This window comes from Zea mays, chromosome 1, assembly GCF_902167145.1.
Source record: "Zea mays cultivar B73 chromosome 1, Zm-B73-REFERENCE-NAM-5.0, whole genome shotgun sequence".
Classification (NCBI taxonomy): domain Eukaryota; kingdom Viridiplantae; phylum Streptophyta; class Magnoliopsida; order Poales; family Poaceae; genus Zea; species Zea mays.
The window spans coordinates 255,052,522-255,124,610 of NC_050096.1; the positions used below are offsets into that span (position 1 = coordinate 255,052,522).

The 72,089-nt window shown below is 50.8% G+C and overlaps 1 protein-coding gene and 1 long non-coding RNA gene across 2 annotated transcripts; one reads left to right on the plus strand and one right to left on the minus strand.

Annotated features, from left to right (window-relative positions):
* Nucleotides 1-36,690: 36,690 nt before the first annotated feature.
* Nucleotides 36,691-38,643, minus strand: LOC103643673 (uncharacterized). The gene is made up of 3 exons (XM_008666857.2): nt 38,109-38,643; nt 37,584-37,854; nt 36,691-37,505 (listed from the first exon to the last, which is right to left on the minus strand). The coding sequence occupies exons 1-3, from the start codon at nt 38,312-38,314 to the stop codon at nt 36,783-36,785; spliced, it is 1,200 nt and encodes a 399-aa protein (XP_008665079.1). The 5' UTR covers nt 38,315-38,643; the 3' UTR covers nt 36,691-36,782.
* An 8,563-nt stretch (nt 38,644-47,206) lies between these two features.
* On the plus strand, nt 47,207-47,509 carry LOC118476156 (uncharacterized). Its single transcript, XR_004855530.1, has 2 exons — nt 47,207-47,253; nt 47,326-47,509. It is a non-coding gene; the product is annotated as an uncharacterized lncRNA (long non-coding RNA).
* The last annotated feature ends 24,580 nt before the right edge of the window (nt 47,510-72,089 follow it).

Sequence of the window (72,089 nt, forward strand, 5' to 3'; positions counted from 1 at the left end):
CCCTTCTACACTGGCGAACTCTAAGCCTGAGGAGGACCTCGCCGTACCGGCAAACGAAGCTCAGGCCGCGACCTCTATGCGGCCGACTGAAGAAACCAAGCGAATCAACCTAGGGTTCGCTGATGAGCGCAAGACAGCCATCATCAGCTCCAGCTTGGACGACAAATAGGAAAGCGCGCTCGTCCAGTTCCTGCAAGATAACCGAGATGTATTCGCATGGCAACCTGCGGATAGCCGGGAGTCCCAAGAGAACTGGCCGAGCACAAGTTGAAGGTTTATCCCCAGGCGAGGCCGATCCGGCAAAAGCTACGTCGTTTCACGCCCGATAAGAGAGAGGCCATCCGTGCCGAGTTAGCTCGCTTGGTTGCGGCTGGATTTATCAGAGAAGTATTACACCCCGAGTGGTTAGCCAACCCTGTTCTTGTACTCAAAAAGAATAAAGCGGATTGGCGCATGTGCGTCGACTATACTGATCTCAACAAACACTGTCCGAAGGATCCATTCGGGCTCCCGAGGATAGATCAGGTGGTGGACTCCACCGCTGGATGTTCTGTGCTGTCTTTCTTAGATTGCTATTCCGGGTATCAGCAGATTAGTTTGGCAAAGGAAGACGAGGAAAAAATGGCGTTCATCACTCCGTTTGGTGCTTTCTGTTATACCTCCATGCCGTTTGGCCTCAAAAATCCTGGAGCGACTTATCAGAGAGCCATTCAAACATGCTTAGCCGATCACTGGGGCAAGCGTGTGGAAGCTTACGTAGATGATGTGGTGATCAAAACAGAGAATTCGGAAAAGTTCGTCGAAGATTTATAGCTGGTTTTCAACAGCCTAAGAAGATATAGATGGAAGCTCAATCCTGAAAAATGTGTTTTCGGGGTACCAGCAGGAAAGTTGCTCGGGTTTATCGTCAGCCACCGGGGAATTGAGGCTAATCCAGATAAGATTGAAGCTATCATGAAGATGGAAGCTCCTCGGTCACAAAAGAAGGTTCAGCGACTTACTGGATGTATGGCAGCTCTGAGCAGATTTATATCCAGGCTGGGAGAAAAAGGTTTGCCATTTTACAAGCTACTCAAGAAGGTGGATAAGTTTCAATGGACTTCAGAAGCACAAGAAGCTCTAGACGCACTGAAGAAATTCTTGACAACACCACCAGTACTGAAACCACCCCGGCGAGCTACGCCGACTCAACCGTCTGAAGATTTGCTGCTGTATATCTCTTGCACGACTCACGTGGTAAGCACCGCGTTGGTAGTCGAGCGAGTAGAAGAAGGACATGCCTATCCAGTACAACATCCTGTTTACTTCATCAGTGAAGTTCTAGGCCCCTCGAAGAAAAAGTATCCTCAGGTTCAGAAGCTATTATATGCAGTACTTCTAACTGCCCGCAAGCTGCGTCACTACTTTGATGACCACAAAGTCATAGTAGTCACCGGTTTTCCAATAGGGGACATTCTTCACAACAAGGAAGCCATTGGCCGAATAGCCAAGTGGGCTTGCGAGCTGGGATCCCACGACATCGAGTTCCGACCTCGTACTGCCATCAAAACTCAAGCGCTGGTTGATTTCGTATCAGAGTGGACAGAACAGCAAGTACCAGATAATCCAGAAACTGCGGAAGTATGGCGAATGTATTTTGATGGCTCGCTGAAGCTGCAGGGAGCAGGAGCAGGGATTCTCTTCACCGCACCTGGAGGCGAACACCTCAAGTACGCCCTCCAGTTGCTATTCCCGGCCTCTAACAATGCAGCCGAGTATGAAGCTTTGATACACGGATTGAACATCGCCATATCACTAGGCATCAAGAGATTGATGGTATACGGAGATTCTCTGGTAGTCATCAGCCAGATAAACAAGGAATGGGATTGTTCAAGTGATTCAATGGGAAAATACTGCGCTGCCGTCCGAAAGCTGGAAGATAAATTCGAGGGTCTGGAATTTCATCATATAGAAAGAGATCGGAACACGGCAGCCAATGTACTGTCCAAGCTCGGATCCTGTCGAACTCAGGTCCCACCGGGGTCTTCGTGCAAGAAATTCTTCAGCCGAGTATCTCAATGGATCAAACAGAAGAGTGCAACATCATAGATCAACCCGAGTCAGACTCTGATGACTGGAGACGGCCGATTATTAAGTATATAAAGAATGAAGAAGAACCAGATGACAAGAACTCGGTAGAGCGCATTGCCAGGCAGTCAGCTCACTATACACTCATTGGGGAGGTATTGTACAGAAGGGGCGCGTCAGGCATCCTCATGAAGTGCGTTCTCCCGTCCACCGGGAAGCAACTTCTGGAGGAGGTCCATGCAGGGCAATGTGGAATACATGCAGCATCCAGAACACTAGTCGGAAAGGTTTTCAGGTCAGGATTCTATTGACCGACGGCGAAGAACGATGCAGCCGAGTTAGTCCAGAGGTGTGAAGCTTGCCAATACTTGTCAAAGCAACAACACATGCCAGCACAGCAACTACAGACCATACCAGTAACTTGGCCTTTCGCATGCTGGGGACTGGATATGATTGGACCTTTCAAGAAAGCTCAAGGGGGATATACTCATGTATTGGTGGCGATTGACAAATTCACTAAATGGATAGAGTTCAAGCCCATTGTTTCTTTAACCTCTGCTAAGGCCGTGGAATTCATACAAGACATAATATTCAGATTCGGGATACCACACAGTATCATCACTGACTTAGGATCCAACTTCACCAGTTCAGAATTCTTTGACTTTTGCGAGCAAAAGAGCATTCAGATCAAGTACGCATCTGTAGCACATCCAAGAGCCAACGGGCAGGTCGAGCGAGCCAACGGAATGATATTGGAGGCACTCAGGAAAAGGGTCTTCGATAAGAATGAAAAATTCGCAGGAAAGTGGATAAGAGAATTGCCTTATGTTGTTTGGAGCCTAAGAACCCAACCTAGCCGAGCCCTGCATGGAAACACTCCTTTCTTCATGGTCTATGGGTCGGAGGCAGTGCTACCTGCTGATCTCAAGTTTGGGGCGCCAAGGTTGATCTTCGAAAGCATAGCAGAAGCTGAGGCCACCAGGTTGGAGGACGTTGATGTACTTGAGGAACAACGGCTGAATGCGGTAATCCAATCAGCACGGTACCAGCAGACTCTAAGGCGCTATCACAACAAGGCTGTGCGGCAACGGTTCTTTTTAGTAGGAGACCTCGTCCTCCGCCGAATTCTAACGGGAGAGGGACGGCACAAGTTATCACCCTTATGGGAAGGACCCTTCATCGTAGCAGAAGTCACTCGGCCCGGATCGTATCGCCTCACTCAGATGGATGGCACAGAAGTTGGGAACTCCTGGAACATAGAGCACCTCAGAAAATTTTATCCCTAGCTGTATTTCAAAACTGCTGGGGCGACAATGTATTCTGTAAAGTGGAAATATGTCATCAATAAAGAGAGATTTCAAAGATACTCGGCTCGTTTACGATTGACTTGCACGCTTACTTAACTCGGGGTGACCACTATGCCCTACAAACGGAGCAATCGACTTAAGTCAGCAACGACTTAAGGCGGTGCAACATGCTCACGCTTACTTAACTCGGGGTGGCCACTATGCCCTACAAACGGAGCAATCGACTTAAGCCAGCAACGACTTAAGGCGGTGCAACATGCTCACGCTTTCTTAACTCGGGGTGACCACTATGCCCTACAAACGGAGCAATCGACTTAAGCCAGCAACGACTTAAGGCGGTGCAACATGCTCACGCTTACTTAACTCGGGGTGACCACTATGCCCTACAAACGGAGCAATCGACTTAAGTCAGCAACGACTTAAGGCGGTGCAACATGCTCACGCTTACTTAACTCGGGGTGACCACTATGCCATACAAACGGAGCAATCGACTTAAGTCGGCAACGACTTAAGGCGGTGCAACATGCTCACGCTTACTTAACCCGGGGTGACCACTATGCCCTACAAACGGAGCAATCGACTTAAGTCAGCAACGACTTAAGGCGGTGCAACATGCTCATGCTTACTTAACTCGGGGTGACCACTATGCCCTACTAACGGAGCTATCGGCTAAAGTTAGTGGTGGCTTAAGCCGGCGCAACATACTCGCGCCTATGTAATTCAGGGGATGACTTCCATATCCCGCAAACAAATTTCATAATCATCATGCGTTTACCACAATTTTACGAACCAATAAATTCTGATACAATAAGAGAGTAATTATATCATTCGAATGATAAACTGATGTCTTCTAACAAACACTCGATCATGCTAACCGCGCGCTCAGAGCACGCAAAATGTTTCTCTATTTCGCAATGTCTTTTTTAGGAGCGACCGACGAAGTAGGACGATTCGAGGAATCGGGGGCAGCATTCACGTCAGCCTTTATGTCTTCAGGAACAACCACGCCGGGTCTCCTCATTAAGATTCGTCCAGCACGAATAGCCTTGTCCATGGCTTTATCACGCTGGGCTTTGAGAGTAGCCGCAGTTTCTTCGGCAACTTTAGCAGCCAGCCGAGCGGCCTCCAACTCCTGGGCAATGGATTTCTTGGAAGCTCGGAGTTCTTTGATGGTGGCATCCTTCGCTGATATCAATTGCTTAAGGCGGGTCACTTCGTCCGCAGATTCTTGCAGCCTACAACGCTGATTGTCCAGTTCCTCCATTGTAAAGCGGTGACTCCTCTCCAAGATGGTCAGCGAGTTGCTAGAATCACGATACAATCTGTCTAGATTGTCACGAGAAGCAGCAAGGATACGTTTTTCTTCCTGCAAACAAAAATCAACTCCTTCAGAAACCAAGCAAGTAATAAGGGCATAGCAAGGCAAGGCACGGTTTTGTAAGTTACCTTTTCAGAGTCAAGCCGAGCATGAAGAGAAGAACTCAGGGCATTGGCGTCATCCAAGGCAGCGGAAACCTGATTTAATTCAGTTTGGCTCTGAGAGTACTTCTCCTCGAAGTCAGCGCACCGTTGAACCATTTCAGCCTGATCTCGGGAATGTTTTTCCTCAAGAATTGCAATCTGCCGAGTCATTCCTAGCAAGAGGTAATCAAACAAAACGAGGTCAGAAGGTAAAACAGTCCACAACGAAGACGAAGAGAAGAAAAAGGGCACTAACCAGCGTTAGTTGCCTCCAGCTCAGATACACGACGATGAAGTGACACTGGATTCCAACACGCAAGAGACGAAGCCACTTCTGGGACGGGAGCACCCTGCAATCTCAGCTGGCTGGCCATCCCATCCACCAAAGCCTGATGAGAAGAACAAATGAACATAATGACAAAAGTTCATGCAACGTAAAGATCAAGCTAAAGTACAGCACAGTACCTGGAGGTTGGAAAAGAACGAAGGGATCCCCAAATCAGGAGAAATCAGCTGATAACCAGGTGCAAGACCACCACCCGAAGCAGCTTGCAACGGACCAGTAGGAATCAGCTCAGTGCCTTCAACAGAGCCAAACGCCAGATCAGCGGGGACGCTGCCCTCTAAAGCGACTCCCTGGTCCAGAGTTTGGGCTACCACCATGCAGCCAGAGTGTGGAGGTGAACCCGCGTGAACGTCCATGGAAGTGCAGGAAGGAGACCCTGCTCGGGCACCCTCGGGGGCTGGGTCATAGTTGGCACTGCCCACTTGAGCCGGATCATCCCCGGCAACACCCTCGGGGGCTGGGCAGTGGCTTACACTCTTCACCCAAGCTAAGTCATCCCCGGCGACATCCTCGGGGGCTGGGCATGTGTCAGCACCATTCTTGGGGTCCAGGCTCTCTGCAGTAACCACCTCTAAGGTTGACGGACCTTCAGCCACTTCCATGGGATCAGGACAATCCAAGTCAGCATCCCGACCCTCGAGATCGCGCTCTAAGGTCGACGAGGCACGGGATGACCTCAACCCAGCATCGGGCACGGCAGCGCAAGTCTCTGTTGCATCATCATCCACTGGCTCTGATAACAAGTCCTCTGGGACCATATCCTCAAGAGTTTGATCAAAGTTGGCCAGGGACAGTTCTTGCAGACCAATGAGGGCAGACAAAGCAGGAGAAGGAACTCCACTACTTCCACCGCTGGCGATGAACTGACGACTGTTTTTCCGAGTTAAAGGAGCTTCATTTTCTTCCTCCTCATCTTCCACAGTAACAACGCAAGCAGCACCCCCATTGGGATCAGCAACAGATGGAGCACCCCCATTGGGATCAGCAACTGATGGAGCACCCACATTGGGATCAGCAGCAGTTTGGGTACACCCATTGGGGTCAGCGTCAGTAAGGCCAGTTGCAGGCACTTCTTCAGCAGCAGGAACTAAGGTACCGACGTCCTCATCAAAACTGGATACTCGCCGGAGGCGTCTTCTCTTCTCCTTTTGCTCATCAGCAGAAGGCTCAGGCTGACTGGTTCGGCTAGGGCGCCTCGGGCGAGTACTGACTGGTTTCTGGACATCCAAAGTTGTACCAACCTCTGGAAGGGGCACCACTGCCAACGTACCAGTAGGAGCAGCGTCGGAGGAATCCTCAGCTAGCAGATCAAGCATGGCATTTATATCCGCATCACTAGGGTTCAGGGGCACCTCAAAATGAACCTGCCGTTCGTCATCAGGAATCTCCCCAAGCGAAGCAACCAAAGTACTGACTTCTTCAGCAGAGGGTCGCACTCTAAGGCCCAAATTGCCATCAGTCACAGGCAGATTTGACACAAAAAGGGTGAAAGCTTTGGGAGGAGGTAGGTTCCAGGCCGAGTATGCAACTGGAGCACCAACATTTGAAACCTTACCCCTAAGGATCATTTCAAGTCGGCTTACCAAGTCTACAGAAGGAATTCTCCTATTGGTAACCCGAGTTGAGTCGGCTAGCCCTCGATATAGATATGCCGGATAGGCCCTGTCTTTCAGTGGCTGAATGTTCTTGAAAACAAAGTCAGTGACCACAGCTTCAGCAGTTAGACCTCTCTCTTTCAGCAGTCCAACTTCAGCTAGCAACACACCTGCCTCAGCCACTTCCTGATCTGTGGGAGACTCGGTCCAGCTCGGAGTGTGAACGTCTGGCTGTGTTCCCGACCGAGAGGGGAGAGAATTTCCATAATTATCAACTATGAACCACTCTAGACGCCACCCCTTAATGCTATCCTTGAGGGGAATCTCAAGATACTCAGTTTTCCGTCCACGGCGCATCTCCAAACTGGCACCTCCGACCAACTGATGTTGTCCCCCGGCCATCCCAGGGCGACAATGATACAGATACTTCCATAAACCGAAATGCGGCAGCACGCCGAGAAAGGCTTCACATAAGTGGACGAAAATGGAGATTTGCAGAATGGAATTAGGGTTCAAATGGGTCAAGTTAATGTGGTAGAAATCAAGGAGGCCGCGGAAAAAGGGAGAGATGGGAAGGCCGAGGCCGCGGAGAAGAAAAGGAGCATAAACTACAGACTCGTGGGTATCCTCTGTCGGGACAGTAGTCCCGTGGCAAATCCGCCAAGAACAGAGTTCCCGCGGAGGAAGAACCCCGATAGATACAAGATGGAGAAGTTCAGCTTCAGAAATGACGGACATATGGTTACCTGCGAAAGGCAACTGGCTGTTGGGGTCGATTGGAGGGATCACCGCAGCAGACGAGCTCGCAGTTTTCCTCTTGGGCGCCATCTCGATTTTCACCAGCGAACAGAGTAGGAGGCGAATGGCAGAGAGGATTCGGAAGCAGGAATGCAAGAACTAGGGCACGGAAAGCAAAGGCGGCTAAAAGCGCAGCTCTTATGGGATATTCTCGAGCCAGATACCGTTTCAAAAGTGCCCAGTCATCACCCGGCGGTTATTTCCGAAACCCCAGCATGCCACGTGGTCATCCGACGGTTATTTCTAAAAAGCCGATGCGCCACCTCATCACTCGGTTATCATCCTTAAAATAACTCATGCGGCCGGCTATCACTCGGCGTTGACTCTAAAACGCTGATTTCATATTCAGTCGCTCGGCATTACCTCTAAAATGCCGACGTCATCATCCAGTCACTCGGCGTTGACTCTAAAACGCTGATTTCATATTCAGTCGCTCGGCATTACCTCTAAAATGCCGACGTCACCATCCAGTCACTCGGCATTGACTCTAAAACGCTGATTTCATATTCAGTTGCTCGGCATTGCCTCTAAAAGCCGATGCCGACCTCCAGTCACTCGGCGTTGCCTCTAAAACGCTGATCTTGTGTTCGATCGCTCGACATTGCCTCTAAAAGCCGATGCCAACCTCCAGTCACTCGGCGTTGCCTCTAAAACGCTGATCTCGTGTTCGATCGTTCGGCATTACCACTAAAATGCCGACGTCGACCTTCAACCACTCGGCGTTGCCTCTAAAATGCTGATCTCGTGTTCGATTGCTCTGTATTACTTCTAAAATGCTGACGTCGACCTTCAATCGCTCGGCGTTGCTTCTAAAACGCCGATACCGACTACAAGATTACTCGGCAGCTACTTCTGGAAGCGTCAGTGTGATGCACAAGTTATTCATCTACTGTCTCAAAAGAATCAGTTCTATAATCAAGGAAAGCGAGTCATCGAGAAGGAGCCAACGTCATTTTTTCATTAAAGGAAGACAATAAGCTTACAAATCAACTCTTGGCGAGTTGATGCTTCCCTACACTATACTACTCTACATTACTACTACATTATTCTAACTACACTATACTAATATCTAAAGACCAGTGGCGCTTAGCCACTGGCCTTGCTGCTGCTGCCACCGCCGCTGCCCCTGGTGCTGCCCTTGCTGCTGCCGCCTCTGGTGCTGCCCGTGCTGCTGCCGCCTCTGGTGCTGCCCTTGCTCCCGTCGCCGCCGCCGCTGCCCCCGCCGCTGCCGCTGCCGTCACCATCGCCGTCGCCACCGTCGTCGTCGTCGCCGTCGTCATCGTCGTCATCCTCGCCCTCGCCGCCGTCCGAGTCCTCCTCCTCCGAGGAGAACTCCGACTCATCCGAGCCCTCGAGCCCGGAGCGCTCGACGGCCCGGATGTACGTCCAGACTTCCGCGGCAATCCCCTGGGAGTCGTCTGAATCATCAGACGACGCCGGGGGAGAGACGGGAGCCGGAGACCCCTCGGATTCAGAGGAGAACTCCTCCTCCGAGTATTCCGAGTCGCCGAAGTCCTCCGACGGAGGAGTCGGCTCGCGCTTGCGTTTGTTACTCTTGCCCATGGCGGAAGCAGACAGAAGGGAAGAGAAGGATGCAGTAAAGAACAGCGAAGAGATGTGAAAAAACCAGAGGAGCAACGGCGTTATTTATAGAAGGGAAAGGCAACCGCTCACCTCCAACCGTGGTCACTGAACAGTCGCAAAGCATTCAATAAGCACTTCCACCCGTCTGGAGACACGTCAGGCGGCTGACGCCGTTTCATGCAACACTACACCCATTGGGACTCCAGTCAACAGCGCAAAGGATATGATTACACTAGCCGTCCCATCACATTACTACTCAGAAGCAGCCGGCTAAAACACTCAGTGTACCAAGCCGTCCCTCGCCCACACCCATTGGGGGGGACGCCAGGAATTATCAGTATATTTTTCAAAACGGTCACATCCGTGCAGGGCACGCAGTGAATACCTCAAGACAAAAATGAGATATCAGTAAGGATCAGAGGAAAGCCAAATATAGCCAGCAAAGTACAAGATATGGCCGACAGAAGCAACGTGAAGACTAGACAGAGAACGTCCATCAAACGTCCAATCAGTCGCAGAAGCAAATAAATTGCACTACCTAGCAAGATATGGATGGGTTGCAAACTCGGCTGCTAAAGACAAAATATATGCTGACCTCTGCAACAAAATATTGATGACATAATGCTGACCTCCAAAGCATAATGCAAATAGCTTCATGCCCATTTTTACAAACGAAAGGAAGACCTTCGAATGGATTATCCTCAAAAAATCCATTTGAAGGTCGGGGGCTACACCCATTGGGTGCACCTCCGGTGCACCCCCTGGATTATCATTCCAAACCAAGATAGTGCCAACTTCTAAGGCGTGGGACAAGATTAAAAGACCAATCCTCGACCGAGATGCAGGAGCACAAATGGAGATAATTTCTGGGGAAGACCTTCGAGTAGATTATTTTCTAAAATCTACTCAAAGGTCGGGGGCTACACCCATTGGGTGCACCTCCGGTGCACCCAATGAAGTTCAGAATCCTACAAATCGAAATGCCGACCTCTAAGGCACAAGCACGAAACTAAGCTTCGGTCAAATGAGTGATCGGAGCAAGAGAAGACAGCAGGAAGTCATTTTTTGGACCTAGGATCTTTGGGTTGATTACCTCTAAATTAACCCAAAGATCGGGGGCTTGTGGGGGATAGATATCCCCCGGGTCCACTAAAGGAGTAAAAGACCTCACGAAAGGCCTAAGGGCCCAATAAATCGTAAGGTCATTCCTTCGTGGGCCTGGGGAGAAACAACCAACAAAGCGGAGAAGACGTAAGACCGGATTGGTGCAAACCCGGACGGCCCACAACGTCGAACGAGTAAATCGCAACAGAGACCCGACTTTCCCGCGCTGAAGCCCCCATGCAACGGAGCCATGCGAGGATAAGTCGGCGAGGGTTACGTAGGGATAAACTCAAGAGGTTCACCACTTTTTAGCTACTTGTTGTTATCATATCAACGTGTACTGCCCCACGGTCGAGTATATAAGGCCTAGGGGGCACCCCTTCAGAACGATCGACCCTATCTTACTTGGCCACCCACAGCAACTCTCTGTGTCTTCAATCCAGAGAGCCCTCTTGTAACCACGCTCACATACTCACCAGGACGTAGGGTGTTACGCATCTCTAAGCGGCCCGAACCTGTAAATCTTGTCCACTGTCCCTCGTGTGATCGGCACGAACCATTTTGCTACAGTCGTCGACACCGTCCTACTCCTAAAAACACCTTGAGGGGCAACCCCGGGTGTGCGGTCGGACCCAAAACACCGACAGTGACGAGTGAGGTATCCGTATCCTGGAGGCGTAGGAGTCCCTCGGCTCGGTCGGCCTTGCCGTTTAAGGCCTCTCTTGCTCAATTTTAGAACCTTCGGGCGCTCTGCGATGAGCCGGAGCCGGAGGCAGCGGTGTCGGCGTGGACAGAGGCGGAGTCGGCTCAAAAAGAGGCTTCGTTGGCCTAGGAGCAGGTGGCTTCCGAGGCCGAGGAGGTGCAGCAGCGGCGGCTGGGGCTTGGCCAGGTCATCCGCGAGCGGGACCAACCCCGGAGTCACGCTGCCGAGGCCGTGAGCCGGGCTGAGGTCCCCGGGGGACAGCTGGCTGAGGCTACGGAGCGGCCAACCGAGGTGTCTGCTTGGGCCGGGGCCCTGGCGGAGACCCGGGCTATGAGGGCCCAGGCGCGGTGCTGGCGTCCTCCTTCGAGGTGGAGATTCTTCCGCCCGTGTCGCCGTCCGAGGCCGGGCCAGATTCCACCGAAGGTGGAAACGACGCCGAGGGTGCTGCTGCTCCCTCTGCCGATGTCTGAACCTGCAGGAACAGTTTGTCTGTAGTATGCGTATGTTTTTTGCGGCCGCTGAGGCCTAAACATCTTATTGTCATATTATAAAGCTGCGCTTTCTTTCCTCTTGTTTCGAGTATCAGGACTTGTTCGTCGGTAGTAGAATCGCTTATCCGAGCGAGTGTTACTTTTCGCGGAAGGTGATGAGTGAGGTATCCGTATCCCGGAGGCATAGGAGTCCCTCAGCTCGGTCGGCCTTGCCGCTTACGTGCACTCTTACTCGTTTGCAGGATTCTGTTATCGATATAGTCGTGAAGGCACGAATGTCGTTCTGGCAGAAAAGTTTTCGAGCGTTAGGACTCGTTCGATAGCAGAATCGCTTATCCGAGTGTGAGTTACTTATCGCGGAAGGTGATGAGTGAGGTATCCGTATCCCGGAGGCGTAGGAGTCCCTCGGCTCAGTCCGCCTTGCCGCTTACGTGTACTCTCCTCGTTTTTAGGATCCCGCTATCGAAGCAGTCGAAAAGCGCAAAAGACGTTCTGGCAAAAGACTTTTCCGAGGAAAATTTTGACGCAGAGGGGGTTTCCCCCTTATAGCCCCTGAGGGAGGGTCGGGCTTTGCCGAGGCAAGGCTGACCCTTCCTTGACGGTTAGACTTTATTTATGTATGTAAAGAGAACGAGGTATATGAACGACTTGAAACATCTTAAGGGTAGAAGCGACGTAGCTGTTGGATGTTCCAAGCGTTGTTGTAGACCTCGCCTTGATTGTTGGCCAGCTTGTATGTCCCGGGCTTCAAAATCTTGGCGATGATGAATGGCCCTTCCTAGGGAGGAGTAAGCTTGTGGCGTCCTCGGGCGTCCTGCCGCAGCCGAAGTACCAAGTCTCCCACCTGGAAGCCTCGGGGCCGAACCCCTCGGGCGTGGTAGCGTCGCAGAGACTGCTGATACCGCGCCGAGTGTAGTAAGGCCACGTCCCGAGCCTCTTCGAGCTAGTCCAGTGAGTCTTCTCGGCTGGTCTAGTTGCTTCAGTCGTCGTACGCCTTTGTCCTCGGGGAACCGTATTCTAAGTCTGTGGGTAAGATAGCCTCGACCCCATAGACTAGAAAGAACGGCGAGAAACCCGTGGCTCGGCTTGGCGTCGTCCTCAGACTCCAGACCACCGAGGGTAGCTCTTTCATCCACTGCTTGCCAAACTTGTTGAGGTCGTTGTAGATCCTTGGTTTAAGTCCCTGCAAAATCATACCGTTGGCACGCTCCACCCGCCCATTCGTCATGGGGTGAGCTACGGCGGCCCAGTCCACACGGATGTGGTGGTCCTCGCAGAAGTCTAGGAACTTCTTCCCAGTGAATTGCGTGCCATTGTCGGTGATGATGGAGTTCGGGACCCCAAAGCGATGGATGATGTTTGTGAAGAACGCCACCGCCTGCTCGGACCTGATGCTGGTTAGGGGTCGGACCTAGACCCACTTGGATAATTTGTCGATGGCGACCAGCAGGTGCGAGAAGCCCCTGGGTGCCTTTTGCAAGGGACCGACGAGGTCCAGACCCCACACGGCAAACGACCAGGTGATGGGTATTGTCTGCAGGGCCTGAGCGGACAGGTGCATCTGTCTCGCGTAGAATTGACACCCTTGGCAGGAGCGTACAATCCTAGTGGCGTCGGCCAGTAGAAACCTTGTCGGAAAGCGTTCCCGACGAGGGCCCGAGGTGCTGCATGGTGACCGCAAGCCCCCAAGTGTATCTCTTGCAGCAGCTCTTGTCCTTTGGCGACGGATATGCATCATTGGAGAATGACTGAGGGGCTGCGGTGGTAGAGCTCCTTTTCATCACCCAATAACACGAATGACTTGGCGCGCCGAGCTAGTCGCCGAGCTTCGACCTTGTCGAGGGGTAGCTCTCCTCGGAGGAGATATTCTAGGTACGGGGTCTGCCAGTTCGGATTTGGCGTGACCCCATTCCGCTCCCCCTCGACGCACATGGCTTCACCCTCGGCGGCCGAGGGTACCTCGGGCTGGGTCGAGGTCTCGTCGGGCTCGGGCGCGTCGTCGAGTTTGAGGGACGGTTGATGTATGTCCCTGCAGAAGACGTTCGGGGGGACAGTCGTCCACCCCGAGGCTATTTTAGCCAGCTCATCCGTAGTCTCGTTGTACCATCGAGCAACATGGTTGAGTTCCAACCCGTGGAACTTCTCCTCCAAGCGCCGAACTTCGTCGCAATAGGCCTCCATTTTTCGATCGCGGCAGTGGGAGTTCTTCATGACTTGGTCGATGACGAGCTGTGAGTCGCCCCGAGCGTCGAGGCGCCGAACCCCTAGCTCGACGGCGATGCGCAACCCATTAACCAAGGCTTCATACTCGGCCACGTTGTTTGACGCCGGGAAATGGAGGCGTATTACGTAGCGCAAGTGTTTCCCGAGGGGTGAGATGAAGAGCAAGCCAGCACCTGCTCCTGTTTTCATCAGTGACCCATCTGTCTAAAGCTCGGCTTGGATTGGAGCTGTCGGCAGTTGGGTGTCGACCCATTCGGCCAGGAAGTCCGCCAAGGCTTGAGATTTTATGGCCTTCCGAGGAGCGAATGAAATTGTTTCGCCCATGAGTTCCACTGCCCACTTTGTTATCCTACCCGATTTTATGGCCTTCCAGGGGGAAGGATGACACCACAGTCACCCGATGAGACTCGAAGTAGTGTCGCAACTTTCGCCGCGTCAGAATTACTGCATATAGTAGCTTCTGAATTTGTGGGTAGCAGATTTTGGTCTCGGATAGCACCTCGCTGATGAAGTAGACCGGCCTCTGGACGAGGAGTGCGTTCCCTTCTTCTCGTCTCTCGACTATGATCGCGGCGCTGACCACCTGAGTGGTTGCGGCTACATAGATCTAGAGGGCTTCTCCCGCAACGGGGGGCACCAAGATGGGCACATTGGTAAGGAGTGCCTTAAGGTTTCTGAGGGCTTCCTCGGCCTCGGGGGTCCAAGTGAAGCGCTCGGCCTTCCTTAAGAGGCGGTACAAGGGCAATCCTTTCTCGCCGAGGCACGAGATGAAGCGGCTCAGAGCCGCAAGGCATCCCATGACCCTTTGTACTCCTTTCAAATATTTGACAGGCCCCATGTTGGTGATGGCCGTGATTTTCTCCGGGTTGGCCTCGATGCCCCGCTCGGAGACGATGAACCCTAGGAGCATGCCTCGGGGGACTCCGAAGACACACTTCTCAGGATTGAGTTTCACGCCTTTCGCTCTCAGACACTTGAATGTCGTTTCAAGGTCAGAGAGGAGGTCGGAGGCCTTCCTTGTCTTGACAACGATGTCATCGATGTAAGCCTCGACCGTCCGGCCGATGTGCTCTCCGAACACGTGGTTCATGCACCTTTGGTATGTCGCACCTACATTCCTCAAGCCAAATGGCATAGTAGTATAACAATACATGCCAAAAGGTGTGATGAAAGAAGTCGCGAGCTGGTTGGACTCTTTCATCTTGATTTGATGATAACCTGAATAGGCGTCGAGGAATGACAGGGTTTCGCACCCAACAGTGGAGTCCACAATTTGATCGATGCGAGGCAGAGGGTAGGGAACCTTCGGACATGCTTTATTCAACCCGGTGTAGTCGACGCACATCCTCCATTTCCCACCTTTCTTTTTCACAAGCACAGGGTTAGCTAACCATTCAGGATGGAATACCTCTTTGATGAACCCTGCGGCCATTACCTTGTGTATCTCCTCGCCTATGGCTCTGCGCTTTTCTTCGTTGAAACGGCGCAGATGCTGCTTCATGGGTCGGGCACCGGCTTGGATGTCCAGTGAGTGCTTGACGACATCCCTCGGTATGCCGGGCATGTCCGAGGGACTCCACGCAAAAACTTTGGCGTTTGCGCGAAGGAAGTCGACGAGCACTGCTTCCTATTTGGGGTCGAGCTCGGAGCCGATCCGGACCTTCTTGTCAGCGTTATTGCTGGGGTCGAGAGGGACGGACTTAACCGCCTCGGCCGGTTCGAAGTTGCTGGCATGGCGCTTCGCATCGGGCACCTCCTTGGAGAGGCACTCTAGGTCGGCGATGAGGGCCTCGGACTCGGCGATGGCCTCGGCGTACTCCACACATTCCACGTCGCATTCGTACGCGTGGTGGTACGTGGATCCGACGGTGATGACCCCGTTGGGGCCTGGCATCTTGAGCTTGAGGTACGTGTAGTTGAGGATGACCATGAACTTGGCGTAGCATGGCCTTCCCAACACCGTGTGGTAGGTCCCTCGGAACCCGACCACCTCGAACATGAGGGTTTCTTTTCGGAAGTTGGAGGGAGTCCCGAAGCAGACAGACAAATCGAGTTGCCCAAGGGACAGGACGCGCTTTCCGGGGACGATCCCGTGAAAGGGCGTCGCACCGGCCCGGATCGTGGACAGATCGATCTCCAAGAGCCCGAGGGTCTCGGCGTAGATGATGTTGAGGCTGCTGCCCCCGTCCATGAGGACCTTGGTGAGCCTAGCGTTGCCGATGACAGGATCGACAACGAGCGGGTACCTTCCTGGGCTCGGCACGCAGTCGGGGTGGTCGCCTTGGTCGAAGGTGATGGGCTTGTCGGACCAGTCTAGGAAGACTGGCACTGCCACCTTCACCGAGCAGACCTCTCGGCGCTCCTGCTTGCGGTGTCGAGCCGAGGCATTCGCCACTTGCCCACCGTAGATCATGAAGCAACCGTGGACCTCGGGGAACTCCTCTTCCTTGTCGCCCTCTTTCTTGTTATCGTCTTGGCCTTTGCCATCTCCCGCCGGGGGCCCGGCCTTATGGAAGTAGCGCCGAAGCATGACACATTCCTCAAGGGTGTGCTTGACGGGGCCCTGGTGATAGGGGCACGACTCCTTGAGCATCTTGTTGAACAGGTTAGCCCCTCCGAGAGGCTTCTGAGGGTTCCTGTGCTCGGCAGCAGCGACAAGATCTGCGTCAGCGGCGTCGCGCTTTGCTTGCGCCTTCTTCTTGGCCTTCTTCTTCGTGCCCCGCTGGGCGGATGCCTCGGGGACGTCTTCCTGCTGCCTTCCCTGAGGCTGCTTGTCCTTCCGAAAGATGGCCTCGACCGCCTCCGGACCAGAGGCAAACTTGGTGGCGATGTCCATCAATTCGCTAGCCTTGGTGGGGATCTTGCGCCCCAGTTTTCTCACTAGGTCGCGGCAAGTGGTGCCAGCGAGGAACGCCCCGATAACATTCGAGTCAGTGATGTTGGGCAGCTCGGTGCGCTGCTTCGAAAACCGTCGGATGTACTCTCGCAGGGATTCCCCCGGCTGCTGGCGGCAGCTTCGGAGATCCCATGAGTTCCCAGGGCGCACGTACGTGCCCTGGAAATTTTCAGCGAAGGCCTTGACCAGGTCGTCCCAGTTGGAAATCTGCGTGGGAGGCAGATGCTCCAGCCAGGCCCGGGCGGCGTCGGAGAGGAACAAGGGAATGTTGCGGATGATGAGATTGTCGTCGTCCGTTCCTCCCAGCTGGCATGCCAGCCGGTAGTCCACAAGCCACAACTCCTGCCTTGTTTCCCCCGAGTACTTGGTGATGGTAGTCAGGGCCCAGAACCGGGTCGGGAACGGCGCCCGTCGTATGGCCCGGCTGAAGGCTTGCGGACCTGGCGGTTCGGGCGAGGGACTCCGATCCTCCTCACTGTCGTAGCGTCCTCTACGCCTGGGATGGTAGCCTCGGCGCACCCTCTCGTCGAGGCGGGCTTGACGGTCGCAGCGGCGGTGCTCGTCGCCGGGGCGATCTGGGGCCGCAGGCGCCCCGTCCCGCGTGCGCCTAGTGAGGACCGAGGCCTCCCGCATGAGTCGGGAAGTCGTTGCGTGATGCTCCGAGGGGCACCCTTGCCTTCGGGAGGCAGAGCTCTCGACCCGTCGGACCGCGGCATCCTCTAGGAGATTCTTGAGTTCTCCCTGGATATGCCGCCCCTCGGTGGTGGATGGCTCCGGCATTGCTCGGAGTAGTATTGCCGCTGCAGCTAGATTCTGGCTGACCCCACTGGAGGCCGGGGGCAGCCTTGCCCTGGCATCGTCAACGATTTGGCGTTGGACGTCCCGGGCCTGATGACGCGCTTCTCCAGCGAGTGCTCGGCCTGCCCACTCCTGCTCGATGTTTTGCCAGAGCTGCACAAGTTGCCCTGCTTCCTCGTCGAGCTTGGCCTGCATCTCGCGGATTTGCTCGAGCTGTGTGTCCTGACCCCCCGCAGGGACTGGGACCACAGCTAGCTCCCGCAGGATGTCAACGCGAGGCGCAGGCCCAGGGGGATCGTCATCCTCCGGCATACCGAGGTGGTTGCCTTCGTCGTGACCCCCTAGATCGACGTGGAAACATTCGCGACTTGGGCCACAACCCTCGTCGCCAAGGCTGTGGCCGTCATCGGAGCAATCAGTGAGGCAGTAGTCACATGCGGTCATGAAGTCTCGCATGGCACTAGGATTACTCAGCCTGGAGAAATCCCAATCGGAGTCGGGACCGTCCTCTTCCTCGGAACCCGGGGGCCCGTAGGTTGAGACGGTCGTCAGTCGGTCCCAGGTTGACCACATATGGTACCCCGGAAGGTTAGGATATGCCTTTACGAAAGCGCTCACCGAAGCGGGGTCGCTTGGTGGATTGAAACTGAATCTGAAAGGCACAGGGTGGAAAACGGACGGTACCTCTTGATCGATGGACGATGGCGAAGTCGCGTCGGGGACGAAATGCACCATCATCTCAGGTACAAGGTTGACGTCCAGCAAGTCCTTCGCGAGAGTGCTGGCATCATCAGTCCGCTTGGGGTTGGCATGTTGCGGGGAAGCTACGCCCGTCGTTGTCTCAGGCGCGAGGACAACGCTCGACATGTCCCCCGCTGGGGTGCCGGTGTCGTCGACTTGCTCTAGAGCGACAACCGACGAGGTGCTGCCTCCTGCCTGGCCACAGTTGCCCCGCCTCCTCCTCCTGCAACGAGGAGGGTGGCGAGGCAAACCCGGATGCTGCTCTTCCGCCACGGGGGAAGACGTCGTTGAGTTCGCCGCTGCCGGGCGAGCTGACGACCGTCGTTGTCGCTGTCGCGCTGAGGGGGGAGGAGTACCATGTCGTAGCTGCCGTCGAGGGACATGAACTCGAGACTCCCAAAGCGGAGCAGCGTCCAGGGCTGAAGAGGTTGCTGGAGACTACCCATCTGGAACTCAACGGGAAGGTGTTCGTTAACACGCAGCAGACCCCTACCTGGCACACCAATTATCGGCGTCTCAGACCCCGGGGGACCCTCGACCGGGCCGACCAGTGAATTTATCGCCGTGTGCCCCTGTCCAGATGGGTTGGCGCAAGATGGAACACAAGGGGGAAATGTATTATCTCGCGCCGAGGGGTGCTCGTAGTAGGGGTTACAAGCGTCGCGAGAGAGGGAGAGAGCTTGTTCGTTTGCCCGTTTCCCCCGCGTGACCCCCCGCATGAAGGCCCTGGACCTCCCTTTTATAGATGCAAGGAGAGGGTCCAGGTGTACAATGGGGGGTGTAGCTATGCGCTAACGTGTCTGGCAGAGAGGTGCCTGAGCCCTGTGTACATGCCAACGTGGCTGTTGGAGAGGTGCTAGAGCCCTGTGTACGCGGTAACGTGGCCGTCGGAGAAGTGCCTGAGTCCTGTAGAAGCACAGCTGTCGGTGCTGCTGGGATCCTGCTGACGTCTCCTTGCTTCCGTAGGGGGCTGAGAACCACCGTCGTCATGGACGCACGCGGGGAGCCATCATTACTTGTTTCCAGGGCGAGCCAGATGGGACGCCGGTCTTGTTCCCTCTTAGCCTGAGCTAGCTAGGGGTAGGGTAATGATGTATCCCCCGTGGCGCGGTTGGTTCGAGCCCAAGGTCGGGCGAGGCAGAGGTTTCTCCGGAGGCCGAGGCCAGGGTTGGGCGAGGACGCGATTCCTCCCGAGGCCGAGGTTGAGGCCGAGCCCTGGGGTCGGGCGAGACGGAGACCTCCTTCCGAGGTCGAGGCCTAAGGTCGGGCGAGGCGGAGCTTCCTATTGTGCTCGAGGCCGAACTTGGCCGTTGTCAGCCTCACCCTGGTGGGTGGCACAGCAGTCGGAGCGGGGCGAGCGGCGCTGTTTTCCTGTCATGTCGGTCAGTGAAAGGGCGAAGCGACTGCGGTCACTTCGACCTTGCCGACTGAGGCACACGCGTCAGGATAAGGTGTCAGGCGATCCCTGCATTGAATACGCCTGCAATACGGTCGGTTGGTGAGGCGATTTGGCCAAGGTTGCTTCTCGATGAAGCCTGCCCGAGCTGGGCTTCGGGCGAGCCGAGGGTGCGCCCACTGCCTGAGGAGGCCCTCGGGCGAGGCGTGAATTCGTCCGGGTCTACTGTTCCCGCCCGAGGCCAGGCTCGGGCGAGGCGAGATTGCGTCCCTTGGTAGACGAGGCCTTGACCGGAACCGTGTCCATCAGTCTTTGCGGTTTGTGCTGATGGTGGTTACCAGCCGTGTTTAGGAGAGTTGGGGGTACCCCTAATTACGGTACCCGATAGGACGTTAAGGTTTTTTTCTTATACACTACTAGGCCCTATGATTCTTGATCTTTGCAAGAGTCTAGTGCAGTAGAACTATCTAGCATATTCCTCTTAGCACTTCTAGCTAAGTACTCATCACATGTCTTGGATGAGACCCTTTGTTGACTTACTTGATGATGGCTATGTATGTACTCCACCTCTTGTTTTATGTAATCTCATCCCGGGGCCCATACATATGTTCAAGTGCAAATAGAACTAAAAATATTTGTCGGGGACCATAATTAGGGGTACCCTCAAGATTAAGTCAGGGATCGGTCCATTCGAGCGACTCGATCACGCCTCGCCCGAGCCTAGCCTCGGGCAAGGGCAGCCGACCCCGGAGGATTTCCGTCTCGCCCGAGGCCCCCCTCCGACGGCGAACATATTTCCGGCTCGCCCGAGGCCCTGCCTTCGCTAAGAAGCAACCCTGACTAAATCGCCGCACCGACCGACCAAATCGCAGGAGCATTTAACGCAAAGGTGGCCTGACACCTTTATCCTGACGCGCGCCCCCCGGCAGAGCCGAAGTGACCACCGTCACTTTGCCGCTCCACTGACCAGCCTGACAGAAGGACAGCGCCGCCTGCGCCACTCCGACTGCAGTGCCACTTGACAGAGTGAGACTGACAGGCAGTCAGGCCCTGCCGAAGGCACCATAGGAAGCTCCGCTTCACCCGACCCAGGGCTCGGACTCGGGCTAAGTCCCGGAAGACGGCGAACTCCGCTCCGCCCGACCCAGGGCTCGGACACGGGCTAAGTCCCGGAAGACGGCGAACTCCGCTCCGCCCGACCCAAGGCTCGGACTCGGGCTAAGTCCCGGAAGACGGCGAACTCCGCTCCGCCCGACCCAGGGCTCGGACTCGGGCTAAGTCCCGGAAGACGGCGAACTCCGCTCCGCCCGACCCATTGCTCGGACTCGGGCTAAGTCCCGGAAGACGGCGAACTCCGCTCCGCCCGACCCAGGGCTCGGACTCGGGCTAAGTCCCGGAAGACGGCGAACTCCGCTCCGCCCGACCCAGGGCTCGGACTCGGGCTCAGCCCCAGAAGACGACGAACTCCGCTTCGCCCGACCCCAGGGCTCGGACTCCGCCCTGGCCTCTGCCGACGACCTCCGCCTCGCCCGACCCAGGGGCTCGGCCTCGGCCTCGGCCATGGAAGACAGACTCGACCTCGGCTTCGGAGGAGCCTCCACATCGCCCAACCTAGGGCGCAGGCCAGCCACGTCAACAGGAGGCGCCATCATCACCCTACCCCGAGCTGACTCAGGCCGTAGGGAACAAGACCGGTGTCCCATCTGGCTAGCTCCGCCAGATAGGCAATGATGGTGCCTCGCATACTCTGTGACGACGGCGGCTCTCAGCCCCCTTACGGAAGCAAGTGGACGTCAGCAAGGACCCAACCGCTCCGACAGCTGTCCCTCCGCCAGGCTCCATCGCTCCTCCGACGACCACGACATCACACCAGCTGGGTGCCAAAATCTCTCCGGCTGCCACATCGGCATGTACTTAGGGCGCTAGCTCTCCCCCGCTAGACACGTAGCACTCTGCTACACCCCCCATTGTACACCTGGATCCTCTCCTTACGCCTATAAAAGGAAGGACCAGGGCCCTCTGAGAGAGGGTTGGCCGCGCGGGGACGAGGACGAGACAGGCGCTCTCTTGGGGCCGCTCGCTTCCCTCTCCCGCGTGGACGCTTGTAACCCCCTACTGCAAGCGCACCCGACCTGGGCGCGGGACGAACATGAAGGCCGTGGGATTCCCACCTCTCTCACGTCGGACTCCGGCCGCCTCGCTCTCCCCCTTCGCGCTCGCCCTCGCGCTCGACCCATCTGGGCTAGGGCACGCGGCGACACTCACTCGTCGGCCCAAGGGACCCCCCGGTCTCGAAATGCCGACAGTTGGCGCGCCAGGTAGGGGCCTGCTGCGTGTTGACGAACAGCTTCCCGTCAAGCTCCAGATGGGCAGTCTCCAGCAACCTCTCCAACTCGGGACGGTGCTCCGTTTCGGGAGTCTTGAGTTCATGTCCCTCGACGGCAGCTACGACATGATACTCCTTCCACCGCCGCGCGACAATGACAATGGCGGCCGACAACCCGCCCGCCGGCGGTGGAACCGACGACGTCTTCCCCGCGTGGTGGAAGAACAACTCTCGACCTCGTCCCGCCTTCTTCCCCGACGACGGAGGGGAAGGCAGGGCAACCAAGGCCAAGCAGGAGGCAGCGCCTCGTTGGCTGTCGAGCGAGTAGACAGCGCCGACACCCCAACGAGGGGCGCACCGGGTATCGACTTCGCGCCTAAGACGAAGACGAGCGCCGTCTCCCCGCGACACGCCAATCCCGAGCAAGCGGACGACGCCAGCGCGCTCGCGGAGAGCTTGCTGGACGTCACCCTCGTACCTGAGACGACGGTGCAGTCAGTCCCCGACGTGACTTTGTTGCCGCTCGTCGACCAAGAGGTACCGACCGATTCCCATCCCACGTCATTCGGATTCAGCCTCAACCCGCCTAGCGACCTTGCTTTGGCGGGCGCTCTCGTAGAGGCGAGTCCAAACCCTCTGGGGTTTCGCATGTGGTCGCCTTGGGACCGGTTGACGGACGTCTCGACCTACGGGCCCTCTGGGTCCGAGGAAGACGACGAGCCCAGCATCTGTTGGGATTTCTCTGGACTTGGCAACCCCAGTGCCATGCGGGACTTCATGACCGCATGTGACTACTGCCTCTCCGACTGTTCCGACGGTAGCCACAGCCTCGACGACGAGGACTGCGGCCCAAGCCGCGAATGTTTCCACGTTGATCTAGGGGGTCCCTCCGAAGGCAATCATCTCGGCATGCCAGAGGATGGTGATCTCCCTGGGCCGGTGCCCCGCGTTGACATCCCACGGGAGCTAGCTGTGGTCCCCGTTCAGGCGGGGGGCCATGACCCACAGCTCGAGCAAATCCGCGGGGTGCAGGCCAGGCTCGATGAGGGAACAGGAGCGCCTGAGCCGATCCGCCGGGACGTCGGGCAGGCATGGGCGGGCCAACCCCCGGCCGGAGAAATACGTCATCTGCCCCAGGGTTTCAAGCACCGCGTCGCCGACGACGCCAGGGTCAGGCCGCCACCCGCATCTAGTGGCGTCGGCCAGAACCTGGTTGCAGCAGCGATGCTTCTCCGCGCGATGCCGGAGCCATCCACCACCGAGGGTCGGCGAATCCAGGGGGAGCTCAAGAATCTCCTGGAAGGCGCCACGGTCCGACGGGCCGAGAGCTCTGCCTCCCGAAGGCAGGGATACCCCTCGGAACCTCATGCCACGACTTCCCGATTCATGCGGGAAGCCTCGGTCTACACGGGGCGCACGCGCAACACCGCGCCTGCGGCCTCGGGCCGCCTCGGCAACGAGCACCATCACCGCGACCGTCGGGCCCACCTCGACGAGAGGGTGCGCCGAGGCTACCACCCCAGGCGTGGGGGACGCTACGACAGCGGGGAGGATCGGAGTCCCTCGCCCGAACCGCCCGGTCCGCAGGCCTTCAGCCGGGCCATCCGACGGGCACCGTTCCCGACCCGGTTCCGACCCCCGACTACTATCACAAAGTACTCGGGGGAGACGAGACCGGAACTGTGGCTCGCGGACTATCGTCTGGTCTGCCAACTGGGTGGAACGGGCGACGACAACCTCATCATCCGCAACCTCCCCCTGTTCCTCTCCGACACCGCTCGCGCCTGGTTGGAGCACCTACCTCCGAGGCAGATCTCCAACTGGGACGACCTAGTCCAAGCCTTCGCCGGCAATTTCCAGGGGACGTACGTGCGCCCCGGGAATTCCTGGGACCTCCGAAGCTGCCGGCAGCAGCCGGGAGAGTCTCTCCGGGACTACATCCGGCGATTTTCGAAGCAGCGCACCGAGCTGCCCAACATCACCGACTCGGATGTCATCGGCGCGTTCCTCGCCGTCACCACCTGCCGCGACCTGGTGAGCAAGTTGGGTCGCAAGACCCCCACCAGGGCGAGCGAGCTGATGGACATCGCCACCAAGTTCACCTCCGGCCAGGAGGCGGTCGAGGCTATCTTCCCAAAGGACAAGCAGCCCCAGGGCCGCCCATCAGAAGATGCTCCCGAGGCGTCTACTCAGCGCGGCGCCAAGAAGAAAGGCAAGAAGAAGTCGCAAGCAAAACGCGACGCCGCCGACGCGGACCTTGTCGCCGCCGCCGAGTACAAGAACCCTCGGAAACCCCCCGGAGGTGCCAACCTCTTCGACAAGATGCTCAAGGAGCCGTGCCCCTATCATCAGGGGCCCATCAAGCACACCCTTGAGGAGTGCGTCATGCTTCGGCGCCACTTCCACAGGGCCGGGCCACCCGCGGAGGGTGGGAGGGCCCGCGACGATGACAAGAAGGAAGATCACCAAGCAGGAGAGTTCCCCGAGGTCCGCGACTGCTTCATGATCTACGGTGGACAAGCGGCGAATGCCTCGGCTCGGCACCGCAAGCAAGAGCGCCGGGAGGTCTGCTCGGTGAAGATGGCGGCGCCAGTCTACCTAGACTGGTCCGACAAGCCCATCACCTTCGACCAAGCTGACCACCCCGACCATGTGCCGAGCCAGGGGAAATACCCGCTCGTCGTCGACCCCGTCATCGGCGACGTCAGGCTCACCAAGGTTCTTATGGACGGAGGCAGCAGCCTCAACATCATCTACGCCGAGACCCTCGGGCTCCTGCGCGTCGATCTGTCCTCCGTCCGAGCAGGCGCTGCGCCCTTCCACGGGATCATTCCCGGGAAGCGCGTCCAGCCCCTCGGACGACTCGACCTTCCCGTCTGCTTCGGAACGCCCTCCAACTTCCGAAGGGAGACTCTGACGTTTGAGGTGGTCGGGTTCCGAGGAACCTACCACACGATTCTGGGAAGGCCATGCTACGCGAAGTTCATGGTCGTCCCCAACTACACCTACCTGAAGCTCAAGATGCCGGGCCCCAACGGGGTCATCACCGTCGGCCCCACGTACAAGCACGCGTTCGAATGCGACGTGGAGTGCGTGGAGTACGCCGAGGCCCTCGCCGAGTCCGAGGCCCTCATCGCCGACCTGGAAAGCCTCTCCAAAGAGGTGCCAGACGTGAAGCGTCATGCCGGCAACTTCGAGCCAGTGGGGACAGTTAAGGCCGTCCCCCTCGACCCCAGTGGCGACGTCTCCAAGCAAATCCGGATTGGCTCCGGGCTCGATCCCAAATAGGAAGCAGTGCTCGTCGACTTCCTCCGCGCGAGCGCCGACGTCTTCGCGTGGAGTCCCTCGGACATGCCCGGCATACCGAGGGATGTCGCCGAACACTCGCTGGATATTCGGGCCGGAGCCCGACCCGTCAAATAGTCTCTGCGCCGATTCAACGAGGAGAAGCGCAGAGCGATAGGCGAGGAGATCCACAAGCTAATGGCGGCGAAGTCCATAAAAGAGGCGAAAAGCGTCAAGCTCAACCCCGAAAGGTGGGTCCTCGGGGTGCCCCAGGGCATGGTCTTGGGGTTCATCATCTCCAAGCGGGGCATCGAAGCCAACCCGGAGAAGATCGCGACCATCGCACAGCACCCCGAGCCCTTGCTGGGGGCACCCGGGGGCTACACGCACCCCCAGGAAAGGCCGCTTGTCATCGCCAAAGTTCTAGAGCCCGGAACGTACAAGCTGGCCGGCGGTCAAGGCGAGGTCTACGGCAACGCTTGGAACATCCGACAGCTACGTCGCTCCTACCCTTAAGATGTTTTCAAGTTGTTCGTATACCTTGCTCCCACACAAGTCTCAGTCGTCAAGGAAGGGTCAGCCTCGCCTCGGCAGAGCCCGACCCTCCCTTGGGGGCTAAAAAGGGGGGAACCCCTCTGCGTCAAGATTGGGTGTACCTCTCCGCATCCAAAATTTTCGGTCAAAAAGGCTTTTGCGTTCTCCCGGCTATGTCAGAAGCAGGGCCCCAAGGAGTGAACGTGGGTGCATGTAAGTGGCAAGGCCGACTGAGCCGAGGAACTCCTATGCCTCCGGGTTAGGGACACCTCACTCATCACCCGCCACGAAAAATGACCCCTACTCGGGAAGCCACCCTATTATTGACAGGCAAAGCCGGACACGCAAAATAAAAGGAAGAGGAGTACGACTTCATGCAATGGAAACAAAGTGTTCAGGCCTCAGCGGCCGCAGAAAGACACACGCACATCCAACAGAAACTGTTCCAACAGAGTTAGGCGTCGCCTTGGGAAGGAGCCGTGCCTTCAGCTCCGTCCCCGCCTTCGGTAAAGTCCATCTCGGCTTCCGGCGACGGCGCAGGGGGGAGGATCTCCGCCTCAAAGGTGGTCGCCAGCACTGCGCGGCGACCGCGTCGAGCCGCTGGACTTCTGCCAGGGCAGCTTCGTCTTCGTCAGGAAGACAATACCCCTCACTAACCCGCTCTAGGTCCACAACGTAGTGGGAAGCGAGCACGGCGAAGGCCCGCCTGACGCCGTGGTGTAGCGCCTCGCGGAGTCTGCCGCGCACGTGATCACCCAAGGCTTGAAGGCGACTTTGAGGGGAGCTTCCTGAGGGGACGTCGCCGAAGCCAAGGATCCGATAAACGTCCGAGACGGCTTCGGACATGGCCGCGAGGTCGGCCTCCCTCTGCTCGGCCGCCCCGGCAAGCGCCTTGGCGGACTCATCAAGGGCGGACTCGAGCTCTGCGAACAGCCAGAAGAAAGATCTCAAACACAAGCAGAGGAAACAAACAGGAACGAGAACCAAGGATGGACAAGGCGTACCTCCGGCTCGGGCACGCTGCTCCGAGGCCGCGACCTGGGCTACGGCTAAGTCGGCTGCAAGGGTTTCGGCCCGGCTTTCGGCCTCGGCAGCCCGGCCCCGAGATTGGTCCCGCTCCTCGACGACCCGGTCGAACTCCGACCGCTGCCGTTGCGCTTCTGCGCACGCCGCGGCCGCCTCCGCGCGTGCCGCTGCCGCCTTGGCTCTCAGGTTAGTGCAGAGCAACTGGAGGTCCGCTACCTCGGCACCCTGCTGAGAAAGGTGCGCAGTAGCCCCGGCGAGCGAGGTCCTCAGGGATCGCAGCAAGCCCCAGACGTCGACCTCGCGACGGATGAACGACGACTTGGCGGCACTCCGATCCGTCAGATCCTGAGGGAAGGAAGCGGGGCGTCACGAAGAACGCCTCGGTCACAGAAGAGAAAAGGTATGCCTGAAACCGTTACCTGGAGGATTTTGGGGACGTCCATGCAGAAAACCTCCAGCGACGACCGGAGCGACCCCACCGTTGCTTCAGCACGCTCGCGGAGCTCATCCCAGGACTGGTCCTCCCGTTCATCGTCGAGAACGAAGACGGGGTCCGAGGCCTCACGGGTCCGGAACCGGAGCAACTGGCGCCGGCCCTCGGAGCTCTGCCGCACAGCGACGAGGCTGCCGCCCGGCGGAACAGATCGCGCCTCCACGCCCCCCTCTTCCGAGGCACCAAGCTCCGACGCATCAGCCGTCTCAACGTCGGCAGCAACCGGTCGCTCTCCGACTGGGACGGCGGCGACCTCGGTAGCGGCAGGCGTCGGCATGGCCGGCACGTCCGGTGGGCTCGGGACCACGTCAGCGTCAGCCGTCTCCCCTATCACAATGGCCGCCTCGGCAGAAGAGCCAGCCTCGGGAACCTGCTCCACGGCGACCGGTGCCGCCCGAGCCCACTGTGGTGGAACGCCTTGCGAGAAGGTCGGCTGAACGGTAAGGCCCGGAGCGGCGCTGGCCGCACAGGCCGGCGTTGTCTTAAGGGCCTTCCGGGGTGCCAGGTCGGTCAGGCCATGGCTTCGCTTGCTGAGGGAAAAAGAAAAATCACGGTCGGGACATATGAATGGAAAGCCAGGACGAAGACATTCCGAGATACTTACCCGCTCCGGGCCATGATCCACCATGCCTGGGGGGAAGTCTCTTGGATCTCGGCCCCCCGAACCGCCGCCGAGGTCCGCTTCGCCGGCAACTTCGGCACCACCCTTGCTTTGGACGCCCGGGGGGCAGATTGCCCAGGCACTGTCACGGTGACCTGAGGGTCGCCTCCCTGCGCTGCCGGTGCGAGCGGCGGCTCTCGGGGAGCAGACACCCTGGCCTGGCCCCCTGGGGTCACCTCAGCTCCTCCAGCCGAGGGGTCAGGTGCCCTCTCGGGTTGCCCCCGCCCCTCGGGCCGGGACCCCGACGCCCCGACTCCGGGGACTGACGGCGTCAGCCCGCTCGGGGGCTGGCTTGATGGCTCCTGGCCAAACCCCAAGCCGGGGCTGAGGCCAAGGCGGGCGGCCATGTCGTCCTCCTCGTCATCATCATCGTCGTCGTCATCGTCGTCGGGCGTTTCCGGCGACGGCTCCCTCGGGAGCCCCTCCCTCTCCTGCCGGCGACGGAGCTTTTCCAAGGCGTCTCGAGCCCGCCTCCGCTCGCGGGCCCGGGCCTTCTCCGCGTCCTTCTTCTTCTTCTCCTCCGCGGCGACCCGCCGCGCTGCTCGGTCCACCGCATCCTGCGGGACCCGTGGCAGGGAAGGCTTGTGCCACCCCACCTCCTGAAGAAGGGGGGAAAAACCCCGATCGTAAGAACCAGGAGCAACCCGATGTATGAAGAAGGAAGGAGCGGACACTCACAGAGTCACGCACCCTCGGTCGGGGCGCATCAAAAGCTGGGAGAAGGCGTGGGGGTCCGGCTTCCCCAACGCGACGGACACCCGCCATTGGAGAGTGTCGAAGGGAAGAGGATCAGAGGACATCCGCGAGCCCTCCCAGTCAGCCTCCGGGGTCATCTCCCAAAGCGACAGCCATCGCTCCGCCAAGGGAAGCACCCTCCGACGGTGGATGGCGGCAATCACTCCCGCAGCGGTGAGTCCCCCTTTCCGCAACGCCTCCAAGGCCTGGAGAAGGGGTTCGAGGTTCTTCTGTCTTTCGTGCGGGGTCCCGTGGCGCCAAGCGTCGGTGGCAGTGGTGACTACTCGCTGGGAGAACGGCGGGAGCAACTCGCCGTCATTCCGGAGGTAGAACCACCGGCGCTGCCACCCCTTGTTCGAGGACGCGAGGATGGCAGGAATATACAGCGACGCCCGCGAGTGCCTCAGCAGAAGGGTGCAGCCGCCGGCCCGCACCGCTGCGCGAACTTTCCTCTCCCCCGTCGGCGAGGCAAAAAGCTCCGCGAAAAAGAGATGGGTCCACAAATCCCAATGGGGGGCGATCCCCAAGTACCCCTCGCACACCGCTACGAAGATGGCGGCCTGCGAGATGGAGTTGGGGGTGAGGTTGTGCAACTCCACCCCATAGTGGTACAGGATCGCCCGCATAAAGCGGTCCGCCGGCACACCGAATCCCCGCTCGTGGAAGGAGACGAAGCTCACGATGTACCCCGGCGGTGGGGACGGAGCGGCTCCGCCCATGGGAGGAATCCATTCCGGTCGCTGCTCATCGGTGAGAGGGCGAAGCAAACCCTCGCCGACCAGCTCCTCCAGATCACTCGCCGTCACTGTGGAAAAAGGCCATGGATCGCGCGGCGAGATGATGGTCACCCGGTCAGCCATCACCGAGCGGAAGGGATGGCGGCGCAAGGGGCAGGAAGGGTGGTTTCCTCTTCTCTGGCTAAGTCTCTCGGGTTGCGAAAACCTAAGAGGGAGACAGAAAGCGGAGCAAAGAACCGTCACCAGACCCTCTCCCGGGTATATAAAGACCAAGGCGAGACCGGTTCCAACGTTCCGCCCGGACCGGACGCGGGATTCAAAAACGCGAAGCGAAACAGCCGTTCCTCGAACGGCTCGCGCACGCGCAACGGCCGCCCCGCCAACCACTCGCCCCGTCGCATTAACTCCGCGGCAGGACAGGCGGCGCTTCTGGCAGGAGAAGCGGGCGACGCTTCGCCTTCGCCGTAATAGCCGCGCCAAAAAAGGTACGCCGCGTCGTTCGATTTCGTATCCTTTTCCTTTTTTCCTCTTTCTCTCTCTCTTGCAACAGGGACCGGGAAAGGGGGATACCCCGAAAAGGATCCTTCCCCGTGAAGGAACCAGGCTCCGAGCCTCCCTACTGATCAGAGGTTCGAAGGCTGGCCCGCCGAAGGGTTCGACAGCCGCCTCAGATCTCGTGGGCCCTACACCCACTACTGGTCAGAGGTTCGAAGGCCGGCCCCCCGAAGGGTTCCACGGCCGCCTCAGGCTACTCGGGCTCCGCGCCCATTACAGATCAGGGGTTCGAAGGCTGGCCCCCGAAGGGTTCACAGCCGCCTCAGACGCCGAGCGAGGGATGACCATGGGTACGTTCGATACATAACCAAGGCTCGGGCTGCGCTCCCGAGGTACCCTAGGACATTTCCGAGACCAGCGGGAGCGATCTTGTAATGGAATCCCATCAGAGGGAGGCATCGAGCCCTCGGACCCCGTCGCCAGGGGACCGGGTCCGGCAGATCACCCGCAGGTACTTTTGGGCGTGCCTCTGGGCCCCTAGCCGACCCCTAACGAACGGGGCACGGACGTCCACTCGGATTACCCGCTTGCAACTCACCGGAGACACCATGTTCGGCGCCCATCGAGGGCAACATGGCGCTTTCCCCCCTCCTCCTTGCGGAAAGGCGACGCAGGGGCGTATGTAAAAAAGCCGAGTTTGTCCCTGATCGCCCTCTCGCCCTGTGCAGAGGCTCGGGGGCTGCTCTCGCAAACCCGGCTCCGGCCGAACCGTTGACAGCGTCAACATATCAGCCCGAGAACATGGGACCCGACCGTACACCCGGGCTACGGCCAGCTCGCATGAGGGAACAACCAGACCAGCCGAAGCATTACGCGAGGCATTAAGACCTCGAAGGAGTGAAACCACTCCTCCGAGGCCTCGGGGGCTACACCCGGCGGGTGCGCTCGCGCGCACCCACCGGAACAAAATGCAACCGAGAAAGGCTAGTCCCCTTGCAAAAAAGTGCGACGAAAGCCTCCAAGCGAGTGCTAACACTCCCTTCGAGGCTCGGGGGCTACTGTCGGGGACCATAATTAGGGGTACCCTCAAGACTCCTAATTCTCAGCTGGTAACCCCCATCAGCATAAAGCTGCTAAGGCCTGATGGGTGCGATTAAGTCAGGGATCGGTCCATTCGAGCGACTCGATCACGCCTCGCCCGAGCCTAGCCTCGGGCAAGGGCAGCCGACCCTGGAGGATTTCCGTCTCGCCCGAGGCCCCCCTCCAACGGCGAACATATTTCCGGCTCGCCCGAGGCCCTGCCTTCGCTAAGAAGCAACCCTGACTAAATCGCCGCACCGACCGACCAAATCGCAGGAGCATTTAACGCAAAGGTGGCCTCACACCTTTATCCTGACGCGCGCCCCCCGGCAGAGCCGAAGTGACCGCCGTCACTTCGCCGCTCCACTGACCGGCCTAACAGAAGGACAGCGCCGCCTGCGTCACTCCGACTGCAGTGCCACTTGACAGAGTGAGACTGACAGGCAGTCAGGCCCTGCCGAAGGCACCATAGGAAGCTCCGCTTCGCCCGACCCAGGGCTCGGACTCGGGCTAAGTCCCGGAAGACGGCGAACTCCGCTCCGCCCGACCCAGGGCTCGGACACGGGCTAAGTCCCGAAAGACGGCGAACTCCGCTCTGCCCGACCCAGGGCTCGGACTCGGGCTAAGTCCCGGAAGACGGCGAACTCCGCTCCGCCCGACCCAGGGCTCGGACTCGGGCTAAGTCCCGGAAGACGGCGAACTCCGCTCCGCCCGACCCAGGGCTCGGACTCGGGCTAAGTCCCGGAAGACAGCGAACTCCGCTCCGCCCGACCCAGGACTCGGACTCGGGCTAAGTCCCGGAAGACGGCGAACTCCGCTCCGCCCGACCCAGGGCTCGGACTCGGGCTCAGCCCCAGAAGACGACGAACTCCGCTTCGCCCGACCCTAGGGCTCGGACTCCGCCTTGGCCTCTGCCGACGACCTCCGCCTCGCCCGACCCAGGGGCTCGGACTCGGCCTCGGCCATGGAAGACAGACTCGACCTCGGCTTCGGAGGAGCCTCCACATCGCCCAACCTAGGGCGCAGGCCAGCCACGTCAACAGGAGGCGCCATCATCACCCTACCCCAAGCTGACTCGGGCCGCAGGGAACAGACCGGTGTCCCATCTGGATAGCTCCGCCAGATAGGCAATGATGGCGCCCCGCATACTCTGTGACGACGGCGGCTCTCAGCCCCCTTACGGAAGCAAGAGGACGTCAGCAAGGACCCAACCGCTCTGACAGCTGTCCCTCCGCCAGGCTCCATCGCTCCTCCGACGGCCACGACATCACACCAGCTGGGTGCCAAAATCTCTCCGGCTGCCACATCGGCATGTACTTAGGGCGCTAGCTCTCCCTCGCTAGACACGTAGCACTCTGCTACACCCCCCATTGTACACCTGGATCCTCTCCTTACGCCTATAAAAGGAAGGACCAGGGCCCTCTGAGAGAGGGTTGGCCGCGCGGGGACGAGGACGAGACAGACGCTCTCTTGGGGCCGCTCGCTTCCCTCTCCCGCGTGGACGCTTGTAACCCCCTACTGCAAGCGCACCCTACCTAGGCGCGAGACGAACACGAAGGCCGCGGGATTCCCACCTCTCTCACGCCGGACTCCGGCCGCCTCGCTCTCCCCCCTTCGCGCTCGCCCTCGCGCTCGACCCATCTGGGCTGGGGCACGCGGCGACACTCACTCGTCGGCCCAAGGGACCTCCCGGTCTCGAAACGCCGACAATATTATTTGTGAAAAGGATTTGGCAAACCTAGAGGTGTGAATAGGCTTGTTTAAGACAAACTTAATGCATCAGTTAGAAATAGCCAGAGCACCACTACACTTGCTCATGGAACTGCCTAACCATAAGAGTTCTAGGTACAACTACGACACTGCTGCCCAACATAGTAGCTCATGTATACAATTCAAAATCTACCAAAGAAAATTAAGATGATCAAGTTGCTAACATTTTCCAAAATTAGATGCGTGAAATCTTCAATGATCCTTTAGGAAAAAATTATCAGCATCTCACTACACGATACAACCAAAATTATAGCTCAAAAGACATAATGTTATATTAAATTTAAACATCTATAGATAACTACATATAATAACATTTCAACTTTCTCATAAAATCTATGAACTTACATTTTCTCTAAAGCATTTAGGCGTTTAACAAAACAACAATTCATATAACACACATACAACCTACAAAATATGTGGAGGATGAAGTTCATACATATATCCATTTGCATGTAATTAAAGGCAAATCACCTAATTCAAAAATTTCAAAATACCAAAAAAACTTTGTAACCATACTAGTGGGAGTATCAAATAGCTAAATTATTTCCACAATTAGATGCTTGAAGTCTTAAAAAATATGATAGAATTTTTTTGGATCATACATAAACCCATTTGCAACTAAATACAAATCAACAAATTCAAAAAAATAGAGAAGACAATAAACCTTTGCCATAATACAAGATGGGAGGATCAACTTGTTAACTTTATTTCCCCCATAATGGGACAAGTGAAATCTTCAATAGAATGTCTTAGAAAAAAATGTTAGTGCCTCCACTAGAAGATCGTCATGAACGGAGGTCATCTTTGTCCATCGAGACAAACAAAGGAACCCTCGTATAATGGACTAAAGTATTAGTACATATAGGGGCTCCAAGTGGTGTTACTGTCCTGATTTTAATATAGGTTGGTACTGATTTAAGCTTGCTAGATTAGTACTAGATGCATGGTGGCTTCAATAGACAGTATAGTCATAACATTAGTACCGATTAAAACCACCAAACGATACTAATCCTATAGTTATGTAGCTATTATCACTACAATTTGCGTTAGAGATCGATCATGTTCTAATTAGCTATTATCACTCCTAGTCTAAATTAGTTTTGAGTCACCATACCGGAACTGATGCATGGGCCAGAGAAGAAAACCTCTGTAGTACTCCTGCACCAGCCAAGATCCTCCGGTGTTCCAAGACGGGGACAAGACATCCAACAAATTAAATTATAGCAAACCAGAGAGAATCAATCAAAGATATATATACAGGGGATTCGAACGATCCACTTTAATCCCCCCCCCCCCCCCTTCTGATGCAATATGTTTTGCTTCTGGCCGGTCACTACTAGAGTCAAGCGGCAGCGTTTAGCATGTAGCTTAGTCAAACTGCACAGCTTAAACAAAGGCATCTGTCTATCTATCTATATATCACGCGTCACGCTGGACACAGGAAGAGACACCGGCAGCAGCACAGTCGGTCGTACGCGCCGCTGCCGAAATCGTCGGCAGGGGGATTATTTATTTATTACTCTTTTTTAAAGAAAAAGAAAGGACGCTAGTAGTAGTAGTACAGCGGAAAGGCGCAGTAAAAGACAGCGGCGCGAGAGCATGCAGCTTTTCCTTTCCGGAGCCACAGTAGAAAACCAGGTGACGCCGCTTGTCGGCTTGCGATCGCAATCGTGTTGTTGCACTTGCACGCGTGTCTCTGTTTGAACCGAAAAGGCTAGCAAAAGCTGCAGTGCATCTCATGCATGGATGTGGCGCACGAATGGCATGGCGGGTTTTTTTAACATATCGGCGCCACACCGCACGGCCATAGATTGACTATTATTTCTAAAGCTCTGATTTAAAGCGGGCCGGAGATCGATCGATCGAGAGGAGCGATGCTGCAGGGAGTGGGGAGGAGGTACGGTACGTGCCTCGTTTCTTTAGGAAAAAAATATATAATGGACCATGCGTGTATTCCTCCTCCTCCTCCTCCTCGTCGTCGTCTCGATCTCCTCCCGACGTCCGTGCGTGGTGGTTGATTTATTGGAGCCCCATTTTGGGCTGTCGTTAGTGGGAAAGATTAGTTCACAAGTGATCCCGAGACTTTATGGACCGCCCCCTCCGGCGGCCGTAATATAAAACCCCGCGGGCGAGCACGCTGCAGATCCACCAGCCCGATCTCCTGTCGTACGTGCAATTCTACGTGCTCTCAGCTTTAGCTGAAATTAAGGCACCACTGCACAGCATGCGATCTGGAAACAAACGGGGGGCTACAGTATCAGGTTCTCAACCGGTACTCACCATCCAGTACTTTGCAGGCCCGACCGAAAACCCGGTGTTTATAGAAAACACCGAGTTCTCAATCGATACTCAGTATCGGGTTCTCAACCAATACTCAGTTCATCGATGTGTTTATAATCGATACCGACGCCTTTATCAAAACCGGATCTGAGATAACCGAAACAAAAGTTGATTGACGGAAGCCTTTTCGTCATGTTTTTTATACGGGTTAAGGCCTTGTTTGTTTGTGTTGAATTGTACCCAAAATCGTTACAGCTAATCAAAATTTATATAAATTAGAGAAGTATTTCGGTTAGAAATCGTTCCGACCCACAAATCCCAAACAACCGAACGGTACCTAAGTGGAAACTGGTTCTGACATTGAGAGATTAATTGGAAGCCCTCTTCTCCAGTGAGGGCTGGCGCGCTGCACGCACGCACTAAGCTAGCTAGACGTCGTGCGCCACCACCTTTTACGCATTACTCCCTCCGTCCTAGGATATAAGGCGTAACTACTTTTTATTTTTGTCCCACAATATAAGGCGTGCTCTCTCTATGCATACGTATATCGATGCAGTGGTATAGAGACAATTAAATGCATTTCTTGGTCTTTGAACCAGAGGTGGTTACGCCTTATATCCTGGGACGGAGGGAGTATTAGGTACCGCGACTGGGGCTGATAAATCAAACTACAGAAACCGACCGCCATTTAATAACGGGAAAAAGGTGGCTACTAGCTAATAACTAGTAGCTAGAGTGCAGCAGCTAGCAGCGACGCCAGTGACCCAGAGAGTTACACGTACAAGTGTATATACAAGGAAGGGGGGTGAAACTCATGTTCATTAACAATGCCGGCCGGCCCGGTCTTTGTATGGATCGGATCGATCAACATCCGAGCCTGTCCCTCTCGCACGAGTGCGAACCCAATAAATTACGATTTGCTCACGGACATCGCATTCCGCTAGATTAATTCATTCATTAATGCCGCCTCGCCGCGCGCGCCTGTCCACCTAATTAATAATTCCGCCATTAGAGAGTGAGTGAGAGAGAGAGAGAGACGACGGAGAAAAGCCAACTAAATCGACCTATATATATATACTGATCTAAAACGAGTACTTACTTCATGCTGTATTATGTAGCTAGCTTAGTCAAGCAGCTAAACGGTGTGTCGTCACGCACACATCGACCAGGGTGTCATCACCAATGCAAACTCTAAGCGAAGCGCCGGCCATATGGCTGTACAGTCATTGTGCTACCGTACACATGTGTATCATGTATGTGTGAATACCCATGACCCCTCCAATGCAACACAGTTGAAAAAAACATGGATATGGATGAGTGCAAACGGTGCACATCACAGACGGATCTATCGATATGGTGCGTGTGCGCGCGCGAGTCCACGTACGTACGTACATGCATCTGCTTGTGTGATGGAGGTTCTAACACGATCGATCCAGGATCTCCTTGGAATAAACGACACACAACAACAACTATCGCCATTATATTGCGCGCGTAGCAGACGATAAGCTCTCTTCTTAGGCTAATCACAATGGAGGGTTTCACGTCCCTATTTCCAAGAACGCCACATCAGATTATAGGATGAATGAAACACCATGTCTCAATGGAGAGTTTCATTTCACTGTTTCCTAAGCTAAACAATGCAATTAAATGGTAGTAAGTCTCATGATCTAATGTGGCATGTATATTTGTAGCCTAACAGTAGTACAATAGTTTGAGATAAATGTGCTGCCATATGTAAATAAAAATGGACACTTTCATTTTAGTTCATATTGGACACGCAAATAAAACTAGACGCAAAATCAGAAAATGAACACCTCCAAATAAAACGGGACGCAAAAATCATGACTTGGTTAATTTAGGAAGATCCATATATTTTTGACGAGGCCCATATTTTTAACATATAAAGATAATACATGAGTTCGTAAACACTTTTTAACGACGCCCATATTTTTGCCAAATATGCTCAACCAATGCAAGTCCTTCTTCAATTTTAGATGAGTTTCAGCTACTTTTTCACGCTCTTGTTTCCGTTCTGCTTGCACTTCAACAATTTTGTTTATGTTCTCACCGAGAAGAACAATACCATCTAGTACCTCTTCCGCCTTGCGTTTACCATTCTTTTGAGCCTTGGCTGCATCTCTTCCTATAGGTCGTTGTGTGGGTATTTGCTCACTATCTTCAGTAATGTCAATGGTACAGCTCTGACCTTTTTCTTTATCCATCTGTGACATGTGTGCACAAAATTTAGGTTCATTTCTCAGAGTTTTCCACCAATGAACCAGCGTGAAAGGCTTGCCGTTATTCGCATTTGCATACATCTTTTGTGCCTCATCCATTAATTGATCATCAGAGTATCCACTTGTATGTATTTTTGATACTGCACTCCAACACCCATTAAAATTGTTGATCAACGTCTTCAATCGTGACCAGTGAATCTTTAGTTGATTGACATCCCTTTGACGATCTGCTTGACAATGTTTGTTGAAGTATTCTGCAATTTCTTTCCAAAAAGTTTCTCCTTTCTTATCATTGCCATGTATTGGATCATTAGAACAGTTCAACCAAGCACTAGCCTACAAATAGGAATCATCAAATTAGCAGATCATTCATGTAAAGTACTATATATGAGAATATTTAGAAAGCTTTATTACCAGCCTCACTTCCTCTTCATGTGTCCAATATCTTTTCTTGACTGTCTTAGTTTCTTCACTAGCCGTGTCACCATCAGCATCAATGTCAGTTGTTTCTTTACCAGGTCTGGATGTTTTTTTAGTCCTTTTAGCACTTGGCGGTGGTGGTGGAGAGGTGTTCAAGTTCTGTGTAAGACCAACAAAGTGGAAATTCTCTCCAAATGGATGTGATGGCATTGTCATGTATGGTTGGTTAATGAGGTTCACAAAACCACCAGGTGGATAAAAGTTCCTGTACAAATATAATTTGGAGTGCTCAATTAAAAAGTGGTCATACAAACTGCTCTGCCATCATATACAAATAAAAGAAGTGCTCAATGACAAATACAATTTGGAGTTAGCTAAAATTCAGACCTAACGAGGAATTCAGACCTAGAATTCAGACCTAACATTCAGACCTAAAAATCAGACCTAACGAGGAATTAAAAAATTCAGATAAACAATTCACAGCAGCGAAGGCCTAAATATTCAGATAAACAATTGTACCATGCCAGATTTGGAGAGCGATTTTGCGACTCCGGCATGTGTGGCATTGTAGGAGTTTGCTGCGACTCCGGCGGCGAGGGCAAACTTGGCGATGACAATTCTGGAACATGCTGCTGGCCATGGACAGCGGCTCCAGCATGGGGCTTCACAGCAGCGAAGGAATGGCGTCGTCCCGAGCTTGTACCCATCTCTTTCCTTGGCTCCATCGCGGCACGGACAGGGACTCACCAGCGGCGGGGGGGTCTCCTTTCTTGGCTAGCGGCGGCGGATAGGAACAGGTGGATCTCCTTTCTTTGCCAGGCTACGTGCTCACCAAGAAGAAGTAGCGCCAGGCTACAGGCTCACCAAGAAGAAGCAGGCTGACGAGTGGATTTCTGGGCGCGAAGGATCACTGGGCGCGATGGATTTCTGGGCGCGAAGGAAGCGCGCGCGCGGGCGGATTTCGCGAGGGAAGAGCGCGCGAGAGGCACACGAGATCCCCCATGAAACGATGCCGGTCACAGTGGGAGTTTCACGGGATTTCACACGTCTTGGAAACGAGTTAGCACAGTTTCGTGGGGATGAAACTAGTTCCTTCTCTTCCCTCATTTAATCAGTGCCATGTCATCAGAAAAGCTGATGTGTCATAGTAATTAATGCCATGAAACTACTCATGAAACCTCCATTGTGATTAGCCTTAACTTTGTGGCTCCAGCAGTCGTAGTCTTTTCCTCCTTTATCCTTGGAAAAAGGTAGCCTGCAGCGGCTGATGAGCTTTATATATTACTCAGTTATGGCTATACTAGAAATCGGGGCTCTGGTCAATTTAAGCATCTTAACATGCACCATCATCAATCGATCGATCGATGCGGTGGTGGAGCTGTGTGGGTGCGTGCGTGCATGATCATCCAAATTAATCCTGTTGTATATATACTTTATTCTCGTCCATTTTTTTTTTTGCATCTTATTGATTATCCTAGCTTTCAGATGGAACAAAACACTAGATGCTGTCTCAATAATTTTGGACGACATGCATGCTATATATATATATATATCTTGAACCATACGGTTTGGCTTTAGTGGAAGTTTCATTTTCCATAGAATAGGCTGCTGGCACCATATGCGTTCTTTATGTTATGACAATATTTTTAAGAAGGGAGAGAAGAAAATGAATTTTAGGGCTAGTTTAGAAACTCAAATCTTCTATGGGATTAGAGGAGAAAGTTAGTTCATTTCTCACCCAGTCCCCTCCAATATCGGAGGGGACTTGAGTTTCTAAAACTAGCCCTCTTACGGTGGATAAAATTTTCTTGGTACCGTTATCAACTCTCCATATGCACTACCGGAATCCGAGGCTTTGCCGAGTGTTGCATTCTTTGCCGAGTGCCTTTTGTCGGGCACTCGGCAAAGAAGGCTTTGCCGAGTGCCGCACTCGGTAAAGTTAGGCTCTCGGCAAAGAGCCCCTTTACCGAGTGCTAAACACTCGGCACAGGTAGGCACTCGGCAAAGACAAGTTTGCCGAGTAACGCACTCGGCAAACGGGGCTCTCGGCAAAGGGCCGTCAGCGGCCGTCCCAGAGCTGACGGCCGTCAGTCTTTGCCGAGAGCCAACGGCTGGCACTCGGCAAAGAGGCTTGTTTGCCGAGTGCTACGTAATAGACACTCGGCAAAGACCTCTTTGCCGAGTGTCATCTCCAGACACTCGGCAAAGTGTATTTTCATTTTTTTTATTTTGCCTCCCAAACTTTTTGTGGTATGTTCCTACACTATGTAGACCTACATGTATCATTTGTGGACAATTATAACATAGTTTACATAGTTAGTAGATTTAGTTCGTTTATTTGAATTTCTTCGGAAAATTCAAATTTGAACTGCAGGTCACTCGAAACTTCGAAAACCGTGCATGAAAAAATGATATTCATGTTACTTAGCATAAGTTACGACCGATTCCAGGAGCGGACCGGAAACTTCGAGCAACATGCTCACTAAACATGGCCGTGAACTTGCCATACACATGTTTAAAAATTGTATAAAACACAAACAAAGTCAGAAAATCCTGAAACTTGTCCACGTGTCATGATATCATATGTACAGGTTGCGATAAAAATTTTAAAATGTTTGGAGAAAGTTGTGGGACACTATGTGTAGAAACCTAGGAGAACTACATTGAAACTCTATGATTTCATGTGTAGTTCTCCTAGGTTTCTACACATAGTGTCCCACAACTTTCTCCAAACATTCTAAATTTTTTATCGCAGCCTGTACATATGATATCATGACACGTGGACAAGTTTCAGGATTTTCTGACTTTGTTTGTGTTTTATACAATTTTTAAACATGTGTATGGCAAGTTCACGACCATGTTTAGTGAGCATGTTGCTCGAAGTTTCCGGTCCGCTTCTGCAATCGGTCGTAACTTATGCTAAGTAACATGAATATCATTTTTGCATGCACGGTTTTCCAAGTTTCGAGTGACCTGCAGTTCAAATTTGAATTTTCCGAAGAAATTCAAATAAACGAACTAAATCTACTAACTATGGAAACTATGTTATAATTGTCCACAAATGATACATGTAGGTCTACATAGTGTAGGAACATACCACAAAAAGTTTGGGAGGCAAAATAAAAAAAATGAAAATACACTTTGCCGAGTGTCTGGAGATGACACTCGGCAAAGAGGTCTTTGCCGAGTGCTAGATGTGTGGCACTCGACAAAGATGTAGTAAAGACTCTTTGCCGAGTGCCGCTACTGGGGGCACTCGGCAAAGAAGTAGTAAAGACTCTTTGCCGAGTGCCGCAACGGGGGACACTCGGCAAAGAACTCTTTGCCGAGTACCGCCGATCTAGTACTCGGCAAAGAATATTTTACAATTTTTAAAAAATCTTTGCCGAGTGCCAGATCGCTGGCACTCGGCAAAGAAGGAAAATAACTAGCCGGTTCTTCTTTCTCCTTTCTCTTCTCTCACGCTCTCTCTTTCTTCTCTCCCGAGCCGCCGCGCCGCCGTAGTGTCGCCGCCGCGCCGCCCGCCGTCTGCCCGCCTTGGAGGCCGCGCCGCCCGCCGTGGAGGCCGCGCCGCCCGCCGTCTGCCTTGGAGGCCGTGCGCTGTGCCCGCCGCGCCGCTCGCCGCGCCGCCCGCCGCGCCACCCGCCGCGCCGCCCGCCGCGCCCTCCTCGGCCGTGCGTCGTGCTCTCCGCGGCCGTGTGACGTGCGCCGTCTGTCCGCCCCCTCCCCGCGACCGTCCCCGCCGCACCCGCTCGCTCGTCGCCCCGCCGCCTCGCCGCCCGCCACCGAAGGTATAAATTATGCGTTTTTATATTATTTATATGCGTGTTTATATGTGTGTTCATGAATTTATGCATGTTTATATGTTGCGTGTTTGTTAGTTAATAAACAAAAATATTTATATGCATGTTTAACTGTTTTGGTCATTTGTTGATAACGAACCGGTATTAGTTAATAAACAATATTATTTACGCCACCTTTTAATTTGAACAAACACATGTTTATATTAATGTAATCAAAGTAGACACAGTCACATTTTTAATGAGAAGGAGAATGAGGGTATTTCTGCGTAGGTTGAATGTCCTTATCATTTTATGCATGGATTTCCGGCCATCGTGCCGTTGAATTATGCGTGGAAGACAGCCATCGTGCTGATACTTTTATTTGCAGGATTTCGAAACCTCCCCGTGCAGGGGAGGTGCTGCCGAAATTTTCTGTTGCTAGGCTTCTGTTAGGGGATGGAGGACCGTGAGTGGATGTACACGGGCCGTAGAGGAAGGAACGATGTCACCACTGAATGGATTAGAAAGACTGATGATTTCGTGGAACGGGCATATGGCGAAGCTGCTAAAGGAGCGAGTCTAGTCCCGTGCCCGTGCAGCAAATGTGACAACCGGAAAAGAAAACCAAAGAAGACCATGGTAGAACATATTTGGAAGAATGGATTTACGTCGGGCTATACTCGGTGGATATTTCATGGTGAAGCGCATCGTACGAGAGAGGAGGTGCTGAGACAACGTGTCGAGGATTATGACGCGGATGCGGGGGTAGCAGATATGTTGAACGACTATCAGGAGGCACAGTACACGGGAGGATGTATGGATGACGAGCCAGAGCCGACTGCAAAGGCGTTCTACGACATGTTCGACGCGGCACAGAAGCCCCTTCACGGCCAGACAAAGGTTTCTCAACTGGATGCCATTGGGCGTGTAATGGCGTTCAAGTCGCAGTACAGCATGAGTAGAGACGCATTCGATGGCTTGTTGACGGTTATTGGGAGTCTGCTTCCGGATGATCACGTTCTGCCAAAGAGCATGTACGAGGCACAGAAACTACTTCGTGCACTCAAGATGACGTATGAGCAGATTCATGCTTGTCCGAAGGGCTGCGTGCTATTTAGGAAAGAATACGCGGAGGCAAAGTACTGTCCCAAGTGTAATTCGTCTAGGTTTATGGAGGTAGACTCTGGTGATGGACAAAAGAGGCAGCTCGACATCCCCTTGACAATCCTACGACACCTTCCGTTCGTACCGAGGATCCAGCGTCTGTACATGACAGAGGAATCCGCGAAACAGATGACTTGGCACAAAAATGGAAAACGATACAATCCTGACAAGATGGTGCACGCATCAGATGGTGAAGCATGGAAACACTTTGATGACATTCACCGTGAGAAAGCCGAAGAGGCTCGTAATGTACGTGTTGCGTTGGCCACAGATGGGTTCAATCCCTATGGAATGAGCGCTGCCCCGTACACATGTTGGCCCGTGTTTGTTATCCCAATCAATCTCCCCCCTGGTGTGTGCTTTCAAAGGCAGAATATATTCGTGTCGTTGATAATTCCCGGACACCCGGGGAACAAAATGGGCGTGTACATGGAGCCTTTGATCGATGAATTGGTACGTGCCTGGGAGGAAGGGGTATGGACGTTTGACCGAGCTACGAAGACAAACTTCAGAATGCATGTTTGGTACCAGTACTCCATGCATGACTTACCGGCCTATGGGCTATTCTGTGCCTGGTGTGTTCACGGTAAGTTCCCATGCCCAGTTTGCAAGGAAGCTCTCAGGTTCATTTGGTTGAAAAAGGGTGGCAAATATTCGTCCTTCGATAAACATCGACAATTTCTTCCTGCTGACCATCCATTCCGCCTAGACATCAAGAACTTTACGAAAGGTGTCGTAGTGACAGACCGCCCACCTGCAGCGATGACTGGTGCCGAAATTCGTCAACAGATAGATGGGCTCGTGGCCAATACAGAAGGTGGTTTTGTGGGATATGGTGAGCAGCATATGTGGACACATAAGTCTGGCTTGACTCGGCTCCCCTATTATGACGACCTGCTCCTTCCACACAACATTGACGTGATGCACACTGAAAAAAATGTTGCCGAGGCACTGTGGGCAACAATTATGGACATTCCTGATAAGTCAAAGGATAATGTGAAGGCAAGAGTGGATCTGGCAGCGTTATGTGATAGACCAAAACTAGAGATGAAGCCGCCAAGTGGCGGAAAGACATGGAGAAGGCCTAAGGCCGATTTCGTCCTAAGCAGGGCCCAGAGGAAGGAAGTACTTCAGTGGATCAAGATGTTGATGTTCCCTGATGGGTATGCAGCTAACCTGAGTAGGGGGGTGAACTTATCTACTATGCGAGTCTTAGGGATGAAGAGTCATGACTTCCACATATGGATTGAACGGATTCTTCCTGCGATGGTTCGAGGCTATGTCCCTGAGCATGTCTGGCTAACGCTTTCAGAGTTGAGCTATTTCTTCCGTCAGCTTTGTGCAAAAGAGTTATCTCGGACCGTGGTTGCAGACTTGGAAAGATTGGCCCCCGTGTTACTGTGTAAGCTTGAGAAGATATTTCCACCCGGCTTCTTCAATCCAATGCAGCATTTGATTCTTCATCTCCCCTATGAGGCACGAATGGGGGGCCCCGTGCAGGGACGTTGGTGCTATCCAATCGAGAGATGTCTAAAGACTATTCGAAAGAAATGTAGAAATAAATGCAAAATCGAGGCTTCCATTGCAGAGGCATACATTCTAGAGGAGGTCTCAAACTTCACAACAACTTATTATGGTGACAAACTGCCGAGCGTGCATAATCCACCCCCTCGTTACAATGATGGCGACAATGAATCGAACCTTAGCATATTTCGAGGCCAACTCGGAAGCGCAAGTGGCTCGACCACCAAGACCCTGAATCATGACGAGTGGCGACATATCATGCTATACGTATTGACCAACCTTGAAGAGGTGACGCCATACATGGAACAATTTCTTCATGAATTCTGGCGTCGATCAAGGGACCCCACTCCACAGGAATATGACGCTCTTCTTAGAAAGGGTGCGCGAAATGGGTTGCCCGATTTCATTTCCTGGTTCAAACGTAAGGTACGTGCTTAGTTTGTAAAAGAGATACGACTTTGAACTCAATTTAGCATCTTTTAACTTGCGAATACTTGCAGGGCCAAAGAGATCCGTCTATGAGTGCCGAGTTGAGACAAGTAGCCAACGGCTTTGCTTATAGGGTCAAGAAATATTCTGGGTATGACGTCAATGGATACCGTTTTCGCACAACACACTACGACCAAAGTCGGCCCAATCGGAAAACAACGTGTTCTGGAGTCTTTACGCCGGGGCTTGACAATGTCGATTATTTTGGACGAATTGAAGAAATATATGAGCTCAATTTTTATGGTTCCAAACCTCTTACTCCAGTGATATTCAAATGTCATTGGTTTGACCCTCAAGTGACGAGACGGACACATTCTAATCTTGGGATAGTCGAAATTCGACAAGATTCCACCTTAGCAGGAGACGATGTCTATATCGTGGCCCAACAGGCCACACAAGTGTATTATCTCCCATATGCGTGTCAAACGAAAGAACATCTTAAGGGTTGGGATGTTGTGTATAAGGTATCGCCGCATGGGAGGTTACCTGTTCCTAACGATGAAGATTACAACTTAGACCCGGACACATATGATGGAGAGTTCTTCCAAGAAGATGGGCTAGAAGGGCGATTTGAGATAGACTTAACAGAAGCTATCGGAATGGACGTAGATATTGAAATGGTTGTTGATGAGGAGGATGATGAGGTGCAAAATGATAATGACTTAGTAATCCTTGAAGGCAATGATGAGGTTGCGTCTTCCGATGGTGTTGAGATTGAAATGCTTGATAGTGATGATGAGAGTTTTGATCCGGCTAACCCCGACACATATGAAGATTATTTTTAATCGATGTAATGCTATATGACTTTTTATTTCGCACCTGTTTTTAAATACATCTTTTTATATGTGCTTATTTGTTTACTCTTAATTGCAGGTTGTTGGACAAATATGGTGGGCGGTTTCCTGAGGAGGAGGAGGGGGAGGAGGAGTAGGACGGCGGACGATGCAGAGCAGGCAGCGCAGCAGCAGGAGGCAGAGCAGGCAGCGCAGCAGCAGCCGGCGCCTTAGGACGACGACGACCAGCAGCAGGACGCCTCAGGTTCAGGCGGCTCTAGTTCGAGGAGCATCTACCTGCGAGGCCCCGCGAGTCTCCCGCCGCGTCCCATACTTCGGGACAGACGGCCGTTGATTCGGCCGGAAGGGGAGAGGTATGTAACTTTATGTTCTTCATTGTTCATATTATGTGTTCAAAATCATAATATAAACTAATACTTTTTATTTATCACTTGGACAGGTCTTGGACGGTTTTGGATTATGCTGGGGGTCATCGTCGCCCCCCCAACAACATCCTCGGCCTGCTGTGCAGGGAACACTTCCCTGGACTTGTGGAGTACGCCGGAGTGACGGGCCCAGCCTTCACCTTCGACCACTACGCCGTCGCCCCCGATGCAGTAGACCGGGACGGCAGAGAATTCAATAACAAGGCGGAGCGGGTGAAGCAAGAGCTGTGGGTAAGTCTTAGTATAATATAAAATATGTCGCATTCGTTGCAAATTCTTGAAATAATGTATGGATACATCGTTTTTGTATGCAGGATTTCTTCAGATGCGATGCTGGATACGAGGCTAGGGCGGATGTGGTGGCCACCACGTGCTGTAAGAAGCTCGTCGTGGACATGCACTATGAGGCCCGCATCCAGGCCATCATCACCTACCACGGCTCCGTCCTTGGGGAGAAGGTGACCAAACCTCAAGCCCGAACCATGTCGTTGACCAGGGAGCAGTACATGCAGGTAAAGTCATGCATGTTTGGTACCAGTACTCCATGCATGAATTTTATTTTATCTTCTGATATGCACTTTATGTGTTTACTTTGCAGGTGATTCCACATTGGTGCGCCGCACATCCTCTCTGCTGGGAGCAGATGGTGGATAGGTGGTGTTCGGCTGAGTGGGACGAGGTGCACACAGCTAGCCGGGAACGGCGTTTGCAGATGCAAGGGCCCTCGCACCACCAAGGCAGTCGGAGCCTGGGCCAATATGCCGAAGCATGGGTACGCCACCTTTTTATTTCGATATATAGCACTAAGTTAGATATTATTTCTAACTATCTCGTTGGTTTTCGTTGCAGTCGGTGTCACATGGTGGCAGGCCTTGTTCCACCTTCTCGGCCTATGCTATGGCCCATAAGGGTAAGGCGACGTCCGACGTCACCTACAACCCGGATGACGGGCCCGAGGCCTACACCAACCCCGCCGTCTACAGCCGCCTCCATGACTACACCGCCATGGCGCAGGAGGTCCATGGCCCAGACTATGATCCGAGCACCGAGCCTATCGACCCCGATGTGCTCATGAGGGTCGGAGGAGGCAAGAGACATGGGCGGTACTGGATTGCCGACGGGGCAATCGACTCGTCCTCCACTCCCACTCTGTCTCAGGTGAGAGCAAGGAGCACTGGCTCGAGCCCAGCCATTCGACCTCGGCACGACAGCTCACAGCATCGCATTTCACAACTCGAGGTTAGTGCTTCTGTAACTCGTCCTTCCTTTAGTTATATACCTAGTCTTTGAGTTACTATAACGTTGGCTTGTAATATTACAGACCCAACTAGAAGAGATGGAGGCGAGGATAATGGCGGAGCGGGCGGCGGCTGATCAGAGGATGGCGGAGATGTTCCAGTACATGCAGAGCCTTGGCGCCGCACAGGGCATCGCTCCGCCACCTCCATTGTTCCCCCCAGTTGACCCTACTCTCTTCCACACTCCTGTGAGTACCAAAATTGTAGTTAGATGTTTGTAATGCATCTGGTATAACACATGCTATCTCTTCTTTGTGCAGGGCCAATCTGGGGCGGCATCCAACAACCCTCCGGAAGGGTTCAGCCCAACGCAACCCCGGCCAAACCGCCCACCTCCATGAGTCGTTGTTTTAGACTTCACAACTTATGTATACTACTTATGTTTCTGTTTGATACTTATGTGAGAGCTTGCGACGTTTGAGACTTATGTTTGTGTTGAACACTTATGTTTGTGATGGATATTTATGTTTGTGGTCACGGTTTTATGTTTGTGTTGGCTATTTATGTCTGTGATGATATCTGTGATGTATATATGTGATATCTTCTGTTTGTGTGGATGGAAAACAAAAAACAAATAAAAAAGGTACATACTGGTCACTTTGCCGAGTGTAACACTCGGCAAAGAGGCTCTTTGCCGAGTGTCTGGGTCATAACACTCGGCAAAGAGCACAGACCTGGGCACCGGCTTAGGCTCTTTGCCGAGTGTTATGTCGCTGGCACTCGGCAAAGATGTCGGCTTTGCCGAGTGCCAGTTGGGACACTCGGCAAAGAGCCTGACATGGGGACCCTCCCTGGCGGGCTTTTTGCCGAGTGTCCCAAGTGGCACTCGGCAAAGACGGCGGCTTTGCCGAGTGCTGCCAAGAGGACACTCGGCAAAGATACCTTCGTTGCCGAGTGTCACCGTTGACACTCGGCAAAGCCGCCGTCTCCGTCAACCGGCGCCGTAACGGTCGCTTTTCTTTGCCGAGTGCCCGAAGAAAAGTACTCGGCAAAGAAGTCTTTGCCGATGTACTGTTTGCCGAGCCTTCTTTGCCGAGTGTTACACTCGGCAAAGCCTTTGCCGAGTGTTTTTAAGGCTTCGCCGAGTGCTTCCGGCACTCGGCGAAGAGGTTGATTCCGGTAGTGATGGATCATAAACAAAATATATAAAACTATAGAACAAACATTTTCAATTGACAGTGAATGTTTAATTTAAGTTTCGTTTTGTTCTATAGGACATAGCATTCTTCTAAACTGCACTATAAAACTCTTTATCGAGACTAGCCTAAGAAACATGGCCGTCAACTCAGTACCACAACACTACCAACACCAACTATATTTTTATCGTATATCTAACAAATTCAACGTGATTAGATGTATAACCACGAGATTAGCCTAAGAAACCTGGACCCGTTACTAGGCGATAGCTAACAAATCCCACACGATTACATGGATAACTACGCACGAGATAATGATAATCGCCCGAGTTAATCTGATCACTGGGGCGCGGAATGTCTACACAAAAAAAATATGTTTTATGATCCAGGAAATACATTGAGAAAATTTGGCCCCGTCATTTCTATTTTTCTGCACATAAAAAGGAATAAGGAAGTCATTGCAATTGCCGGAAATACTAAGCCTACTACTAAAGGTACGAAAATAGAGGGTAAGTTAAAATCTGTCATGGAATATATATGTATCTCAATTCAAATTTACTATTTCTATCTATTCAAAATATATATTAAAATTCTTATGATATAATTAAGTATACCTATTATAAGAAATATTGACTATTGTAATTTTTTAGTTTACAAAATAAAGTTTTTTTATAGATATAGAATAAAAAAAGTATTGTATAAAAAATGAATGGAATTGATAATAAGAAAATTGCGAAAATAAGGGGGAACTCATTAAAATAAAATATTTTATTTTTCTTTTCCCATTCTCATCGCCTTTCTATCCTTCTAATTAAACTTAAAATTGATTGAAAAGAAAGTTATTATGAAAATAAAAGAAAGAAATACCTCCGCCAGTTTGGTGTCCAACAGTAGTCCACGTACGACCCCTAACCCGATCTGCTGTCGTCCCTACGTGGAAGGTTGGCCGAGGACGGGAGGAGAGCTAGCGATCGAAGGTGGTTAACCCCAGCACAGCACAGCAGTACGTTAGCAGGTAGCGTCGGTCGGTCGGTCCGTCCGTCCGTCCCAGCCCTGTCACTCTCACACGAGGGGATGGAATGGGATGGGAGGGACGACCCCAATCATGCAATCGCGCGCGTCGTCTACATCCAGCACACACACACACACGCACGGGGAGGAAAACGGCCGGGCGGGCGATGGAATGGAACAGTCAGTAACCCTCCATCCCTCCGGCTGGCTGGGCTCCAAATTTCGTCGTCCATTATTCATTCATTCATCCATGATTGGAAGCTCTCCTCCCGCCAACGATATATAGACGTACGACAGGCGATCCATCGATCGGCCTGTGGCGTATTATTCATTCGATGATGGTGCGCAAGTACGTACGTACGGCCGGCTATTTGGCTCAGTCCAAAATTAACTGTTTTTAATAAATTAAGTGTGTTTTTTTCCTTCCAAAAGATCGAGGACAATTTGGCTCAGTGTCCAAATTAAACACACAGAATAATTTATAAAACCTACATCTTTTAAGACGCGCGCGTACGTGGTCGTACGTGTGTGTATTTAAGGACAACATATAGTGGGCGGATTCCGGATAGGAACGGCACCCCTACCGTGACGACGACGATATGGTACGGTAAGGCTTCAACCCTACGCCATTATATATATTAGCATCACCAGCCAGCAGCAGCAGCACAGCCCTGGCGTACGTACGTACGTGGCGTTGATGGCGTCCAGGCGGCAAACGGCGCAAGTGCTGCTAAAGCGACGGCGCTCGATCCGATCCTTTCAATGATTTGATAATGATGAGAGCTAGGCCGGGCCGCGGGTAGCTGTCATGCACGCCTTTAATTGGTTTTTTCTAGAGGAGAGCCAGTGTGCACGTACGCACGCACGCACGCAGAGCTTGCGCGCTGTTGCTTTCCCGGTGGCGCCTCTTGTCATGCATCATGTGATCGTCAAACAACCATCTCCTGTTTTCGCTGCATTGGTTGCACTTGCACGCTCGCGCGCTCCTACTGCAACAATATACCTTTAGATTGTTTATGTTAGGGCTTGTGGCCATCGAATAATCTCCGACGGCCTGACGTGGCCGTCGGAGGTAGCTTATATCCGATGGCCAACGTCGGAAATAACGTTGTCTTTTGTCTGTAACGTCTTAGGGCTGGGTACCGTCAGAGATAAGACTTTGACAGTTGGAAATAATCTATTTCTGACGGCTTAGACTTATGTCCGACAGCTAACTAGCTACAAAAGCTAGTTAAAGCTTTTTAGCACTAACATATCTTTTAGACTACTTTTTACCATGTCGTCGTCATTGTCGCCCACCATGACTAACGAGTCGCTTCGTTTTAGCTCATAGTATAAAAAACGATATGTTTGGACACCCCCCTACGACCGTGGCGACTCGTTACTATCACTAGCTAATAGCTAGTCGATCTTGTGCATACCCAAGTACTGTTAGGTTATATTCAGCGGATGATCGTGCGTAAGGTTGTGCAAAACACTATTTTTTTTTACTATATAGATAGTATTGTTTGCAGAGCGAACTTTAGAATAGGAGACGAGATAGAAAATAAGATAGAAGAGCCGCTGGAGATAACCTCACTATAGCTGGCTACTACGACCACACGTACTACTATCTATGTGGTGAGTGGGATGTCCATTCTCCTCCTTCAATTACATGTGTGCTACAAGGCCTAACGTACGTACGTACGCGTGTGCGCTTTATTTGTTCCGACCCAGTGGCCAACGAGTAGTCGTAGTACTAGTTACGTACAACCATGACCTGGAGATTGGAACGCGTCGTCGTCGTGGTCGTCACTATATGCCAAGTTTCTTCTTGCATTACCAATATTGCATGCACATGCATATCCTGGAGGACTAGTCCTTGCATTGCTAACGAATAGAATGAGGTTTCATTTGCCCGCCCCGCTCTTTTTCCTTTCCTTTTGGCGCAAATCCGGCGGGCCGGCCGGCCGGTAGTCGCGAGCTTTTGCTCACTTCAAGAAAGCTCAGTCGTCGCCGTAGCGCGCGTAGCTCCTAGCTAATTATTCTATGGCTGGCCTCGCTCCAGCAGTCCAACAGCGGGGCCATAGACACGCACGCACGGCACTCCCCTGTTCGAGCGAAAGTTGCAAACAAACCTCGGTTTGGGATAGTAAATGCTTCCTTGATGAAGGGAGTAGTGGTAGCATGCATGATGGGGGCTTAGGTTCCTAACAAATCAATAATTAGGTGGACCTCTTCCTTGTCTTATTTATGCGACTACGTACTTTGTTATAGAAAAAATTCGAGTGTTTGTCTATTTATTTGCTTTTCCTCACCCTTTTCTTTTCTTTTTTAATAGAATTCGAGAGTGTGGATTTGACCCGTACGTAATTTTTGCGACGCTGGCTCCACCGTCCGTACCTAGCTAGCTACGCGACTAGTCACATGCGTGCATGGACGAACCAGGGTGCTGAGCAGGCGCACAGCAGCAGGAACAGGAAAGCGAGAGGGCATCCATCCGGTCCGGCCTGGGACGGGACGGCGAGGAGGACGATGCAGAGGCCGGCCGCATGCCACGACAAGGGAGAGGCCCTCGTGCAACTCTGATTTGATTGATTCAATTCATGGCGCGCGACTGTCCGGCCGATCCATGCGCACGTCGTCACGCCAACGACAACCAACCAACCAAACACAGACACAGACACAGACGCGTCCCTAGCTAGTACAAGGATATACACTACAACTATACTTTAATATACTTTATTATATAAATATTATTTTAAAACTATACATTTAGGTCGCTGCAATTTTGTTAGATCTCGATATATAAAAACCTGATTTGAGGGATGGGCATACATGTGCGGCCGCCATGCATGCATGTGAGTGATCGACGCCTATGCAAACATGCATGCATGTGGAATCCAGGGGGAGCCACCGACATCCCTCCCACATCATTCCCCGCTCGTGTGCATGTATTTTTATATATATAGAATGCAAATGCAGAACAGGGATGTACGTACCTAAGTACGTGCACGTAACTATCCGTGGTCCGTCCATCTTCGTGCACGCCGACTCTATTTTCTTTATTATTTTAGCCCCTTTTGTGAACATTTAATGTTTAGGTCTCTCGTGAGTGAGTCCGTGGCCACAACATATACTATCAGAATTCGGCTCTTTACCGAATGCCAAATAATTTATCGATTGCTTTTTTCAGCACTCGGTAAATAAGCTTTTTGTCGAGTGTCAAACAAAAAACACTCGGTAAAAAAACACTCGACAAATAAAACTCTTTGCCGAGTGTTTTATTTTTGACACTTGACAAAGAGTTTCTTTGCCGAGCGTTTTTTTAGACACTAGTTAAAGAGCTTGTTTTTTTCAACACTAGGCAAAGACAATTTAAAAATCATATTTTGAAGCAGTAAATTAATTCAAATGAAAATGTTTTCAACTAAAGATTTGTATAACTTCTCGAGATGTACAATTTATATTTTAATCATTTCTCATATTACAAAATAAAAATAAATTTGTTCATAAAACATATATATCTCTATCGTAGTTTATGATACTACAGGAGAGATGTACAAAATTTATGAATAATGTTAGAACCATTATGTCGGATTAACAAATGACCAAACAAACAAAATAAACTTTGTAGATCTTGATAAGTTATAGAATTTTGTAGTTCGTAACTTATTCATTTGAAGTCATCTTGTCAACGAAAACTACGTCTGGATTTAAAAATTTTAAAATTTGAATTTTGAAAACGACCTCGAATGCAAAAACTACCAACATGAAAATTGTAGGTATTGAAAAGTTATGAAACTTTATAGTTGACAATGTTTTGGTTTGAAATCATATTATCATGCAAAACTATGTTTGAATTTTAAAAATTGAATTTTTCAAACTACCTCGGATGGAAAAAAACCACCAAAATAAAAGTTGTAGGTCTTCAAATGTAATGAAACTTTGAAATTGACAAACTTTAAATTTGAAATCATCTTATCATAGAAAAATTATTGTGGAGTTTTCAAATTTGAAATTCAAATTTTGTAAGCGGCCTCGGATGTAGAAACTATCTGTTATGGTGGGTAAAACATATGAAAGGCGGCCCAAGCAGCCCATAGGCAAGGCCACGCCAGGAGATCAAGATTAGAGGGATAAGGATAAGTTTGTTTAGATTAGATATCAAAAGAGAATTAGTAGGAGTTTGTTAGAGAATAAATAGGGGCGACAGCAGTTTATGTGCGCCTGTACTGGACTATATAAAGTCCTTAGTTTGTACCTAGGAGGATTAGCAAAGATCAATCTAAGAAGAGTATTGCTCCTTGCCACATTCTGTCTCAGCCGTGCGCCAGCACGGCTCCCTCTCGCCCTCAATCCTCAAGGCCTCGCCCTACTACCCACTCATACAACCTCAGAAGTCGAGATCATTACAATCTGGTATCAGATATGTCAGGTCATGATGAGGAAGATAGCACGGCAGCTACTGCCCTCTAGCAGTCCCTGGCGTCCATCGCCGCGACACTAGGTGAAGTCCAACGTCAGCTCTGCGACTTTGCCCAGCAGATGTCCTCCATCTCCTCCCGTGTTGCGGTCGTCGAGGCATGTCCATTTGCATCCACGCCAGCCACCCCGCAAGACATTCCCTATGGCCTGCCGGGATACGGCGGCATCCCCAAGGTACCGGTGAACACCAATCCTTTGCCAGTCACGACACATCCTAACCCCACAGCCCCCTTCCAATCCATCGTCTACCCCTTCCTCATTCCCCATCACCACTACCATCATTCCCCCCACCACCACCGGAATATTCAGGAGCACCATTCTCGCAACCAGCGACGAGTGTTCCTCGCTTTCATCGACTGGAGTTTTCATTGTTTGATGGTAAAGAAGACCCCATTGGATGGATCAACAGATGCGAGCAATTCTTTGAAGGACAGCGTACGCTGGAAGAAGAGAAGGTGTGGCTTGCCTCATATCACATGACGGGAGTCGCTCGGACTTGGTACTGTCAACTCCAGCGCGACGAGCCACCATTGTCATGGAATTCTTTCAAGCAGTCCTGCCAGCAACGGTTTGGTCCTCCGCTGCGTAGCACCCCTCTCGGTGAATTGGCCCGGCTTCCCTTCCGGACAACCGTAGAAGACTACCAGGAAAGGTTTTGGGACCTTCTTTCCCACACGGCGCCCCTCACCCAGGAACAAAAAGTCCAGCTATTCACTGCAGGTCTCCCAGAACGCATCAAAATTGATGTCGAGTTGATGGCACCACGGGACCTTAATCACGCATTAAGCTTGGCACGCGCATATGAACGGCGTTCTCAAGTGCTTGATGGCAACGTCATAGCAGCACCCACCAAGCCAGTGAGACCACCCCAACGACCATCAGTTCCAATCCCAGCAACACAGGCAACAGTGCCAGCCACATGCAATGCAGCGCAGCAGCGACCATTCAAGAAGCTCACATCTAGAGAGATGGCAGAACGCCGAAAGCTAGGGCTTTGTTACAACTGTGATGAACAATATGTTCGCGGCCATCGGTGCCCCCGGTTATTCTATTTGGAAGTAGCTGACTTCGAAGAGGATACTGCCACAGAGGAAGTTGATGAGGAGCCAGAACCAGTTATCTCTCTACATGCTCTGGCAGGCATCAGATCAGAGGACACCATGCAGATTCAAGTAAAAATAAATGATAAATTGCTCACTGCATTACTGGATATAGGCTCCACACTCAATTTTGTCAACCTCAACACAGCCTTGTCATTGCAATTGGAAGTCTGCTCAAGCCGAGGTCGGGTAGCTGTAGCAAATGGCGACAAGATCGACTGTCATGGCCTTGCCAACAGTCTCAGACTATGTGTGGGTCCAGATATTTTCACCATGGATTCTTATGCTATTCCACTGGATTCCTTTGACATCATCTTAGGGGTTCAGTTCCTGCGCACTCTTGGTCCCATCCTTTGGGACTTAGCCAACATGAACATGGCGTTCTGGAAGAATGGTTACCAAGTTTTGTGGAAAGGGTTGAATTCTACTCGTAGCATGATGCACAGGCCACTTTCAGCACGTGTTTCAACATCAAACCCGACACCAATGATGGACTCCCTAGTCTAGCAATTTGATAATGTTTTCTCATCCCCAACGGGTCTCCCTCCAGCACGACCATGTGACCACCGCATCCACCTGATGCCAGGCACAACACCAGTGGTGGTATGTCCTTATAGATACCCTCAGCTGCAGAAAGATGAACTGGAGGCGCAGTGTGCAGCAATGCTGAAATACGAAACAATCTGACATAGTACATCAGCCTTCTCCGCTCCAGTCCTATTGGTTAAGAATGCAGATAATTCTTGGCGCTTCTGCATTGACTACAGAGCCCTTAATGAGCGCACAGTGGAAGACAAGTACCCTATACCAGTAGTTGATGAGCTCCTTGATGAACTCAATGGGGCCAAGTTCTTCACCAAACTAGATCTGCGCTCCGGATACCGTCAGGTACGGGTTCATTCGGAGGATATTCATAAGACAGCCTTTCGGACAAACCACGACCATTTTGAATTCCTGGTCATGCCATTTGGACTTTCAAATGCGCCAGCAACCTTCCAAGCCCTTATGAATGAAGTCCTGGGGTCGTACCTCTGTCGTTGTGTATTGGTATTTTTTGATGATATCCTCATCTACAGTGCATCCTGGTCTGAACACCTTCGACATGTCAAGGTGGTACTCGAAACATTGCGCAGTAACCAACTTTTTGTCAAACAATCCAAGTGTTCCTTTGGAGCCACCTCAGTTGCTTACTTGGGTCATGTGATTTCAGCAGACGGGGTAGCCATGGACAACAGAAAAGTGGAAGTGGTCTCCTCATGGACGGTTCCCCAATCAACACATGGATTATGTGGCTTCTTGGGATTGGCAGGCTACTACAGAAATTTCATCAAAGATTTTGGGTCTATTGCAGCACCATTAACAACACTACTGAAGAAAGAAGGTTTCAAGTGGGGTTTGGCTGCTGACACGGCATTCCAGGAACTCAAAAAGGCTCTTTCTATAGCCCCAGTGTTGCAACTGCCCAACTTCGATCAAATGTTCATTGTGGACTGTGATGCTTCTGGTTCTGGATTTGGGGCGGTCCTGCATCAAGGATCTGGGCCCCTGGCATTCTTTAGTAGGCCGTTTGTAGCCCGTCATGTCAAGCTCGCAGCTTATAAATGTGAACTCATTGGTCTCGTTCAGGCAGTTCGTCACTGGCGACCATATCTCTGGGGTCGTCGATTCATAGTGCGCACAGATCACTTCAGTCTAAAATTCATGCTCGACCAGAGATTTTCAACAGTGCCTCAGCATCAGTGGATCAGCAAACTATTTGGGTTTGACTTTACCATGGAATACAGAGCAGGTCGATTCAACATAGTGGCAGATGCCTTGTCACGACGGTAGACTACAGACGACATGATCGCCACGTTGTCTAGCCCCACCTTCCATTTGTATGAAGAGTTGCGTCAGGAGTGCACCTCTAACCAAGACTGTCAACGCATTTGTACTCAGATCAAAGACGGCACCCTCACTGAACCATGGCGGATGGTCTATGGGCTCATTCTGCATGGCCGACAAATATTTGTGTCGCCAAATTCATCCCTGCTGCCGGCCATACTCGGTACAGCCCACTCGGCTGGTCATGGTGGAATCCAGAAAACATTACACCGACTACGGGCCGATTTTTTTGTTCCCAAAGATAGAGCCTTGGTAAGGGATTGGGTTAGGGCATGTTCAGTCTGCCAACAAAACAAAACCGAAGCTCTCCACCCAGCTGGGCTCCTGCAACCTCTTGAGGTACCCTCCCAGATTTGGTCAGACATATCCATGGACTTCATAGAAGGGCTTCCAAAGGTGCATGGCAAATCAGTTATCTTGACAATAGTAGATCGATTTTCCAAATACTCGCACTTCATTGCCTTAAGCCACCCCTATACAGCAACAAGTGTAGCCCGAGCTTTCTTTGAAGAGGTGGTTCGCCTTCACGGTTTTCCCCAGTCTATTGTCAGTGACCGTGACCCCGTCTTCACTGGGAACATTTGGCGAGAACTGTTCAAACTATCAGGTGTCAAACTTCGGATGAGTACAACCTTCCATCCACAAATAGATGGCCAATCAGAAGTTGTTAATAAAACCATCGCAATGTACCTCCGGTGCATCACAGGAGACCGTCCACGGGCATGGGTTGAGTGGCTACCATGGGCAGAATACTGCTACAACACAACTTATCACTCAGCATTGCACACTACCCCATTTCGAGTAGTTTATGGCAGGGATCCTCCTCTAGTGCTTACCTACCAGCCGGGCACAACAGCAAACCAGACAGTTGATGAAATGCTTAGTGAACGTGGTCTATTCCTTAGTGAAGTTCGAGATAGGCTGCTGCAAGCACAAGAACATGCTCAGCGATTCTATGATGCACATCATCGAGACTTGGAGTTCTCAGTGGACGACTGGGTTTGGCTCCGTCTGCTCAATCGTCAAGCTTAGTCCTTGGTGCGCCGACCCAAAGGCAAGTTGGGACCTCGATATGCTGGACCCTTCCGTATCACAGAACGAATCGGCGAGGTCGCCTACCGCTTGGAACTCCCAATGGGAGCATGCATCCATGACGTCTTTCACGTTGGTCTCCTCAAACCATACAGAGGCGTCCCACCAGTGCTACCTCCTGCTCTTCCAGCAATGGAGAATGGTCGACTGCTGCCCTCACCAGAGAAGGTGCTCAAAGCAAGAATACAACGAGGTGTCTGACATGTTCAAGTACAATGGAGTGGAACATAGCCGACAGAAGCTACTTGGGAGCCATTGCAACAGTTCACGTCCTCCTACCCCATTTTTAGCTCGAGGACGAGCTGTTCTTGGAGGAGGGGAGAGATGTTATGGTGGGTAAAACATATGAAAGGCGGCCCAAGCAGCCCATAGGCCAGGCCACGCCAGGAGATCAAGATTAGAGGGATAAGGATAAGTTTGTTTAGATTAGATATCAAATGAGAAATAGTAGGAGTTTGTTAGAGAATAAATAGGGGTGGCAGCAGTTTATGTGCGCCTGTACTGGACTATATAAAGTCCTTAGTTTGTACCTAGGAGGATTAGCAAAGATCAATCTAAGAAGAGTATTGCTCCTTGCCACATTCTGTCTCAGCCGTGCGCCAGCATGGTTCCCTCTCGCCCTCAATCCTCAAGGCCTCGCCCTACTACCCACTCATACAACCTTAGAAGTCGAGATCCTTACACTATCAAAATAAAATTTGTAGTCCTTGAAAAGTTATGCAACTTTATAGTTGGCAACATTTTTAATTGAATTCATTTAGTGCCTAAAATAATCAAATTACTCTCGATTTGTTATAATACATGAGGAATGAAAACATAATATAGACACAATTGAAGTAGTAGTGTAGTGGTTGCGAGTTTGAATCTCATGATTCACAAAACATGTAAATTTGATTAAAAATAGTGAAAATAATAGGGCGATGAGAAGGGCAGTGGCAGATTGGCAGTGGTCGGGGAGTTGTTCCCATAATTTTAAAAAAATGTTTTACTATTTTTTGGGGTTTTTTTGTGATTCTTAAATTGTCGAGTGCTTTTCGACACTCGACGAAGTATTTGCCGAGTATCCGAAAAAGGTACCCGGCAAAGATTTTGTGGGACGATGATCTCGGATCGATTCTATGGGTCGTGTTCTACCAATGAAACCTTAGGCTATCTCCAGCAGATCCTCTATTATATCACCTATCTCATCCTCTATTTCAAATTCCATTATGTAAATAGTGCCAAACAGTGTCATCCACAGTTCTATAAAACTTAAACTTATCAGTAGAGCCAAGTTGATGGGTTTAGAAATGTATAATGGCTATAGCTATAATATACACTATTCTACATTATAATTAATTTAGCAACTTGGTAAAAGAGATTGTATTGAAAGTAGCATGCCACTCACTATCAAGAGATACAACTCAATTTTAATCCACACAAGGATAAATATATAAATATGATACAATAAGTAGATGTAATTTCAAGTTCTTGATTGTTTAAAACATGTTTGGATTGAGAGCTACATGGATTAGATCAAGAGCTTGACCATTGAATTGCAACTTATCTCTGTCTCTTTGTGTTGCATCCTTTATGTTGATCACTACAAAAGGTTCGTGCATAACCCCCAAATTTTTGTAGCCATTAAATTTTAAATACAAACATGTCCTCTTTACCAATAACCATAGTTTATTTCTTAAAGTGAGATGATCATGATTAGTATCCATCTTTTTCACCACTAGCTTTTAAGCCTTAAATTAATGGTGTCCTTACTTTGGTACCAATTGATAGAATCTATAAGGCTAGAGGGATCTTGACTATCCTATACTTTCCCTAGATCTAATATACACTTTCCTACCTTCTAATTAGTCTAGTATCTTGGTAAAAGAAATTGTATTAAAAGTAGAAAGCTACTTACTATCATAAAACTTAATTATAGTCTACTGAAGGATAAATAGATAAATTTGGTACAACAAATAGATGTAGCTTCAAGAATAGGTATAGAGTTCAAACTACACATGATATTAAGAGATGACACAAGATATATCCCTCAGGTTCGATTGTTTACTATCAACCTACATCCTCATTGTGACGATTTCAAGCCAGATGATTCTTGCGCTAATTGACATGCCAATGCCATGCAATATCGTTGTGCCTGAAAGTCGCCTAGAGGGGGTTGAATAGGAAAATTTGAATTTTATAAAGTTTAAGCACAACTAAAAGCCAGGGTTAGCGTTAGAAATATAAACGAGTCCGAAAGAGGGGGCGAAAACAAATCACGAGCGAATAAGAGCGGATGACACATTGATTTGTTTTACCGAGGTTTGGTTTTTGCAAACCTACTCCCCGTTGAGGTGGTCACAAAGACCGGGTCTCTTTTAACCCTTTCCCTCTCTCAAACGGTCACCTAGACCGAGTGAGCTTCTCTTCTCAATCAAACGGGACACTAAGTCCCAACAAGGACCACCACACAATTGGTGTCTCTTGCCTTGATTACAATTGAGTTTGAAACAAGAAAGAAGGAAGAAGAAAAGCAATCCAAGTGCAAGAACTGAAATGAACACAATTGTCTCTCTCACTAGTCACTATTTGATTGGAATGATCTTTGGACTTAGGAGAGGATTTGATCACTTTGTTTGTGTCTTGGAATGAAGACTAGAGCTCTTGTATAAGGTTTGATGGCTGAAAACTTGGATGCATTAAAGTGTGGTGGTTGGGGGGTATTTATAGCCCCAACCACCAAAATGACCGTTGGTGGAGGTTGCTATCGTATGGCGCACCGGACAGTCCGGTGCGCCACCGGACACTGTCCGGTGCGCCAGCCACGTCACCAGGCCGTTGGGTTCCGACCGTTGGAGCTTCTGACAACTGGGCCACCGGACAGTCACTATTCACTGTCCGGTGCGCCTTCTGCGCGTGCTCTGACTTCTGCGCGCGCAGTCGCACACTGTAGCGTTGCAGACGACCGTTGGCGCTTGGAGCCGTTGCTCCGCTTGGTGCACCGGACAGTCCGGTGTTACATCGGACAGTCCGGTGAATTATAGTGGAGTGGCTCCCAGAATTCCCGAAGGTGGCAAGTTTGGAGTTGAGCTCCCTGGTGCACCGCGCATTGTCCGGTGGCACACCGGACAGTTCGGTGCGCTAGACCAGGGCTGCCTTTGGGTTGTCTTTTGCTCTTTTTATTTGAACCCTTTCTTAGACTTTTTATTGGTTTGTGTTGAACCTTTGGCACCTATAAAACTTATAATCTAGAGCAAACTAGTTAGTTCAATTATTTGTGTTGGGAAATTCAACCACCAAAATTCATATAGGAAAAGGTGTAAGCCTATTTCCCTTTCAATCTTCCCCTTTTTGGTGATTGATGCCAACACAAACCAAAGCAAATATAAAAGTGCAGAATTGAACTAGTTTGCATAAGGTAAGTGCAAAGGTTGCTTGGAATGAAACCAATAATTATTTCTACTAGATATGCATGGATGGCTTTCTTCTTATTTAAAATTTTGGACCACGCTTGCACCACTTGTTTTGTTTTGCAAAGTTTTGGAAATTCTTTTTCAAAATCTTTTGCAAATAGTCAAAGGTATATGAATAAGATTTTGAGAAGCATTTTCAAGATTTGAAATTTTCTCTCCCTGTTTCAAATGCTTTTCCTTTGACTAAACAAACTCCCCCTTAATGAAATCCTCCTCTTAGTGTTCAAGAGGGTTTTAGATATTGTTTTTGAAGAGGGTATACCAATTTGAAATTATATCAACAATAAGATACCAATTTGAAAATATTTAAAAACACTTCTTTAATACAAATTGAAAGACTACAAATTTTTGAAATTGGTGGTGGTGTGGTCCTTTTGCTTTGGGCTAATACTTTCTCCCCCTTTGGCATGAATCGCCAAAAACGGATACTTGTGAGTGAAATATAAGCCATTTTTCAAACTTTCTCCCCCTTTGGTAAATAATATAGGAGTGAAGATTATACCAAATTGGAGAGTGATGCAGAGTGTCGGCGAAGGATGAATAATTCGATGGAGTGGAGTGGAAGCCATGTCTTCGCCGAAGACTCCATTTCCCTTTCAATCTATGACTTAGCATGAAATACACTTGAAAATCACATTAGTCATAGCGCATGAAAGAGATATGATCAAAGGTATATAAATGAACTATGTGTGCAAAATATCAATCAAAATTACTAGAATCAAGAATATTTAGCTCATGCCTACGTTTGGTAAAAGTTTTCTCATCTAGTGGTTTGGTAAAGATATCGGCCAATTGTTCTTTGGTGTTAATATATCCAATCTCGATATCCCCCTTTGTTGGTGATCCCTCAAAAAGTGATACCGAATGGCTATGTGTTTAGTGCGGCTGTGCTCAACGGGATTATCCGCCATGCGGATTGCACTCTCATTATCACATAGAAGAGGAACTTTGGTCAATTTGTAACCATAGTCCCTAAGGGTTTGTCTCATCCAAAGCAATTGCGTGCAACAATGGCCTGCGGCAATATACTCGGCTTCGGTGGTAGAAAGAGCTACAAAATTTTGCTTCTTTGAAGCCCAAGACACCAGAGATCTTCCCAAGAACTGGCAAGTCCCTGATGTGCTCTTTCTATCAATTTTACACCCTGCCCAATCAGCATCCGAATAACCAATTAAATCAAAAGTGGATCTCCTGGGGTACGAAAGGCTAAACTTAGGAGTATAGACTAAATATCTCAAGATTTGTTTCACGGCCCTAAGGTGAACTTCCTTAGGATCGGCTTGGAATCTTGCACACATGCATACAGAAAGCATAATATCTGGTCGTGAAGCACATAAGTAGAGTAAAGATCCTATCATCGACCGGTATACCTTTTGATCTACGGATTTACCTCCCGTGTCGAGGTCGAGATGCCCATTGGTTCCCATGGGTGTCTTGATGGGCTTGGCATCCTTCATCCCAAACTTTGCAAGAATGTCTTGAATGTACTTCGCTTGGCTGATGAAGGTGCTGTTGGGGGCCTTCGGCTTACGAAGGTCCTCAAAAACAGGATTTAACAGTATTTCTGGAGTATAATGTGTGAACAGGTATCTTCGGACTCGAGTCGGTATCACAGTAGGAGAAGCCCAAAATAATACGAAGGTTGATACAGCGCCGAAGACGTGAGCAGGAAAGCTTCGGCGTGGTAGCAGAAAATGAAACCGACTTAAAGATGAAAAGGCTATTCAGACCTCGGTGGATTACTATAGAATTATTACCAAATGTAAAGGGCATGAATGTAATTTTGTATGGGCTGTGTCCCGTGCCTATAAATAGGTGAACAGTACCCCCGTACTGGGGAGACTGATTTGGCATTTGCTTTTGCGTCACACCTGTACTTTCATCTCCTTCCAAGCTGAAGGTACATTTGTAATCCGATGTCATTTCTGTTTCTTCATAATAATAATGCAAAAATAAGTTGATAATAATATTTAATTGTCTATGTTATCCTTCATATTCCTTATGATTCATTCTTCGTCATCGTATACTGTGTTTATAAAGGTACATCCTTTATAACCTTCGTCCGAAAATCATTATACCCTAAGGGAAATAATGCTTCGAAGGACGAAGGACTTTACCGATTAACATTTTCTGTGTTGCCTTGTTCTTAACTCATAGCATTTGAGAACAAGTCCCCAACATTGGCGCCCACCTCCGGTGAACTCACTTCTACTCTTTGAGTTTTTGAACACCTTCGGCGATCATAAACCTTCGCTATGGCGCCGAAGAAAGCTTCAGCAACTGGGGCTGCAGCTCTGCAACCGCTGGACCACAATCAGGAGACTGTCTCCCTTCGGGAGGCCCGAAGCCAGAAAAGGAAGGCTGTTAGCCCGACACCGCCAGAGGATGAGATAGACCAAGAAATTAGAGACATGGAGATGCTTCATCAACAGGTGCAGAGGAAGAAGGAAAAGATGGCCAGGCTAGCTGAACTGCAAAGGCAGATAGACGAAGCCTCTAAAGAAGTTCGTCATCTTACTCAGGATGAGCAACACCGAAGGCCTCAGCACCAAGACCTTCATCAGGAGGGTTTCCTCAACGAAGATGACTGGTATGACAATTTCCATCATGGGAATTTTGTTTTTGATGATGCTTCTCCTTTGTCCGCTGAGCTGCAGGCTACACCTTGGCCTCCGTCCTACAAGCCACCTCAGCTTCCCATAGTCGATGGCCACTCAGACCCGAAGCAGTTTTTGATGAGCTACGAAGCAACAGTATCTTCGTATGGTGGCAATGCTGCAGTCATGGCCAAATCTTTTGTTATGGCTGTCAGGAGTGTTGCTCAAACCTGGTATTCCTCCCTTCGACCAGGAACGATCACTTCATGGCAAAAGCTGAAGGACTTGTTGTTAACCAGCTTCCAAGGGTTTCAGACGAAGCCGGTCACTGCTCAAGCTCTATTCCAGTGCACCCAGGATCACGAAGAATACCTTCAGGCGTACGTCCGGAGGTTCTTGCGTTTGAGGGCACAGGTACCAACAGTGCCCAACGAAATTGTCATTGAGGCCATGATCAAGGGGCTTCGGCCAGGACCTTCAGCTCAGTACTTTGCTAGGAAGCCTCCTCAAACTTTGGAGAAGCTGCTCCAGAAGATGGACGAGTATATTCGGGCCGATAATGATTTTCGTCAAAGAAGGGAGGAGGCTTTCAGGTTTTCTGAAATGACCAGGGGCTTCGGAGGAAGATTCTATCCGAGGCACGTTAGGTCAATCCATAACTCTACTCAAAATGATGATAGGGGGAGCCAGCAGCAAAGGCCACAGTGCTCCTCACAGGCTTCGGGGCAACAGCAAGGCTCCTTCCGACCACCAGCTCCAAGAGGCAGAGGCGCCAGGGGCTTCGGCGGAAGATTTGGAGATCAACCAAGAAGAATTTTTTGCTTGTTCTGTGGTGAGAACAAGGGCCATACCACCAGGATGTGCATGTTACCATCCAGAAGCAAAAGGAAATAGCCGAAGCTGCGGCACAACAGGCTCAGCCGAAGCAGGTCATGCACACTGCTTCGTATCATTCGCCTTACATCCCAGAATATGTAGGCAACCACCCTGCAGTTTCTGTTGCTTCGGCGAGTCAACCTCAAGCTTCCTGGCAACAGCCTCCGCCTCCACCACCGCTGCAACAAGGCCAACAGCCAGAAGGGAGCCAATATGCTCCACACCAAAGGGACTCCAGAGAACAGTCCGAAGCTCGCACAGTCAACAGCACTGTGCCAGAGTCGAAGCACATCTATTGACAAATATCCTACCTTGATAACAGCCTTTTTCATTCAGTTTTGTTTCTGTGCAATAAAGGACATTTTTCAAATTTCATGTAATAGTTTCGTTGTTTGCCACAAGAAAAATATATTTTCTTCACAGGCTTAAGTCGTTGAAGCTTAAAGATTTGCAATAACAAGGAGGACCTTCGAATGATCAAAAAATTCTTCGAAGCAACAAAAAGTCGTTCTAAGAAACGCAGAGTAAGTTTGCTGAAGTCACAAAAAGCCGTTCCAAAGGGAGCGCAGTGTAAGTTTTCTGCTCCAAAGTCGTTCCAAAGGGAATGCAGAGCTTACAGCGAAAAGTCAACGCTGATACCGCCTAAGTAAAAGGCGAAGCGCGAAAATTCAACGCGAATACCGCTGAAAGTAAAAGGCGAAGAAGCTCCTAAGGGAGGCTTACAGCGAAAAATAAACGCTGATTCCGCTGAAGTAAAAGGCGAAGAAGCTCCTAAGGGAGGCTTATAGCAAAAAGTCAACGCTAATTCAAAAAGATTATGTGTTTTATCGCAGGGATGTGTGTGTATCTTCGGAATAAACACCATCTTACATAACATAACATCATCGTATCATTTCGCATAGCATAAGCATCATACATCATGCTGCATATGGCACAAGAGGGGGACGCAATATCGATCTTCAGAAGAATGTTTTGAAAAAGGGGAAAATCATGCTAAGTCGCAAGGAGATACACTATTGATCTTCGGAAATGTAGCTTCGGAAAATATCTTCACGAAGCTTGGATATTATTCATCAGAACACTACGGATATTGTTGTGACAAATAAAAATTCTTCTTCACGAAGCATGAAAAGAAGGGAAGGTGTTTTTTCGTCAAAGACTCAAAAACGGTACGTATGTAAAATTTCATGCATCGTAAAGAATTGAACAATAAAAACAGGTATATTATATTCAGGGTTACAAGATGTTTCACATGTTACATTTCAGAAGTTTTTACAATAGTGCTTAATCTTCTCTCAGAACAACTTCCGCAGCCTCGTTCAGGAGCCGATTAACAACTTCATCCATGATAGCTTCAGCCATCTTTTTAATTTCGTCGTCTCCTTTCGGGTGAGGGCCCGGAGACGCTTTAGTAGGATCTGAAGGAGGACAGGATACGGCTACATTGCTATTACAAATTGCGAACGAAGTTTAAAACCAAAAATTACAACACAATAAAAACCATTAGTTAATACCTATTTGCCCTTCGGGCTCTGCGCTCTTCTCAGCAGCCTCAGCCACTTCTCTAGCATCGTGAATTCCCTTCTCGCTTTTTTGGATAATTTCTCGAGCCATTTCTCGACCACCATTATCCCAGACATCGGTGAAAAATTTTCCACCAACCATGCTAGCTTCGGCTGAAGGATCTTTCGCATCTTCGAAGGACAAGGTAGCTTCGGATTGCGCTAAAATCTTTACGTGCTCGCAGCCCTTTTTCTCCAAAATGGTGGCAATCCCCCTGGCACCCGAGAAAGCACATATGTCTCCGCGGCTGTTTAAAATTTCCTCGAAGGCCTCAGCTTCGTGATTAATCCATTCGATGGGACCTTCGGGGTTGCCTCTTGTAAAGTTTTCTTCGCTCGAGAATGCGCCGACGCTGGCGAAGCTAGCTTTCAACTTCTTAACACACTCCATAGATTTGTTATAGCATCTTTTCTTGGACGAACGAAGCTCTTCAACAGTTCCCTCTAAATGATTTGCCCATTGGTCGCTAAGTTCTCGCTTCGTTTCTTCAAGTATGCGTTCCTCTTTGGCTCTGGCCAGTTGTTTTCGAAGATCTTCAATTTCACGCTTCTGAGCCTCAGCTTGACCTTTAAAAGTAGCTTCGTCTTCTTTTATTCTATTTATCAATGAATGTAATATTTTATCTTTTTCGAGACCTTCGTTCCTCAGTTCAATTACTTCGGAACGAAGGTTGCTCAGGGCTATAGCGCACCCTTCGTCTTCGGCATCTTTTTGGGCCCTGAGGGCATTGCTAAGTATAAGGCCCTGCAAAGAAAAATGTGTGTGCGTCAATAGATTTAAGCAAACGAAAAATTTTGGTCTCAACAAAAAATACAAAGATTTCATTTTTTGCACCTTTAAGCTATTGTATGCCAGGCTGTCGGCCAGTTCGTTTTTCGACAGCACTGAGAGCCCGTCTTCTAGTGTTGGGAATCCGAAGCTCTTGCTCATCTCCCGACAGACAGAAATCTCCTTGCTGTCAGGGAGACAATACAAAAAGTCTTCTTCTCCACTGCCGTTGAATATTAACGCCCCCTTTGGATACTTCAGTTTTTGGGCGTAAAACTGGGCCTCTTGCTTCTCTTTTTCTGATAATTTTTTCCCCGAAGCATGACGAACAATATAATCAAGGACTTTGGGGGATGCTTCGGGGGCAACAACACTGATTTCTTCAACAAGAATTGGCTCCGTTATTTTTTCTTCCTCGGTTTCCAAGGATTTTACCTTCGTAGGCTCTGAGGGCCCAGCTTCAGCTTCAGTTTCTTGCTCTGGGGCCTTAGTATCAGAAATTTCAGTTTTCGCTTCGGAAGTTGCAATAGTCTTCTTCGGAGTTGTGCTTGAGGACTTAATTGTTTCCAGAACATCTAACACATTAACCATTCTCTTTCTTTTCGGAGTCACCGCTGGCCCCTTTTGATTTTTTATTGTCTCAACATTTGCTGAAGGACTTAAAACTTCTGATATTTTTGATCCCTCGGTTGATCCTTTTACTTCTTCCATTTTTTCTGTCGATGGCGCTTCGGCCATCTCTTTGGTTTCTGGTAACAAAATCTTTGGTTCTTCCAATTCTATTCTTGTTGGCGCTTCGGCCATTTCTGCGACTTCTGGCAGCAAGGTTGGCTTGGTTGGTTTTTCAGCTTCGGTGGCCGAAGAGGTCTCTCCGGTGAACTCAAGCACCGAGGCTGGTTCAATATAGCGTGGCCGATGTGTGAGGACCTTTATCCTTTTTCTTTTCGGTGCTGGCTCACTAGGAGCAGTTGCAGCTTCTTCTTTCGCAGAGGTTGTGCTTTTTCTTTTTTGCCCTCGAATGGGATAACGATAGTCAGGGTAGACGAACCCGATTGCGTCAAACACCCGGTTCAGTCTTTTCTTTTTTCGGCCTCCGAAGGCTGCTGACAATGCAGTATCTTCGGCCTTCGAGTAAGCCCCAAACAGTTCATCACTTAAATTTTCAATGCTTTTAGCCAGTCATCATCTGGCTCAACGAATTTATCTCCGAACTTGAAAGTATACTTCAGCCTGATAAGTCCACCTTCGTCAGCCTCCTTTATGGTTTCTTGCGGCATTTCCCATTTTTCCGCGACCGGCCATACTCTGAAGGCAATATGCTCTTGTACCAAATCTCTCGTTCCAATAAAAGAACAAATAACACCGAAGGCTCTTTGGCATTCTTCGGCAGTTTCATTCATTTCAACCTTCGGCCTCCGCAGGCCGAAGCTTTGCCATATAGGGCGCATAATTATACCTTTGATATCTTCTCGTACTTTCAGGTCATTCTTCACATAAAACCATTCTGTCATCCAGTCGCCGGGCCATCTCTTCCGAAAGGTTGGCACGGGACAGCTTGACCCAGACCGAGAAACGAAGCTGTAGCAGCCAAAATTATTGTGATACTGTTCCTTACCCCAAGGTTTTGTCTCGTATGATAATTCGTGTATATTGCAGAAACTTTTCGCATCAGGTTCCAAATCTTGGCTTCTCACGGCCCACACGAAGATATTCAGCCTTATGATTGCTTCGGGGGTAAGTTGGTGAAGATAGACTTCGAATATTTTCAGCACCTCTACGACAAAGTTGCTCAGGGGAAATCTAAGTCCAGCTTTCAAAAAGCTTCGGTACACTACGACTTCATTTTCTTCAGGGTTCGGACAAGTCTTTTCTCCTTCGTCGGCCCTCACAACGGACAAGTCCCGGAAATACATTCCTCTCATGTTGGCAAGATGATTTTCTTTGATACTTGATTTGCCGAAAACCGCATGGCTTGGTCGCCAAGGGCGATCTTCGGAGTCTTCACCACCACTATCCACATCATAACTGTCGCTGTCATCAGTATCTTCAGACAAACCTTCTAAAATCTCTTTGGTAATTTTTTCTGTATTGGTCTTCGACATTGCTATAAGAAACCCCAGATTCTTCTCTTCAGAGAGACTCAGCTTCATCTCGGCAGCAGCCTTCTTATCTTCAGACATCTTCGGAAACACTAAAAAACTGTTTTCAATGCTGAAGCTTCAAAACTTAAAAAGCTAAGCAAATCTTGGTGCGCAAGAGCTAAAAATTGAATGAACGAGAGCAGATGGCAAGAGAGCATGCCAAATGAGCTTGCGGTATGATCTTATTTATACGCCCAGTACGTTGAAAATTGAAAGACCCCGCCTGTCAGTGGATGTTGCTATTTTAGCAAAGGGAAGGTGTTTTTTCGGACCTTCGGCTTAAAGCCTTCGTCCATGTCGCAATCTAAATTTATTATTTTAACAAATTAATATTGCGAGGGGCTACTGTTGGGGGCCTTCGGCTTACGAAGGTCCTCAAAAACAGGATTTAACAGTATTTCTGGAGTATAATGTGTGAACAGGTATCTTCGGACTCGAGTCGGTATCACAGTAGGAGAAACCCAAAATAATACGAAGGTTGATACAGCGCCGAAGACGTGAGCGGGAAAGCTTCGGCGTGGTAGCAGAAAATGAAACCGACTTAAAGATGAAAAGGCTATTCAGACCTTGGTGGATTACTATAGAATTATTACCAAATATAAAGGGCATGAATGTAATTTTGTATGGGTTGTGTCCCGTGCCTTTAAATAGGTGAACAGTACCCCCGTACTGGGGAGACTGATTTGGCATTTGCTTTTGCGTCACACCTGTACTTTCATCTCCTTCCAAGCTGAAGGTACATTTGTAATCCGATGTCATTTCTGTTTCTTCATAATAATAATGCAAAAATAAGTTGATAATAATATTTAATTGTCTATGTTATCCTTCATATTCCTTATGATTCATTCTTCGTCATCGTATACTGTGTTTATAAAGGTACATCCTTTATAACCTTCGTCCGAAAATCATTATACCCTAAGGGAAATAATGCTTCGAAGGACGAAGGACTTTACCGATTAACATTTTCTGTGTTGCCTTGTTCTTAACTCATAGCATTTGAGAACAAGTCCCCAACAGGTGCCTTCTTGGAGTTGCTTGACTTGAAAGCCTAGAAAATACTTCAACTCCCCCATCATTGACATCTCGAATTTTTGTACCATGATCCTACTAAACTCTTCACAAGTATATTTGTTAGTAGACCCAAATATGATATCATCAACATAAATTTAGCATACAAACAAATCATTTGCAATTGTTTTAGTAAAGAGAGTAGGATCAGCTTTTCCGACTTTGAAGCCATCAGCGATAAGAAAATCTCTTTGGCATTCATACCATGCTCTTGGGGCTTGCTTGAGCCCATAAAGCGCTGTTGGAGACTTGTACTTAAATGCTATGAATTAAGAACAAGGCAACATAAAATGTTAAATGTTAACATCCTTCGTCCATGAAACATTATTCTCTTGAGAATAATGTTTTCGAACGAAGGCTGACAAGAGCATAGTTACGAAGCTTAAACCTTCGTAATAAAATTTCAGCGGAAATTATAACATAAAATAAAAGGTATGAGAAGGACAAATAAAACATGTACAAATCACATTATAATTACTTAATATATTGAATTATTGGATACAGAAATACCTTTGCCTTGGCAAAAGGTTGAATTCCGACAGATGCGATTGCAAAATACTAGAATGCGTGAACAGCAACGGAATACTGTTCACTATTTATAGGCACAGGACGCAGCCTGTGAGGAATTACAAGTATGCCCCTTATAAAAGCTTACAACATTGACTCAGACCTTCATGGACTAAAAAGTCATTCTATCTTTAAGTCGGTTTATACTGTCGAAGCTTCATGGAAAGGAACCTTCGGCCATCTCATGCAAACAGCTTCAGCCGAAAGCCGCTTCTCCCTTGAAGACCTTCGGCGACGAAGCATAGACCCAACAGTAGCCCCTTTCGCGGTGCTAGATCGTTTTTCGTAACGAGCTTGATCCGTGAAAAAAGTCTCTTAAGCTTCGGGGAGCCGAAGGTCCAAAAAACACCTTCCCTGAGCTCGTTGCCGAGAAACGATTTAATTTCCCAGCACGTAGCGGTCCCACCTTGCAGAGTTTACTGTTTGTCCCTGCGGTCCACCGCGCAGCGAGCGCAAGCGGGTGTGCGCCTGGTGTAAAAACTCTGGCGCTTCGCCTTCTTACCTGCAGCACTATATAAACAGACGAGTAGGTGTGAAGTTACCACAGCATTCATTGCTATTTGCACTGTTTTCCTGCCAAAATTTTTAACCATCACCGAAGCTTGTCTGTTAGAATCGAACGAAGCTCCAGTTTGAAACCTGCTTCGGAGGAAGAAAATATTAAAGTTTCACAAGTTCATAATTGAATGGCCAGAGTCCGCTCTACCGCCAGGGTTGAGCGCGAGGGGGAGGAAACTGAAGCTTCGGAGACTCTCCCCATCTCCGAAGCCATGCAACGATCGGGTCTAGTGACTTCGGAAAAGATCCCTCATGATGATGCAGAACAAGCAGAACAAGCAATCGCTGAAGCAGAGGAAGAAGATATTGAGGAAACTGACTCCGAAGATGATTATCGCATTGCCATGCCAAGCAAGCCGAGCCACTTGGACTTCGGAAAATCTACTGTTTCGAAGGCTGATCTGTCCAAGATGGTAAAATCGGGCTTTTTCACTGAAAATCAGAAGAAGCTTTTGCGCTTCGGGGGAGAAGAGACTACCCCAAAACCGGAGAAAGATGAAATTGTTATTTTCAAGAGCTTTTTAAAGGCTGGATTAAGATTCCCCCTACATGGGATCATTGGAGAGGTGCTGAAGAGGTTCGGTATCTATTTTCATCAGCTGACCCCTAACGCTATCGTTAGGCTTATTGTTTATATCTGGGCACTCCGAAGCCAAGCAGTGGAACCATTTGCGGACAGCTTCTGCCGGGTTCACGAGCTGCATTATCAAAAAAAGGCTAGAAAAGATGGATTGCACGATAATT

Coding starts and splice junctions, on each gene's coding strand:
- LOC103643673 (XM_008666857.2), bottom strand. CDS start 38,314: ATGGAGCCAAGGAAAGAGATGGGTACAAGCTCGGGACGACGCCATTCC. Junction 37,855..38,108: donor CGCTCTCCAAATCTGGCATG/GTACAATTGTTT, acceptor ATATTTGTACAG/GAACTTTTATCCACCTGGTG. Junction 37,506..37,583: donor ATGAAGAGGAAGTGAGGCTG/GTAATAAAGCTT, acceptor TCCTATTTGTAG/GCTAGTGCTTGGTTGAACTG.